This window comes from Amblyraja radiata, chromosome 43 (genome assembly GCF_010909765.2).
Source record: "Amblyraja radiata isolate CabotCenter1 chromosome 43, sAmbRad1.1.pri, whole genome shotgun sequence".
Classification (NCBI taxonomy): domain Eukaryota; kingdom Metazoa; phylum Chordata; class Chondrichthyes; order Rajiformes; family Rajidae; genus Amblyraja; species Amblyraja radiata.
The window spans coordinates 2,406,808-2,478,896 of NC_045998.1; positions in this window are offsets into that span (position 1 = coordinate 2,406,808).

The following is a 72,089-nucleotide window of genomic DNA, read 5'->3' on the forward strand; positions in this document are numbered from 1 at the left end:
AATATTGTCCAACACAGCAGCAGCAACTCAGCGGATCAGGCAGCTTCTCTGGGGGAAACGAACAGGTGACGTTTCGAGTCGAGACCATTCATTTTCGCCCAGAGAGTTGTGAGTCTGTTGAATTCTCTGCCTCAGAGACCGGTTCTCTAGGTTACTTCAAGAGAGAGCTACATGGGGCTCTTATGGATAGCGGAGTCAGGGGAAACGGAGTGAAGGCCGGAACGGGATATTGATTGGTCATGATCACTGAAGGAAGGTGCTGGCTCGAAGGGCCGAATGGCCTACTCCTGCTCCTATTGCATATTATCTATTGAATTAAAGGATAATCTTTTAGGAAGGAGACAAGGATAAATTTCCTTAGTCAGAGTGTAGTGAGTATGGAATTCTTTGCCACAGAAGCCTGTGGATTCCACAAGTTAATGGATAGTTTTAAGGCAGAGATAGATAGATTATTGATTAGTACGGGCAACAGGGGTTATGGGGAGAATGCAGGAGAATGGGGTGAGGAGGGAGAGATAAATCAGCCATGATTGAATGGAGGGATAGACTCAATGGGACGAAAGAAGGGAACTGTTGTGAGGTGGCACCAGGCATCCACACCCACCGTGATTGCCTCAATACTGACGGCGGGAGACTCGGGAGGCAGCGGTGGGGGACCACGGGCAATAATAGTCTAAAGGAAATGTGAGTCGCATCTTGTGAAGAGACACCCCTTTCCCTGGATCGGTCGCCGTTTTGTGATGTCCCTCAACACCAGCCAACAACCCTCTTAGCATCCCAGTGACGTCACCTGCGGACAGGAAATACAATTGATAAATATAAGGTCGATAAAAATGCGGGAGAAACTCAGCGGGTGACGCAGCACCTATGGAGCGAAGGAAATGGTGACGTTTCAGGTCGAGACACATCTCAGACTGATGTGGGGTGGGAGGGTGGGAGGGTAGAAGAAAGGAAGAGGCGGAGACTGTGGGCTGTGGGAGAGCTGAGACCAGGAGGGAATTTGGGCCCTTGGATGGAGTCAAGAGGGGCGGTAAAGCGACAAGTGTCGTTGATTCTAAGTCGTCAACCGGAAGGGAAGTTGAAGCTATTCCGACTTTATCAGAAACCGTTTCAAACGTCCCAAGAGAGGGCGTCTGGCAGCAACCTTTAGCTGTTTTATCTGTCCACATGCTCAGGAAACCTGCGCCAGGACGTATCATCGACTAACTGCGTGCACACAGTTGCATGTACATAAACCAGAGGGACATATATTGCACACGGAGTGTGATCATAGAGCTATACAGTACAGGCACAGATCGTCTGACTAATGAGAGGTTCTTTTCCAAGAGTGTTTTACTTTCAAATCTCCCGGGGCGGAACAATTAAATTCATGCTTGTAGCAGCACAATAGAGATGTAACCGCCATGCTGATCAGAATGCTCAATCCATCCTGTTCCCATCTGTCTGCGTTTGGCCCAAATCATCCCTCTAAACCTCTTCACTCCTCCAACTTGACTTCTAAATGTGTTAAATGTTGCAATAATACCGTGGATGTGTCACTCATATTGTAGCTCCGCCCACAGGCTTATGAGCTCTAGAGAGAGGAGAGAGAGCGAGAGAAGAGAGGTAGAGAGAGAATAGAGAGAGCGAGTAGAGAGAGAGAGAGAGGAGAGATCTCTCTCTCTCTCGGTCTCTCTCTCTCTCTCTATCTCTCTCTCTCTCTCTCTCTCTCTCTCTCTCTCTCTCTCTCTCTCTCTCTCTCTCTCTCTCTCTCTCTCTCTCTCTCTCTCTCTCTCTCTCTCTCGCTGTTAGACTGGATATGAAGGTTGAGACGAAGTCACCTTTGTGTGAGCCTAATCATTATTCAACTAGTACCAATTCTGTTATAGTACCAATGTTGCTATAGTGACCGATGTTTATATCGTTTCAAGGATTCCTCCCTTAATCACTATGATTCAGTGGATAATCGAAACACACTCACGAGTTGTCCACGATAAAATATAAAGGTATGTGGTTATATTTATAACATACTGAGATAAGCTAAATGGCTGCGACAGTACCAATGTTGGAATTAAACGGACATCCTGAGGAAGTTGTTAAGGTGGGTAGAATAGCAACATTTAAAGACATTCGGACACGTACATGGCTAACGATGGTTCAGTGTGGTATGGGCAAAACGTAGGCAAATGGGGTTGGCTTAGAATAGGTATTTTGTTCGGCATGGGGAGTTTGGGCCGAATGGCCTGTATCCGTGTTATTGGACTCCACAGTCTGCCTATGTTAGACAATAGACAGTAGACAATAGGTGGAGGAGTAGGACATGCGGCCCTTCGAGCCCGCACCGCCATTCAATGTGATCATGGCTGATCATCCACAATCAGTACCCCGTTCCTGCCTTCTCCCCAGATCCCCTGACTCCGCTGTATTTAAGAGCCCAATCAAGCTCTCTCATGAAAGTATCCAGAGAACCGGCCTCCACCGCCCTCTGAAAAAGTGTTTCCTCATCTCCGTTCTGAATGCCTTACCCCTTATTCTTAAACGGTGTGGCCTGTGGTTCTGGATTCCCCCAATATCGGGAACATATTTACTGCCTCTAGCGTTATTGGGCTATCATCTACTCCTCGCGGGGAAACGTGTGAGCGGCCAGAAATTATGTCCGATACATTTCCCTGGAATGAAGACAAATTGACACAAACCCTGGATGTAGTTAATCTGTGGAACTCATTGCCACAGAATGCTGCGGAGGCCACGTCAGTGGATATTTTTAATGCAGAGATAGACAAATTCTTGATTGGAACGGGTGTCAAGTTATGGGGAGAAGGCAGGAAAATGGGACTGGTATGCAGAAATCAGCCATGGTTGAATGGCGGAGCAGACTCGATGGGCCGAATGGCCTAATTCTACTCCTAAATCTCGTGAAAGTGTGAACATGTGATACTTGTTTAAACAACGTGCCGTTCAATGGGTCGGCCCGCCTATCTCTGTAGCACACAGTAAATCGATCGACCATCCAGGTTCAGTCCCTGTTGAGAGTGGACAACTCATTACAAACAAATATGGAGAGGGCAAGACTATGGTGCAAGCCAACAGATTTACGCTAGAGGGCGTCTTCGGTTTAGTCAACCTTCAGACACAAGGAATGGAAGGACTCGCGGATCTCGGAGGAAGATGGACGTGGGGCACACGGTCACACGTGGCGTCAGATGGCCGAGTGCCTATGTATCTCGTCATCGCGTCGTGCCATGGACCCAGATCACCTCCTCCATCAGGCTATAAACAGAGAGCAGAGGCCACACCGACTGAAGTCCCGTCCCCCCTTTGCTCCACTTGGAAAACAACTTCTAGCATCCATCCAGCCAACTGAGACAAAACCACACTGGATAGCCACCAAGTGGTCACAGGAGTGGAAGGCAACATCATCTCCATTACACAGCTACATCTCTTCACCAGATAAAAGCTGAGCTCCCCAGTGGAGCATGGGTGAAGCTCAACAGACTTGGTACTGGAGTTGGGTTTCAATGCCAGCATGTGGATATGGGGACTCCGCCATAGCCCAGCCTGTCAATGCGGAGCAGAACAACCCTAACCATGTCATCTCTGGGTGCCCGCTCTACCACCTACCAAATGGAGATCAGGGCCTTGCAGACAATAACATGGCTGCTCAACACCAGGCTTGAGATTTAACTATTCCTTTGGATTATGTTTCAAGCGCAAGAAGAAGAAGATGGCCGAGTGGGCGGCCAGCCTGCCTGGTGAATTAGGGGGGAAATTGGAATCATTGATGTCAAAAGGAATCTACCAAATAATTATCTTACCATATAGGTGGGGTCCCCATCGGGCGCAGTGGAACGTCTCCCCTGGAAAGAGAAAATAGCTTTGAATTGACATTGATAGTCACAAATTATCCCAGCCTGTCCAACCTCGCCAACGACTTGCACACCTGCATCACGCCATCCCAAATTTGCAGAAAGCAACTGCAGATGCCATTTTACAGCGGAGATGGACACAGAATGCTGTAGTAACTCAGCGAGACAGGCAGCATCTCTGGAGAGAAGTAATGGGTGACGTTACGGGTCGAGACCCTTCTTCAGACTGAGAGTCAGGGGAGAGGGAGACAAGGAAGTGTAAGGTTTGAGAACAAAAGTTCTAAGGGGATAAGCACCACGGTCAAAAATGTCCTTCTGCAGTTGTACAGGGCCCCAGTGAGATCACACCTGGAGTATTGTGTGCAGTTTTGGTCCCCTAATTTGAGGAATGACATTCTTGCTATTGAAGGAGCCCAGCGTGGGTTCACCGGGTTAATTCCCGGGATGGCGGGACTGTCATAAGGTGAGAGAATGGAGCGGCTGGGCTTGTATATTCTGGAGTTTAGAAGGATGACAGGATATCTTATGGAAACATGTAAGATTATAAGGGTTTGGACACGCTAAAGGCATGTTTCCGATGTTGGGGGAGTCCAGAACCAGGGGCCACACACTGTTTAAGAATAAGCGGTAAGCCTGTTATAACGGAGACGATGAAACACTTTGTCATGCACAGAGAGTTGTGAGTCTGCGGAACTCTCTGCATCAGAGGGTGGTGGAGGCCGGTTCTCTGATACTTCCAAGAGAGAGTTAGATTGGGCTTTTAAAAATAGCGGAGTCAGGAGATATGGGGAGAAGGCAGGAACGGGGTACTGATTGGGGATGATCAGCAGTGATCACATTGAATGACGGGGCTGGCTCGAAGGGCCGAATGACCTACTGCTGCACCTATTGCTTATTGTCTATTGAAAATGTAGAATTGACCATTGTCAGCCAAGCGGAGTTAACAACGAGGCAAACAATGTCAATTTTAATCAGGGGGTCAGTCATACTGATCGGAGAACTAGTATGGAAGGGTTCCTAAAAGATAGCCAAGTCAAATGCTACACACTACTTGATACAATTTAAAATACTATATATATTACATTATTCGAAGGTAAAATTAAATAGGATTTTCCAAACATTTCCCCTCTCTGCGATAAATGTCAATTTCACGAAGCCAACTTAACGCATAACTTTGTAACGTATAAAAATTCAAAAATTCTGGGTGGACATTTCAAAAATTATTTCCGAAGTTATCATTATCCAACTGAACCCAGAGCCAAAATTAATAATATTAGGATTATCAGAACATAGCATAGACTTTACGATAACTCAGAGACAATTTATTGACTACAGTCTAATAACTTCGAAAAAGTTAATACTGACATTTTGGGGGGGAAAAACAGCAGCCCCCGCAATTAAAATGTGGATTACGGAAATGACTGAGACCTTGCATTTGGAAAAAAAATAAGACTTGTCTTCATTGACAAACGAGAATTATTTGTTAGAATATGGTCTACATTTATTGAATTTTTGAAAAGGTAAATTGGTTTAGCACCGGATCAGCGTTGAAACCTGAGTTTGGGATTGAATGATTCAACATTTCCTCGATCTATATCCACAATCTTGTTATTGCTAGTTTCCTTTAGCGTTTCCTTATTTTTCTCTTCTTAGTTTATCTCATCTTTTTCACCCTTTATCTTTATTCTTTAAAAAAACTGAAGCAAAGTAAGAAATCTGTTACTATTATTTGTATAAATGCTTCTAATAAAAATATTTTAAAAAAGATAGCCGCCAATCTTCATACCCTTGAGTAGTAAGCTGGCCAAGCTAAATATGACGTGCTATGCCTCCAATTAGCGTTGGTGCCAACCTTTGAATTCAATACCCTTTATAGACAGTAGACAACAGACAATAGACAATGAACACTTACATTAGGGGCAGGCGTCGGTCATTCGGCCCTTCGAGCCATGCAATGTGATCATGGCTGATCATCCCCAATCAATACCCCATTCATACCTTCTTCCCATATCCCCTGACTCCGCTATCTTGAAGAGCCCTATCTAGCTCTCTCTTGAAAGCGTCCAGAGAACCTGCCTCCACCGCCATCTGAGGCAGAGAATTCCACAGACTCACCACTCTCTGTGAGAAAAAGTGTTTCCTCGTCTCCGTTCTAAATGGATTACTCCTTATTCTTAAACTGTGTCCCCTGGTTCTAGACTCCCCCAACATCAGGAACATGTTTCCTGCCTCTAGCGTCTCCAAACCCTTAACAATCTTATATGTTTCATTGAGATACCCTCTCATCTTTCTAAATTTCTAAACTCCAGAGCCACCCTCTAAGGAAGACGAGGGCGCCAGACGCCAGCTTCACGTGACCAAGTTGACCATTGCCTATTTACGTGACTGGGGAGAGACCAATGCTGATGACGTCAAAGTTCCAGGTCAACCAGCGGTCGACAGGAAACGTGGGCATTGTGGATCCCGTCCTCGTTGAGATGATAACACTGCAGATATCTGACAATGGATTTAAGTCAAGTCAAGAGTGTTTTAATGTCATATATACCGGGTGGGACAATACAATTCTTACTTGCTGCAGCACAACAGACTACGTGAATATGTAAATATAGTACATAACGGGTCGAAAGAATAAAATCGTTCAATAAATTACAAATATGGTGCAATAATAATATAGTCTTTTGCAGTTCAGTGCCCAGACCTTATTTAGAGTCATAAAGTGGTACAGTGTGGAAACAGGCCCTTCGTCTCAACTTGCCTACAGCGGCGGACATGTCCCAGCTACACTAGTCCCACCTGCTTGCGCTTGGTCCATATCCCTCCAAACCTTTCATATCCATGTACCCGTCTAACTGTTTCCTAAACGCTGGGATAGTCCCAGCATCAACTACCTCCTCGGGCAGCTTGTTCCATACACCCACCCTATGTGGAAAAGTTAACCTTCAGATTCCTATTAAATATTTTACCCTTCACCTTGTACCTATGTCCTCTGATCCTCGATTCCCCTACTCTGGGCAAGAGATCCTGTGCATCTACCCGATATATTACTCTCGTGATTTTGCACACCTCTATAAGCTCTCCCCTCATCCTCCTGCTCTCCAATGAATAGAGACCCAGCCGCCAACCTCTCCCTATAGCTCACACCTTCTAGTCCTGGCAACATCCTCGTAAATCATCTCTGAACTCATGCAATATCGTTCTTGACAATATCGTTCTTGTAACATGGTGCCCAGAACTGAACACAATATTCTAAACGCAGCATCTCCAACGTCTTATGCAATTCGAACATGACCTCCCAACATCTATCCTTCGGTACTATGATGTCCCTAGTTCATTATTCCGGCTCGGACAATCCATCTCACGGCTGCATAACACTACTGTCTTCTTGTCAACGAAATCAACTCATATCATGAATAGAACAACAGGCAGGCACGGGTTATTGATTGGGGATGATCAGCCAAGATCACAATGAATGGCGGTGCTGGCTCGAAGGGCCGCATGACCTCATCCTGCACCTATTTTCTATGTTTCTATGTTTCTACGTCTCTATGTACCAACCTGTTCAATATTATGGAGATTTTCATACGGGACCGATCCGTCCCCGGCATTTGCAGCCACTTTATCTGCGGAAATACAAGGCCTTCAGTCACGAAGTCAAGTTTGTCCACCACAATCATTTGTCCAGCGCAAATGCAGAATATTCGGCCCGTTTCCACTGTACTAGCTATCAAATGTATCCAATTCATTCCCCGGGAATGAGCCGTTATCCTGTTAATAGGTCCCACTACAGTGAGACCGCACCTGGAGTATTGTGTGTAGTTTTATCTCCTAATTTGAGAAAGGGCATTCTTGCTATTGAGTAGGTTGCAGGTTGAATTGAATTGAATTGAATTGAATTGAAATGAATATATTTTATTGACCGCGGTCTTCGGTGAGAAGTGGCCGATTCGGAAACGCCAAGCCGCTGAGAATGTTGTTCCGTTCCGACGTTGGAGTTGCGAACATCCCGGCGAGAGGGCCTGAACATCGGGCCACCGTAGCGGCGACTGCGGAGGCTGAAAGGCCCGACCACGGGTGAACGAAGAGGAAGATGTCTGAACTGTATTGCCTTTCCTCGCAGTGGGAAACGTTGATTCCGCTGTGTGCGGATGTTCATGTGAAATTCTATCGTGTGTTGTGCGCTTTTTATTCATATGGCTGTATAGTAACTCAAATCTCCATGTACCAATTGGTGCATGTGATAATAAATGTAACTTGAACTTGAACCAAGTATGTACACACATACAATGAATTGACGTTGGCGCTCTGCTCGCCAGTAACAACACTAATACTGCGTTCTGCCATTAACTTACTATCTCCTCCGAAAGTCCTGTCCGTGTCGTTATTCGTCCGGGGTGCGGGTTTGGGTCTAAACAAACATAAACCAGATACAATGTGTGAGAAAGAACTGCAGATGCTGATTTAAATCGAAGATAGACACAAAAATGCTGGCGTAACTCAGCAGGACCTACTCCTGCGCCTATTGTCTCTTGTCTGGTTCTGGACTCCCCCAAAATCGGGAACATGTTTCCTGCCTCTCACGTGTCCAATCCCATAATAATCTTATATGTTTCAATAGATCCCCCTCTCGTGTTTCTAAATTCCAGGGTATACAAGCCCAGCCACTACATTCTATCAACATATGACTGTCCCGCCAACCCGGGAATTAACCTGGTGAACCTACGCTGCACTCCCTCAAAAGCACCCTCAATAACTGTGATCTTCCTAAACACCGCTCAGATCTGCCCTTACATCGCAGTGTTGCACTGCTATCTTCCTCATTGGTGACCCTCGGACTATTCTTGATCAGACTTTGCTGGCTTTACCTTGCACTAAACGGTATTCACCTATCACGTATCTGTCTGGACACTGTACATTGCTCGATTGCAATCATGTCTTTCTGCTGACTGGTTAGCTCGGGACAAAAAGCTTTTCACTCTCAGGCTTTTCGCTGCCAGGCAGGATTTCTGGAGAACGTGGACAGGTGCGAAGTGCTGGAGCAACTCAGCGGGTCAGGCAGCATCTCTGGAGAACACAGACAGGTACGAAGTGCTGGAGTAACTCAGCGTGTCTGGCTGAATCTTTGGAGAAGTAAAATTTCTCCATCTAAATTGAGATAAAGGTGGAAGAAAATTTGTAGGGAGACGCATTTACCCGCTTGTCTTCTTGGCGATGAACCAAGCGCAGAGTCCGCTGATCAAACTGGGAAAAAGTACAACGGCAATGTTGACGGCAATGTTGACGATAGGAATGAAACCCAAATGACAGTCCAACACTAAAGCAAAAAAAAAAAAAACAGCATTGGAATTCACATGACGGATGCAATTGTCTTTCATTAAGGACCTGCATTCTTCGGACAACCGGCTTTTTAACAAGAGACATGTAGATGTTTAGATTAGAGATACAATATTGAAACGGTCCCTTCGGCCCGACGAGTCCAAGTCGCCCATCGATCACCCACTCACACCAGTTCTCTGCCCAGTCCAAAACTGGGCCAGTTTACAGAGGAACGATAACATGGAGAGTCGGCACCCGCTGAGGAAACCCAAGCCGTCAAGGGGAGAACGTGCAAACTCCACACAGACATACAGCACTTGAGCTCAAGATCGACCCGGGTATCTGGCGATGTGAGGCAGCAGCTCTACCAGCATCGCCTCCGTGTGGCCGCGAGGGCGAGTGCCTGTATCGAGGGTTCATACGCAAACATAAAGAGAGATAGAATGGTTACCTGCATACGAAACAACTGCAGATGCCGGTTTAACTCGAAGGTAGTCACAGAATGCTGGAGTAACTCAGCGGGGCATGCAGCATCTCAGGGGAGATGGAATGGGTGAATTTTCGGGTCGAGACCTTTCTTCAGACTGATCCTAGGAATGAGTGGGTGAAGATATGATCTGCGTTTGGCGGCACTGGACATGTACTCGCTGGAGTTTAGAAGAATGAGGGGGGACCTCATTGAAACTTTACCGAATAGTGAAAGGCTTAGATAGAGTGGATGTGGAGAGGATGTGTCCACTAGTGCGAGAGTCTAGCATCAGAATTAAAGAACGTTCTTTTACGAAGGAGATGAGGAGGGATTTCTTTAGCCAGAGGATGGTGAATCTGTGGAATTATTTGCCACAGAAGGCTATGGAGGCCAAGTCAGTGGATATTTTTAAGGCAGCGGTAGATAGAATCTTGATTAATACGGGCGTCCGTGGATATGGGTTTTGGAGGGTGATGCAGATCTGCCATGATTGAATGGCGGAGTAGACTTGATGTGCCGAATAGCCTAACTTTACTCCTATTCCTAATGATGTAGAGGAACTGTTTCTGCCATTACTAATATTCAGTGCAATCTAAAGTCTTTGAGTGCCTCTGTACTTACCACCAACACTCACAGATGTCTCATCGCTTTCGCTGTTCAGTCCATTGCTTACGATGCATTTGTACAACCCTGTGTCGGTCCACTCTACTGGGTCGATGAGCAGAATATGTTTGGCTATAGTTATCCTGTTATTCTGCTGGACAGGTTGATTGGTAAAAAACCATTTCCGCTTCAATTGAGTTCCCCGGGCGCCACACGTCAGCACGACGGATTCTCGGTGTTCCGCCGTCTCAAAATTGTTGGCTCGCAGAGTGACATTCGCCACCGGTTCTGAGGAGAGAATAGCGATTTAAAATATGGTGGAGCGGAGTTTTACCACGTACACCACCACGTATTCCTATCCCTGGAGCTCCTGTCTCATGCTCTGTCGACGGTCAATAACTGCATCCACAAAGGTCACATCGTATTTGGGCGCAAAACCTGATTGTGACCACTGGAGGCAGCATTTCATTTACGTATCCTATTGCCCCTAAAACAAAGAATATGGCGACTCAACTACGATGTTGGGCCCGCAGTCATAGAATCGTACAGTAGGGAAATGGGCTCGTCAGCCCAATGCAGGTTGACTTGCGCAGGTTGGGTGGGTGGGCAGATGAACAGCAGATGCAGTCTAATATGGATAAGCAGGCAGTGAAAAAAGCGAACAGCATGCTGGGATTCATAACACGATGAGTTGAGTATAAGAGCAAAGAGCTCCTTCTGTAATTGTACAGGTCCATAGTGAGACCACACCGGCAGTGTTGTGTGCTGTTTCTGTCCCCTCATTTGAGGAAGGTCATTCTTGTCCCCTGGTTCTGGACTCCCCCAACATCGAGAACATGTTTCCTGCCTCTAGTGTGTCCAAACCCTTAACAATCTTATATGTTTCAATGAGATCGCCTCTCATCCTTCTAAACTCCAGAGTGTACAAGACCAGCAGCTCCATTCTCTCAGCATGTGACAGTCCCGCCATCCCGGGAATTAACCTTGTAAACCTGCGCTGCACCCCCTCAATAGCAAGAATGTCCATACTCAAATTAGGGGACCAAAACTGCACACAATACCCCAGGTGTGATCCCACTAGGGTTCTGTACAGCTGCAGAAGTAACTCTTTGCTCCTATATTCCACTCCTCTTGTTATAAAGGCCATTGGCTGTCTTCACTGCCTGCTGTACCTGCATGCTTACTTTCATAGACTGATGTACAAAGACCCCAGATCCCGTTGTACTTCCCCTTTTCCCAGTATGACGCCAATTAGATAGTAATCTGCCTTCCTGTTTTTGCTACCGAAGTGGATAACCTCACATTTATCCGCATTAAACATCATCTGCCATGCATCTGCCCACTCCCCCAACCTGTTCAAGTCACCGTAAGAATAAAGTGACAATAATAATTCGATGTTTGAACAAGATCACATCAAACTCACCGAGCGCGTGCAGTGTGATGGTCGTTGAGGCTTGTGCGGCGCCGCCTACTGCAGTGACTGTCAGTCTGTAATCCCCGTTGTCCGCCGCGTTCACCGACCTCAGCACCAGCGACCCGCTGGTGAAGTTTAAATTCACCCGTGACCTGTACTCAGCAAGGATCCACGGGGATTTTCCGATCCAGGAGACGACCGTTCTCCTTTTGAAACCCAAGTTCGATTTGAAAACCCAGCCTCCACCTTCGATAGCATTTGACGGCCGCACTGTGAACTCCGCGTCGCCCCAGATGCGGACATATAAGTCTCTCTGTGCCGGCTCGACGGTAAATCCCTGAGACCCGCCTGAGGATGAGAGACCCGCATGAGAGCGGGCGAAAGTTCACAAGTGATAGGAGCAGAATTAGGCCATTCGACCCATCAGGGCTACCCCGCCATTCAAGAATGGCTGATCTATCTCACCCTCCTAAACCTGCCTTCTCCCCATAGCCCCTGTCACCCGTACTAATCAACAATCTATCGATCTCTGCCTTAAATATATCCACTGACTTGTGGATATATAGAAACATAGAAACATAGAAATTAGGTGCAGGAGTAGGCCATTCGGCCCTTCGAGCCTGCACCGCCATTCAATATGATCACGGCTGATCATCCAACTCAGTATCCCGTACCTGCCTTCTCTCCATACCCTCTGATCCCCTTAGCCACAAGGGCCACATCTAACTCCCTCTTAAATATAGCCAATGAACTGGCCTCGACTACCCTCTGTGGCAGGGAGTTCCAGAGATTCACCACTCTCTGTGTGAAAAAAGTTCTTCTCATCTCGGTTTTAAAGGATTTCCCCCTTATCCTTAAGCTGTGATCCCTTGTCCTGGACTTCCCCAACATCGGGAGCAATCTTCCTGCATCTAGCCTGTCCAACCCCTTAAGAATTTTGTAAGTTTCTATAAGATCCCCTCTCAATCTCCTAAATTCTAGAGAGTATAAACCAAGTCTATCCAGTATTTCTTCATAAGACAGTCCTGACATCCCAGGAACCAGTCTGGTGAACCTTCTCTGCACTCCCTCTATGGCAATAATATCCTTCCTCAGATTTGGAGACCAAAACTGTACGCAATACTCCAGGTGTGGTCTCACCAAGACCCTGTACAACTGCAGTAGAACCTCCCTGCTCCTATACTCAAATCCTTTTGCTATGAAAGCTAACATACCATTCGCTTTCTTCACTGCCTGCTGCACCTGCATGCCCACATTGAATGACTGGTGTACCATGACACCCAGGTCTCGCTGCGTCTCCCCTTTTCCTAGTCGGCCACCATTTAGATAATAGTCTGCTTTCCTGTTTTTGCCACCAAAATGGATAACCGCACATTTATCCACATTATACTGCATCTGCCAAACATTTGCCCACTCACCCAGCCTATCCAAGTCACCTTGCAGTCTCCTAGCATCCTCCTCACAGCTAACACTGCCCCCTAGCTTAGTGTCATCAGCAAACTTGGAGATATTGCCTTCAATTCCCTCATCATTAATATATATTGTAAATAGCTGGGGTCCCAGCACTGAGCCTTGCGGTACCCCACTAGTCACTGCCTGCCATTGTGAAAAGGACCCGTTTACTCCTACTCTTTGCTTCCTGTTTGCCAGCCAGTTCTCTATCCACATGAATACTGAACCCCCAATGCCGTGTGCTTTAAGTTTGTAAACTAATCTCTTATGTGGGACCTTGTCGAAAGCTTATCCTTGTTCCCCATGATCAACTCACCTGTTTCTGACTGCAAGGGACCTACATTTGTTTTAGCTAATCTCTTTCTTTTCACATATCTATAAAAACCTTTGCAGTCAGTTTTTATGTTCCCTGCCAGTTTTCTTTTATAATCTATTTTTCCTTTCCTAATTAAGCCCTTTGTCCTCCTCTGCTGGTCTCTGAATTTCTCCCAGTTCTCCGGTATGCTGCTTTTTCTGGCTAATTTGTACGCATCATCCTTCGCTTTGATACTATCCCTGATTTCCATTGTTATCCACGGATGCACTACCTCCCCTGATTTATTCTTTTGCCAAACTGGGATGAACAATTTTTGTAGTTCATCCATGCAGTCTTTAAATGTCTTCCATTGCATATATACTTATAAATACGTCCTTTTACTTTCGTTGCTGTGCCCTCTGCTCCTAGACGTTCCTACATCCACTCAATTCAGGCCTTTCACTATGCTGTAAGTTTCACGAAGGTCCTCCCTCGTTTATCGAAACGCCTGCGGGTATAGGCCCAGTGCCGACAAACGCTCATCGTGTTATTTCTGTTAACTCATCATAAATTGATCCTTCATAAGTTAATTCCAAGGCTGTGCCATCTGGCCCTATACTCCCCCCACGAAGTGGAAACATCCTCTTCACATCAACTCTTCCCCCAGCATGTGTGTACACTTGTTTGAATTTAATTCTGCCGTACCCCACGCCCCGCTCGGCGACAAAAATCACCGCTGTGTCGGTCTGAATAGCGACGCTCACCCGTGGATATGATGAGGCAAATGGCGAGTGCGTCTAACGGCAGCAGCGCCATCCCATGCGAGTAGCGTCCGTCTTGGTGACACTCACTCACTGAGCCGCGCTTCCTGCTTTCAGCTTCAGCTGACTGGAGTCCAGTCAAAGGAGGCGCCGCAGATGAATAGAGCCGTTACTGACCCCCAATTCCTCGATTATAATCATGTATAGTCTTTCTGCTGCCTCGTTAGCACGCAACAAATGTTTTTTTTACTGTATCTCGGTCAGCGTGACAACCAAGTAAACTTATTCAAATAACTCACCCATGGCAACCAATATGCTCCATCGACGCTAGTCCCATTTGCTCGTGATTGGGCCATATCCCTCTACATTTACTATCCATGTACCCGCCCAAGTATATTTTAAATGTTGTGGTTGGACCTGCCCAAACCGCGTCCTGGGGCATATGCAAGGAACTGCAGGTGATTGTCTACAAACGAAAAAAGAGACAAAGTGCTGATGTAAACCATCGATTCAGGCAGCATCTCTGGAGAACAGGGATAGGTAGTGTTTGAAGTCGCGACCATTCTACAGCCAGCCGGCAGTGGAGGCCATGTTATTTGATATGTCTAAGGCAGAGATAGATAGATACTTGATTTGTAAGGGTGTCAGCGGTTATGCGGAGAAGGCAGGAAAAAGGCACCTGAGGGAGAAGGCACCTGAGGGAGTGATAGACCTAGAACCATAGAAACATATAAAGTAAGCGCAGGGATAGGCCATTCGGCCCTTCGAGCTAGCACTGCCATTGGATATGTTCATGGCTGATCATCTAACATCAATACCCTTTTCCTGATTTCCCCCCATATCCCTTGATTCCGTTGGCTCTAAGAACCACATCTAACTCTCTCTTGAAAACATCCAGTGAATTGGTCTGCACTGCCCCCTGTAGCAGAGAATTCCAAAGATTCACAACTCTCTGGGTGAAAAAGTGTTTCCCGGTCTCAGTCCTAAATGATCTACCCCTCATTCTTAAGATGTTAGATCTACAATGAATAAATGGCGGAGTAGACTGGTTGGGCCGAAGGGCCTCTTTTGGCAGCAATTTCTTGCGGTCTGAGCTGGGCCTCAGGGCTTGTTCACCTGTTGTATGAATTGGTCGCTCATTGTTTGGAAACTTCCTGTTTTTGCCGTAATGATTTTTATCTGTGTTGTTCCTCTTTCCATGGAAGCACACACACACACACACACACACACACACACACACACACACACACACACACACACACACACACACACACACACACACACACACACACACACACACACACACACACACACACACACACACACACACACACACACACACACACACAGTCATACTTCTTGCACGCCTCTTATTTTGTTTATACGTCACAAAATATCTTCCCTACTAATAGGAAGAGCAGTCCTGAACTACTATCTGCCTCATTGGTGGCCCTCGGACTATCCTTGCTCGTACATTGCTGGCTTTACCTTGCACTAAACGTTATTCCTTATCATGTTTCTATACATTGTAAATGGCTCGATTGTATGCGGTCGAGGCAGCATTTCTGGAGAACATGGATAGGTACAAAGTGCTGGAGAAACTTAGCGGGTCAGGCGGCATCTCTGGAGAACATGGAAACGTCACTTTTCCATGTATTCCAGCGATGCCGCCTGACCCGCTGAGTTACTCCAGCACTTTGTACCTGTCCACGTTATCCACACAGATGCTGCCTGACCGGCTGAGTTACTCCAGCACTTTGTCCCTGTCCACGTTCTCCAGAGATGCTGCCTGACCCGATGAGCTACTCCAGCACATTGTACCTATCCATGTTCTCCAGAGATGCCGCATGGTCTGATGAGCCACTCCAGAACTGTACCTATCCGTGCTCTCTCTCGCCCACAGCTGCTCACAATATTCCAAATGTGGGCCATGATAAAACCTCGCCGTTACATCCTTGCTGTTATATGCCATTTCACTGCATGTAATGTTCATGTGACGAATACAATTGACTTTGCCTTTGAGGTACAACCGTTTCACTCAGAGATGAGTGGGTGTGTGATACGAGCTGGCAGAGGAGGTAGTTGAGGTAGGTACAACAACACCAATTCAAAATGGCGGCGGCGCGGGCACACAGCGACGCCCTGTGTCTCCCTAGAATGGGAAAAATAGCGACGATCCCCTTACCTGTTTCAAGGCTGCCCACTCGGAGCAGTCTTGTAACCATCTCGTACAGCCAACAGGAACTTCTGGACTTCGGTTCCTGCGGCTGCAACAACTTTCTGGGCGATCTCCGTCTTCCATCTGAGCTCATCAGAGCAACAGAGCACCCGACTGGAGACCGCCAGGTGAGTCGCGGGGTTGGAGACCGCCATCCGACCCGCGGAGCCCAACCGACCCTCGGCCCTCACCCGACCCTCGGTCCTCACCCGACCCGCGGCCCTCACCCGACCCGCGGCCCTCATCCGACCAGCGGCCCTCACCCGACCCGCGGCCCTCACCCGACCCGCGGAGCCCAACCGACCCGCGGAGCCCAACCGACCCGCGGCCCTCACCCGACCCGCGGCCCTCACCCGACCCGCGGCCCTCACCCGACCCTCGGCCCTCACCCGACCCGCGGAGCCCAACCGTCCCGTGGAGCTGGAGAACGCCAGGTGAGCCCCGGAGCTGGAGAACGCCACCCGACCCATGGAGCTGGAGAACGCTACCAGACCCATGGAGCTGGAGAACGCCACCCGACCCGTGGAGCTGGAGAACGCTACCCGACCCGTGGAGCTGGAGAACGCTACCCGACCCGTGGAGCTGGAGAACGCCACCCGACCCGTGGAGCTGGAGAACGCCACCCGACCCGTGGAGGTGGAGAACGCCACCCGACCCGTGGAGCTGGAGAACGCTACCCGACCCGTGGAGCTCACCTGACCCTCGCAGCTGGAGACCGCCACCCGACCCGCTGGGCTGGAGAAGGCCAGGTAAGCCCCGGGGCTGGAGACCATCAGCAGAGCCGCGGGGCTGAAGAACGCCTGCGGAGTCACGGAGACGCAGACGCGGAGAAACGGAGCGGCAGAACACCATCGCGCACCAAGCCAGCTCGGCCGACGAGAAGCACCAACAGACGGCGACGCGTACGAAAACACCGCCGGGGACGCAGAGGTGGGTTAAAGGCCAGGATAGAGCTAGCCCCACACAGGGTAGCGATTCCTAGCCTGTTCCTCGCCAACGTACGATCACTGGCAAACAAAATGGACGAACTCCGGCTAAGGATCACCTCCCACAGCTGGATCAAGGACTGCAACATCCTGATCTTCACGGAAACTTGGCTCAACACTGACGTTCCTGACAGCGCCATCCAGCTATCGGGGCGTCATTTACTCCGAGCGGACAGGACATCAGACTCCGGTAAGACCAGAGGTGGGGGTCTGTGCATTTATGTAAATAAAGCATGGTGCACGGACTCCACCATCATCGAGAGTCACTGCTCAGGGGGCAATGGGTCAGCGTTCTCGTCGCGCCCCCCGTCAGTACCCAGGTTCGCCTGGGGAAGCCAATGATCCTCCCAGCAGACTAAATTCTACAAGACGACGCCTGAGAGCCAAGTCAAAGAATCCTAGTCATTATCCCAAAGCCGAAAGCAGCAGCAACGACCAGCCTCAATAGCACCTAGCAGTTGGACCTGCTCTCCGAATACTACAACTGAATGTTGAAGGCCTCTCTGCGGCCAAGCGACGCCTCATCGAAGTCCTCGCCCACCAACACTCCATTGACATAATCTGTCTCCAAGAGACTCACGTTGGGCACAGAGGAAGCGGGCCGTTACACCATCAATGGCTTTGATCTTCTTTGCTATTCAGGACTGGACATGGCCCCTGCTTGGCCAGCCTTCACAAATGGGGCAGCAGCCCAACCCCACGGTGTGCTTGTGGAGAGCAGCAAACAACGCAACACATCATTGAAGCATGCCCTCAACAAAGACTCAAAGGAGGACTTGTCACCCTTCATACAGCAGATCAAGAGGCAACTGCTTGGCTAAAGGACTTTGCATTCGCTAAATAAAAATAAAACTGCTCAGCTAACCTTGAGTTCCTCTTGGTTAGATGCAGACCGTTCTATCTGCCCAGAGAGTTCACCTCCACTGTTGTGACTGAAGCCTATATCCCTCCTGATGCTAATGCCAAGCTTGCAATGAAAGAGCTGCATACTGCCATTAGCAATCAACAGACGCACAACCCCGAGGCAGCCTTCATTGTTGCGGGTTACTTCAATCACTCTAACCTGAAGACTGTACTCCCCAAATTCCACCAACATGTCTCCTTCCCCACTAGAGTAGACAAGACACTGGACAAAGTCTACACCAACATGGCTGAAGCTTACAAAGCCATCCCCCTCCCCCACCTTGGTCATTCTGATCACGTCTCATTGTTCCTGCTCCCTAAGTACTCCCCACTCATCAGACGGGTTAAACCAACTGTGAGGACAGTTAAAGTCTGGTCAGAGGAAGCGGACTTCACACTTCAGCAGTGTTTTGGAAACACTGACTGGAAGGCGTTTGCAGCCCAGGCCACCCTTGACTCCCACACGGACATTGATTCCTACACATCCTCTGTTCTGGACTTTATAAACTCCACCATTAATAGTGTCACCTCCCTCAAACAGGTGACCATATTCCCGAATCAGAAGCCATGGATGAACAGCGAGGTCAGGCTACTGCTGAAAGCACGGGACACCGCTTTCAGGTCAGGCGATGCTCGAGCCTACAGTTCAGCCAGGGCTAACCTGAAGAGGGGCATCAAGAAGGCCAAGCACTGCCATAAGCTCAGGATTGAGGAGCACTTCAACAACAACTCCGACTCCCGACGCATGTGGCAAGGCATCCAGGCCATCACGGACTACAGACCCTCCAACACCACCCCCACATCCAGCGACGCCTCCTTCCTTGAGGAGCTTAACCACTTCTATGGCCGCTTCGACAGGGACAATCTAGAGACAGCCATCAAGGCTGAGCTACCTGCCGATCACCAACCCCTCACACTCACCCCCTACGACGTATTCGTGGCACTGAGTAGGACTAATGCACGTAAAGCTGCTGGCCCTGACGGCATCCCCGGGCGCGTGCTCAGGGCCTGTGCTGCGCAGCTGACAGACGTCTGGACTGACATCTTCAACCTGTCACTTGCCCAAGCAGTTGTCCGCACGTGCCTTAAAACCACCTCCATCGTGCCAGTGCCAATACACTCCACTGCGGCAAGCCTCAACGACTTCCGCCCAGTTGCACTTACCCCCATCATCACCAAGTGCTTCGAGAGGCTGGTCCTGGCACACCTCAAAAGCTGCCTACTCCCCACACTGGATCCCTATCAGTTTGCATACCGCAAGAACAGGAGTACGGAGGATGCCATCTCAACGGCACTTCACTCCGCCCTCTCCCACCTCGACAACAGAGACACTTACGTAAGAATGCTGTTCATCGATTACAGCTCAGCATTCAACACCATTATACCATCAAAACTGATCACCAAACTCGGTAACCTGGGCATCGACCCCTCCCTCTGCAACTGGATACTGGACTTTCTAACCAACAGACCCCAGTCTGTTAGGTTAGACAAGCATACCTCTTCAACCCTCACCCTGAACACCGGCGTTCCACAGGGCTGTGTGCTGAGCCCCCTCCTCTACTCCCTCTTCACCTATGACTGCACACCTGTACATGGTACTAACACCATCATCAAGTATGCAGATGATACAACGGTGATTGGCCTCATCAGCAACAACGATGAGTCGGCCTACAGGGAGGAGGTCCAGCACTTAGCAGCATGGTGCGCTGACAACAACCTGGCCCTTAACTCCAAGAAGACCAAGGAGCTCATTGTAGACTTCAGGAAGTCCAGGGGCGGCACGCACACCCCCATCCACATTAACGGGACGGAGGTGGAACGTGTTTCTAGCTTCAGGTTCCTGGGAGTCAACATCTCCGATGACCTCTCTTGGACCCACAATACCTCAACTCTGATCAAGAAGGCTCACCAGCGTCTCTTCTTCCTGAGGAGACTGAAGAAGGTCCATCTGTCTCCTCAGATCCTGGTGAACTTCTACCGCTGCACCATCGAGAGCATCCTTACCAACTGCATCACAGTATGGTATGGCAACTGCTCTGTCTCCGACCGGAAGGCATTGCAGAGGGTGGTGAAAATTGCCCAACGCATCACCGGTTCCTCGCTCCCCTCCATTGAGTCTGTCCAAAGCAAGCGTTGTCTGCGGAGGGCGCTCAACACCGCCAAGGACTGCTCTCACCCCAACCATGGATTGTTTACCCTCCTACCATCCGGGAGGCGCTACAGGTCTCTCCGTTGCCGAACCAGCAGGTCCAGGAACAGCTTCTTCCCGGCGGCTGTCACTCTACTCAACAACGTATCTCGGTGACTGCCAATCACCCCCCCACCCCCCGGACACTTATTATCACTTATTATTATTTATTCAAATCATTTGCTATGTCGCTCTTCCAGGGAGATGCTAAATGCATTTCGTTGTCTCTGTACTGTACACTGACAATGACAATTAAAATTAAAATTGAATCTGAAATTTATAATACACACAGATAGGTAATGGATGGGTAATGTTGAGAGGGATATGCACCAAATGCGGGCAAATTGAACTGGCTTAGAAGTGGCATGTTGGTCGCCATGGGCAAGTTGGACCAAAGGGCCTGTTTGCCTGCTGATTGACATCATCTCAGCGAATTGTGGGCGTAGCCCAGACCATCACACAATCCATCCTCCCTTCCACCGCCTCCATCTGCACATCACGCTGCTCGGCAAGGCCAGCAGCATAATCAAGGACCAGACTCACCCCGGTGACTCCCTCTTCTCCCCTCTCCCATCGGGGCAAGAGGTACAGAAAACGCACACCTCCAGATTCAGGGACGGTTGATCCCAGTTGTTGTCAGGCAACTGAATCATCCTACCACAACCAGAGAGCAGTCCTGAACCACCGTATTGTAGACCCTCGTACCATCCTGCATCGGACTTTACTGGCTTTACCTTGCACTAAACCTTATTCCCTTATCATGTATCTATACACTGTAAACGGATCGATTGTAACAATTGTGTAGGAAGGAACTGCAGATGCTGATTTCCATCGAAGATAGACATAAAGTGATGGAATAACTCAGCGGGACAGGCACCATCACTGGAGAGAATGAATGGGTGATGTTCTTTCTATCCCTCGTTATTTCTATCCAGAGATGCTGCCTGTCCCGCGGAGTTACTAAACAGGATCATCGAGTTTGCGGACGACACGACTGTGGTGGGACTGATAAACAACAACGACGAGTGTGCCTACAGAGATGAAGTCCAAAAACTGACTGTCTGGTGTACCAAAAACAACCTGGTACTCAACCCATCAAAGACAAAATAACTGGTCGTTGACTTCAGGAGGAAGAGGAGAGAGGAACCTGCTCCTTTATACATCAAAGGAGACACGGTGGAGAAAGTCACTGGCTTTAAGTTTCTGGGAATAAACATCTCCCAGGACCTCAAATGGCAAATGAACACCGTCACTCTCGTGAAGAAGTCACAGCAGCGGCTGTATTTCCTGAGGTCTCTGCGGAGAGCAAACATCTCACAGCCGCTGCTGCTGTCCTTCTACCGATGCGCCGTGGAAAGTGTCCTCACCTATGGAATCCTGGTGTGGTTTGCTAGCTGTACTGTGGCTGAGAGGAGGGCGCTGCAGGGAATTATAAAAACTGTACAGAGCATTACAAACACTCAACTGCCCTCCTTGGATGATATATACAGGGCCCGATGCATGCGCCGAGCCATAAACATCAAGCAGGACACATCCCACTCTGCCAACCACCTTTTTCAATCTGCTACCCTCTGGGAGGTGATTCAGGTCTCTGAAGGCTCGCACCGGTAGACTAAAAAATAGTTTCTACCCATGTGCGATAAAAGAGCTTAATTCCAACTGGGGAAGCAAAATGTTATTACAAGAAATGCAACATTCTTTTAAAATTATTTTTAAATACTTTTTTTTATTATTTTTACTAATAAGTGTACATATGTGTCAATGGTTGTCGTGTTTGTATTTTTTTAACCGGAGGAGATGTAACGGAATTTCGTTGCACAGTGTTGTGCAATGACAATAAACGTATTCATTCATTCATTCATTCATTCATTCATTCATTCATTCATTCATTCATCCATTCATTCATTCATTCATCCATTCATTCATTCATTCATTCATTCATTCATTCATTCATTCATTCGTTCATTCATTCATTCAATCATTCATTCATTCATTCATTCATTCATTCAAGCATTCATTCATTCATTCATTCATTCATTCATTCATTCATTCATTCAATCATTCATTCATTCATTCATTCATTCATTCATTCAATCATTCATTCATTCATTCATTCATTCATTCATTCATTCATTCATTCGTTCATTCATTCATTTATTCATTCATTCATTACTCCAGCATTGTGTGTCCATCTTCGGTTGCAACCATGTTTTGTCTATCACGCAACAAAAGCGTTTCACTGTACCTCGATGTACATGACAATAAACTGAACCTTACTTTGGCCGCATGAGTGACTCGAATCCAAGGCCAAGATTCCTTGAACCCTGACCTGAGGAGATGAAGGAATTGATATTAGTTTGGATAAGTTAATTCCAACGTTGCGGCCGGTCATAGCGAGTAACATTAACCTATCGAAATCTCTGACGTTTATCATGAAATAGATGTGCGAGGGAGTGAAAGGACATCTGGAGAACACGCTCGATTCAAAGTAATTTCAAAAAATCATTTAATTAATTTACAGGAGGATGTATTTGATTCATTGCCAAAATGAAGATCGATACGCGATCGGCCCATAGGCTTCAAAAATAAGAACGTCGTTTTATTGTGGGATGAACTGGAAAATGGACTGGATCAGAATGTGAGGAAAGACAGCCATTCACTGAGCTACTGTACCGCTGCGCCACCGAGGCCGCCCTACCCATTGGTCTATCTATCTGTAGATAGCAATGTTCCTTTCCCGCCCATCTTTAGACAGATCTGGTGTTATTCTAAACCAGGATTAGATCAAACCGCTCGGTACAGTTGCCGGAGTGGGCGCGGGAAGGATCAGATCGCAATGTGAATCAAAATATTTGGGGCGCGTGGTGTAGGGAAAGGGATGAACATAAGATCATTAGTTCCTCATAATTGTAAATTGTCCCCAGTGTGTTTAGGATGGTGTCTATCCAGAGAGATGTAAGTCTGTGGAATTCTCTGCATCAGAGGGCGGTGGAGGCCGGTTCTCTGGATACTTTCAAGAGAGAGTTATACAGGGTTCTTGAAAGTTATTTGGAGCCTGTAGCAACAGGGTACCGATTGTGGATGATCAGCCATGATCAAATTAATGGCGGTGCTGCTTCGAAGGGCCGAATGGACTACTACTGTCCCTATTGTCTATTGTCTATTGTCTAATGCATATCATAACGACCGCATAATTGTAAGTTTTCCCTCGTGTGTGTAGGACGGTGTAAAAGTGCGGGGATCGCTGGTTGGCGCGGACTCGGTGGGCAGACGGTCCTGATTCTGCCCGTCACCTGTTTAAGACCGGTCACCTATTCCTTCTCTCCAGATTTGCTGCCTGACCCGCTGAGTTACTCCGGCATTTTTGAGTCTGTGCGATCAGAGAGACATGAGAGGCGAATTCGGACATTCGGCCCATCGCGTCTGCTCCGGCATTCAATCGTGGCTGAACTCTTTGTCCCCCTCTCAACCATATCCTCCTGCTTTCACGCCCATAACAATTGATGTCCTTCCTAATACAAAGATCTTACTATTAACTTCCGCCCTGACATTGCCCAGCGCTTGGTACCGCTGAGTGGCGAATTGAAAGATTGAAATGACTGTTTATGGGCGTGAGATGTGTGGGAATGTGGCAGAAATGAGGGGGTGATAGTGGGAGGTGACACCAACCTTGCCCAATCCCAAGAGATGTCTCAATCCTGAGAATATGCCCGCGGGATTGAGTTATTCCCATACATCCCACGTCCATAAACAGTGATTCATTTTCCAACGCGATGCTCAGCGGAACCAAGCGTTGGGCAAGCAGCGCAGGGAGAGAGACAAAAATTGCAAAGGGTAAAAAAAACTCAGTGTGGTCTTACAAAGAGACACCTCTCTCTCTGTCAGTCGCCATTTTGTTGTCACCATTCACCACGCGCCACCAATCCTCGTCCGCCCATCCCTGTCATCAGCTGTTGGTAGAGATGTGATGGAGGTCGGCGCCAAGGAGGTGAAACACGCGCGACGTTTGCCTAAAACTGTTTATAACCGCCCCTGGAAGTGCGTTTATTGTAAAAGTCCACTGGCTCAGGTGAGTTGTGCCTGTAAAACAATCGTCTCCAGCGTATTCCTGAAATCTACTTTTCATATTGATTTATGGTGAAAGAATGGGTCGACTGGGCTTGTACTCACTGGAATTTAGAAGAATGAGAAGGAATCTTATAGAAACGTATAACATTCTCAATGGATTGGACAGGCTAGATGCCGGAAGAAATGTTCCCCATGTTGGGGGAAGCCAGAACCAGGGGTCACAGTTTAAGAATAAGGACTGAAATGTAGAAAAATGTGTCAACAGAGGACATACTTGCTTTTGAGGGAGTGCAGCGTAGGTTCATCAGGCTAAATCCCGGGATGGCGGGACTGATATATGATGAAAGTATTGGTCGACTGGGCTTGTATTCACTGGAATTTAGAAGGATGAGAGAGAATCATAGAAACATGTAACAATTCTAAAGGAGTGGACAGGCTAGCTGCAGGACACATGTTCCTGATGTTGGGGGAGCCCCGAACCAGGGGCGACAGTTTAAGAATAAAGGGTAGGCCATTTAGGACAGATGAGGAACACCTTTTTGTTACCCAGAGTTGTGAATCTCTGGAATGTTCTGCCACAGAAGGCATCGGAGGCCAATTCACTGGATGTTTCCAAGATAGATTCAGATTTAGCTCTTAGGGCTAACGGAATCCATGCATAATCGGGGGAAAAGCAGAACCGCGGTACTGATTTTGGAGTCTCTGTAGCATAAGATTGTTAGATTCTCTGCCACAGAAGGGTCTAGAGGTCAATTCACTGGATGATTTTAAAATATAGTTAGATCGAGCTCTAGGTAGAGGCTCAAGAGTAGAGGGACCGGTCGCAGAGGAAGGAGCCCAAATCTGCAAAGTTACATTCGCTTTTCAATACAAGTGGGCTTGAGGAAGCCGCTGATTGGTGGAAGCAGACAAGGGGGAACAGCTGATTGGTAGTCAGATCCCTGCTGATTTCTTCCAGCAGTTTGTATTGTATTGTATTGTATTGTGCTGTATTGTATTGTATTGTATTGTACTGTATTGTATTGTATTGTATTGTATTGTATTGTATTGTATTGTATTGTATTGTATTGTATTGTACTGTACTGTACTGTATTGTACTGTACTGTACTGTACTGTATTGTACCGTACTGTATTGTATTGTACTGTACTGTACTGTATTGTATTGTACTGTACTGTACTGTATTGTATTGTATTGTACAATAAAGACCATCGCTCCCAAGCGTCTTTCTGGCGAATGTCCGGTCACTCACCAACAAGATGGATGAGGTAAGGCTCTGGATCAACACCCAGCGATCCCTGAAAGACTGCTGTGTGCTGATCTTCACAGAGACCTGGCTCAGCGCGCTGGTTCCCGATGGGGCTGTGGACCTGACCAACCGGTCACTGCTTCGTGCTGATAGAACAAAGGACTCCGGTAAGAGCAAGGGTGGCGGGCTCTGCATCTACATCAACAATAACTGGTGCACCAACCACACTGCAATAGAGAGCTACTGTTCCCCAGACCTGGAATACCTACTGCTTAAATGTAGACCGTTTTACCTGCCTCGGGAGTTTACTGTGGTTATCATCATGGCCATATACATCCCACCACAGGTTAATGCTAACCTAGCACTAGCACAGCTGCACTCGGCCATCAGTAAGCAGCAGGATGCTCACCCCGACGGTGCCTTCATTGTTGCAGGGGACTTTAACCAGGTCGACCTACGTGCCACACTCCGCAAATTCCACCAGCATGTGCAGTGCCCTACCAGGGGCTCAAACACGTTGGACAAGGACGCATACAGAGCTATCCCCTGCCCATCCCTGGGACAATCCGATCACCTCTCACTGTTTCTACTGCCTGCATACAGACCCCTCATCCGCAAGACCAAACCTGCAATAAGGACGGTCAAAATATGGCCCGAGGACGCCACCCTACAACTCCAGGACTGCTTTGATCGCACCGACTGGGACCTGTTTGCACAACAGGCTACCAGTGGTACAGAGGTAGACTTGGAGGAGTACACATCCACTTTGCTCTCCTACATCAACTGCTGTGTGGAGACTGTCACAGTGGATAAGCAAATAAAGATGTTCCCAAACCGGAAACCCTGGATGAACAAGGAGGTTCAGGATCTACTAAGGGCACGCAACAACGCCTTTAAATCCAGGGACACTTCTGCGTACAGTGCGGCCAGGTCGAACCTGAACAGAGGCATACAAAAGGCCAAAGTCATCCACAGGCAAAGGGTAGAAAACCACTTCAATACCGCGGACACCAGAAGCATGTGGCAGGGTGTCAGGGACATCACTGACTACAAGAGCAGCCCCGCCTGCCCCCACGGTGATATCACACTGGCCAACGAACTAAACACCTTCTTTGCCCGGTTCGATACTGGCAACACCACCAAGTGTGGAATAACCCCGGCCATAGCGGAGGGACAGGCCTTAATACTGAACACTCAGGAGGTACAGGGCGCTCTGCGTAAGATCAATCCACGCAAGGCTGCAGGCCCGGATGGTGTACAGGGAAGAGTATTAAAGGACTGTGCTGGACAGCTGGCGGAGGTATTCACGAGAATCTTCAATCTCTAACTCTGGCAACGGTCCCCAAGTGCCTGAAAACAGCCACCATAGTGTCGGTGCCGAAAAAGTCCAAAATCACCAACCTCAACGACTACCGGCCGGTTGCCCTGACTCCAATCCCCATGAAGTGCTTCGAAAGGCTGGTCCTCTCCCATATTAAATCCAACATCCCTGCCTCACTGGACTCCCATCAATTTGCATACAGGGCAAATAGATCGACAGAGGATGCCATCTCTCTGGCCCTTCACACTGTCCTGACTCACCTGGACAGACAGGGCACGTATGTGAGGATGCTCTTCATTGACTATAGCTCTGCATTCAATACGGTCATCCCCACCAAGCTCACCACCAAACTCCACCAGCTAGGCCTCAGCTCACCGATATGCGCTTGGATCCTGAACTTTCTCACGGAGCGACCGCAGGCAGTGAGACTGGGCCCGCACCTGTCCTACACCATCACCCTGAGCACCGGCACACCACAGGGTTGTGTACTAAGCCCCATGCTCTACTCCCTCTTCACTCACGGCTGTGTCCCTGCATTCGACACCAACACCATCGTGAAGTTTGCAGACGACACAACAGTGATTGGGCTGATCACCAACGGTGATGACACAAAATACAGAGCGGAGGTGCAGAACCTGGCGGACTGGTGCGCCAATAACAACTTGGCACTAAACACCTCCAAGACCAAGGAGCTGATTATTGACTTCTGGAGGTCCCATTCTGGAGAATACGCCCCAATCTCCATTTATGGGGAAAGTGTGGAGAGAGTGTCCAGCTTTAAGTTTCTGGGCACTAACATTTCAGAAGACCTCACATGGTCCACAAACACCGCCGCGCTGGTCAAGAAGGCACAGCAACGACTGTTCTTCCTGAGGACATTAAAAAAGACTGGTATGCCCCAACAGCTGCTGACAACGTACTACCGCTGCACCACAGAGAGCATACTAACGTATGACATCTCTGTGTGGTATCTCAGCTGCACGGAGGCGGAGAGGAGAGCTCTTCAGCGCGTCGTCAACAGAGCGCAGAGGATCATCGGGACAGAGCTACCAGCCTTGGAGGGCATCGACCACACGCGGTGCCTCAGGAAGGCCCTCAGCACCCATAAGGACTCATTACACCACTGCCACGGTCTGTTTCAACTACTTCCCTCCGGCAGACGTTACAAGGCCTTCTACGCCCGAACCTCCAGACTCAGGAACAGTTTTATCCCAAGAGCTATAGCGGTTCTGAACCGGCCCTAATGAGTGCCCCCCCCCCCCCACCCACCCCCTTTGGACAGTCTCCCTCAGATGGTCACGTCAATCAATTCAGCTTGTTTATTTATGTATTGTATTTATTTACCTTTCTTGTACATCAGTGGAGCTGCACACTAAAACGTGCAATGACAATAAAATATATATTATTATTATTATTATTATTATTACTGTACTGTACTGTATTGTATTGTACTGTACTGTACTGTATTGTACTGTATTGTACTTACTGTACTGTACTGTATTGTACTGTATTGCACTGTACTGTATTGTACTGTATTGTATTGTATTGTACTGTACTGTATTGTATTGTATTGTATTGTATTGTACTGTATTGTACTGTATTGTATTGTATTGTATTGTACTATAATGTATTGTACTATATTGTATTGTATGGTACTGTACTGTACTGTACTGTACTGTACTGTACTGTACTGTACTGTACTGTACTGTATTGTATTGTACTGTATTGTACTGTATTGAATTGTACTGTATTGTACTGTATTGTACTGTATTGTATTGTATTGTATTGTATTGTATTGTACTGTACTGTATTGTATTGTATTGTACTGTACTGTAGTGTACTGTATTGAACTGTATTGTACTGTACTGAATTGTACTGTATTGTATTGTATTGTACTGTACTGTATTGTATTGTATTGTATTGTATTGTATTGTATTGTTGTGTACTGTATTGTATTGTATTGCATTGTATTGTACTGTATTGTATTGCACTGTATTGTGTTGTACTGTATTGTATTGTACGTTGTATTGTATTGTACTGTATTGTATTGTATTGTACTGTATTGTATTGTACTGTATTGTACTGCATTGTATTGTATTGTACTGTATTGTATTGTATTGTATTGTATTGTATTGTACTGTATTGTATTGTATTGTATTGTATTGTACTGTATTATTGTACTGTATTGTATTGTATTGTATTGTACTGTACTGTATTGTATTGTATTGTACTGTATTGTATTGTACTGTACTGCATTGTATTGTATTGTACTGTATTGTATTGTACGTTGTATTGTATTGTATTGTATTGTACTGTATTGTATTGTATTGTATTGTACTGTATTATTGTACTGTATTGTATTGTATTGTATTGTACTGTACTGTATTGTATTGTATTGTACTGTATTGTATTGTACTGTATTGTATTGTATTGTATTGTATTGTATTGTATTGTATTGTATTGTACTGTATTGTATTATATTGTATTGTACTGTACTGTATTATTGTACTGTATTGTATTGTATTGTACTGTATTGTATTGTACTGTATTGAATTGTACTGTATTGTATTGTATTGTACTGTATTGTATTGCATTGTATTGTATTGTACTGTATTGAATTGTACTGTATTGTATTGTACTGTATTGTACTGTACTGTATTGTACTGTATTGTACTGTACTGTATTGTACTGTATTGTATTGTTTTGTATTGTATTGTACTGTATTGTATTGTACTGTATTTTACTGTACTGTATTGTACTGTATTGTACTGTATTGAATTGTACTGTATTGTATTGTACTGTATTGTATTGTATTGTACTGTATTGTATTGTATTGTATTGTATTGTACTGTATTGTATTGTATTGTATTGTATTGTACTGTATTGTATTGTACTGTATTGTACTGTACTGTATTGTACTGTATTGTACTGTATTGAATTGTACTGTATTGTATTGTACTGTATTGTATTGTATTGTACTGTATTGTATTGTATTGTATTGTATTGTACTGTATTGTATTGTATTGTATCGTATTGTATTGTACTGTGTTGTACTGTACTGTATTGTACTGTATTGTATTGTACTGTATTGTATTGTACTGTATTGTATTGTACTGTACTGTATTGTATTGCATTGTATTGTATTGTATTGTACTGTATTGAACTGTATTGTACTGTATTGTATTGTACTGTACTGTACTGTACTGCATTGTATTGTATTGTACTGTATTGTATTGTATTGTATTGTATTGTACTGTATTGTATTGTATTGTACTGTATTGTATTGTACTGTATTGTATTGTACTGTACTGTATTGTATTGCATTGTATTGTATTGTATTGTACTGTATTGTACTGTATTGTACTGTATTGTATTGTACTGTATTGTACTGTACTGTATTGTATTGTATTGTACTGTATTGTATTGTATTGTATTGTATTGTACTGTATTGTATTGTATTGTATTGTATTGTACTGTATTGTATTGTATTGTATTGTACTGTATTGTATTGTACTGTATTGTATTGTACTGTATTGTATTGTATTGTATTGTACTGTACTGTACTGTATTGTATTGTACGTTGTATTGTATTGTACTGTATTGTATTGTACTGTACTGTACTGCATTGTATTGTATTGTACTGTACTGTATTGTATTGTACTGTATTGTATTGTATTGTACTGTATTGTATTGTATTGTACTGTATTGTACTATATTGTATTGTACTGTATTGTATTGTACTGTATTGTATTGTACTGTATTGTATTGTATTGTACTGTATTGTATTGTACTGTATTGTATTGTATTGTACTGTATTGTATTGTACTGTATTGTATTGTACTGTACTGTACTGTATTGTATTGTACTGCATTGTATTGTATTGTACTGTATTGTATTGTACTGTATTGTATTGTACTGTACTGTATTGCACTGTATTGTACTGTATTGCATTGTGCTGCATTGAATTGTACTGTACTGTATTGTATTGTACTGTATTGTATTGTACTGTATTGTATTGTACTGTATTGTATTGTATTGTATTGTACTGTATTGAATTATATTGTATTGTATTGTACTGTATTATTGTACTGTATTGTATTGTGTTGTACTGTATTGTATTGTACTGTATTGTATTGTACTGTATTGTATTGTATTGTACTGTATTGTATTGCATTGTATTGTATTGTACTGTATTGAATTGTACTGTATTGTATTGTACTGTACTGTACTGTACTGTATTGTACTGTATTGTATTGTACTGTATTGTACTGTACTGTATTGTACTGTATTGTATTGTACTGTATTGTACTGTATTGTATTGTACTGTATTGTATTGTACTGTATTGTATTCTACTGTACTGTACTGTATTGTATTGCATTGTATTGTATTGTATTGTACTGTATTGAACTGTATTGTACTGTATTGTATTGTACTGTATTGTATTGTACTGTACTGTACTGCATTGTATTGTATGGTACTGTATTGTATTGTAGTGTATTGTATTGTACTGTATTGTATTGTATTGTATTGTATTGTACTGTATTGTATTGCATTGTACTGTGTTGTATTGTACTGTATTGTATTGTACTGTATTGTATTGTATTGTACTGTATTGTATTGTATTGTACTGTAATGTATTGTATTGTATTGTACTGTACTGTATTGTACTGTATTGTATTGTATTGTATTGTACTGTATTGTATTGTATTGTTCTGTATTGTATTGTATTGTATTGTATTGTATTGTACTGTAATGTATTGTATTGTATTGTACTGTATTGTACTCTATTGTAATGTACTGTATTGTATTATACTGTATTGAATTGTACTGTACTGTACTGTATTGTATTGTATTGTACTTTGTATTGTATAGTACTGTATTGTATTGTATTGTACTGTATTGTATTGTACTGCATTGTACTGCATTGTATTGTATTGTATTGTACTGTATTATTGTACTGTATTGTATTGTATTGTATTGTACTGTATTGTATTGTATTGCACTGTATTGTATTGTACTGTACTGTACTGCATTGCATTGTATTGTAGTGTACTGTATTGTATTGTACTGTATTGTACTGTATTGTATTGTATTGTATTGTACTGTACTGTATTGTATTGTGTTATACTGTATTGTATTGTATTGTACTGTACTGCATTGTATTGTATTGTATTGAATTGTACTGTATGGTACTGTATTGTATTGTATTGTACTGTACTGTATTGTATTGTATTGTATTGTACTGCACTGCATTGTATTGTATTGTACTGTACTGTATTGTCTGGTACTGTATTGGATTGTATTGTACTGTATTGTATTGTACTGTATTGTATTGTATTGTACTGTATTGTATTGTACTGTACTGTACTGTACTGTATTGTATTGTACTGTATTGTACTGTATTGTACTATATTGTATTGTACTGTATTGTATTGTACTGTATTGTATTGTATTGTACTGTATTGTATTGTATTGTATTGTACTGTATTGTATTGTACTGTACTGTATTGTATTGTATTGTACTGTATTGTATTGTACTGTATTGTATTGTACTGTACTATACTGTATTGTATTGTACTGTATTGTATTGTATTGTACTGTACTGTATTGCACTGTATTGTACTGTAGTGTATTGAATTATATTGTATTGTATTGTACTGTATTATTGTACTGTATTGTATTGTATTGTACTGTATTGTATTGTACTGTATTGTATTGTACTGTATTGTATTGTATTGTACTGTATTGTATTGCATTGTATTGTATTGTACTTTATTGAATTGTACTGTATTGTATTGTACTGTACTGTACTGTACTGTATTGTACTGTATTGTATTGTACTGTATTGTACTGTACTGTATTGTACTGTATTGTATTGTACTGTATTGTACTGTATTGTATTGTACTGTATTGTATTGCACTGTATTGTATTCTACTGTACTGTACTGTATTGTATTGCATTGTATTGTATTGTATTGTACTGTATTGAACTGTATTGTACTGTATTGTATTGTACTGTATTGTATTGTACTGTACTGTACTGTACTGCATTGTATTGTATTGTACTGTATTGTATTGTATTGTATTGTATTGTACTGTATTGTATTGTATTGTATTGTACTGTATTGTATTGTATTGTACTGTGTTGTATTGTACTGTATTGTATTGTACTGTATTGTATTGTATTGTACTGTATTGTATTGTATTGTACTGTAATGTATTGTATTGTATTGTACTGTATTGTACTGTACTGTATTGTATTGTACTGTATTGTATTGTACTGTACTGTACTGTACTGCATTGTATTGTATTGTACAGTACTGTAGTGTATTGTATTGTACTGTATTGTATTGTATTGTATTGTATTGTACTGTAATGTATTGTATTGTATTGTACTGTATTGTACTCTATTGTAATGTACTGTATTGTATTATACTGTATTGTATTGTACTGTACTGTACTGTATTGTATTGTATTGTACTTTGTATTGTATAGTACTGTATTGTATTGTATTGTACTGTATTGTATTGTACTGTATTGTACTGTATTGTATTGTATTGTATTGTACTGTATTATTGTACTGTATTGTATTGTATTGTATTGTATTGTACTGTGTTGCATTGTACTGTATTGTATTGTACTGTATTGTATTGTATTGTACTGTATTGTATTGTATTGTACTGTAATGTATTGTATTGTATTGTACTGTATTGTACTGTACTGTATTGTATTGTACTGTATTGTATTGTACTCTACTGTACTGTACTGCATTGTATTGTATTGTACAGTACTGTAGTGTATTGTATTGTACTGTATTGTATTGTATTGTATTGTATTGTACTGTAATGTATTGTATTGTATTGTACTGTATTGTACTCTATTGTAATGTACTGTATTGTATTATACTGTATTGTATTGTACTGTACTGTACTGTATTGTATTGTATTGTACTTTGTATTGTATAGTACTGTATTGTATTGTATTGTACTGTATTGTATTGTACTGTATTGTACTGTATTGTATTGTATTGTACTGTATTATTGTACTGTATTGTATTGTATTGTATTGTACTGTATTGTATTGTATTGCACTGTATTGTATTGTACTGTACTGTACTGCATTGCATTGTATTGTAGTGTACTGTATTGTATTGTACTGTATTGTACTGTATTGTATTGTATTGAATTGTATTGTATAGTACTGCATTGTATTGTACTGTATTGCACTGTATTGTATTGTATTGTATTGTACTGTACTGTATTGTATTGTATTGTACTGTATTGTATTGTATTGTACTGTACTGCATTGTATTGTATTGTATTGAATTGTACTGTATGGTACTGTATTGTATTGTATTGTACTGTACTGTATTGTATTGTATTGTATTGTATTGTACTGCACTGCATTATATTGTATTGTACTGTACTGTATTGTATTGTACTGTATTGGATTGTATTGTGCTGTATTGTATTGTACTGTATTGTATTGTATTGTACTGTATTGTATTGTACTGTACTGTACTGTACTGTATTGTATTGTACTGTATTGTACTGTATTTAGGTATGTTGCAAAGCCTACCTGAAGCGTCTTTGAAGTATCTGTACTGTATTGTGCTGTATTGTACTGTATTAGTAGGGGGCTGTTTAAAACTGTATTTATTGTACTGTATTGTAGATGTTCAGTATTTAATTATTAACGTATCGCTGGAAGAGTCGTAATGTATTATTAGTTGTATTGTACTGTATTGTAGTTATAGTAGTTTTCAATCTGTAAACCGTACTGTACTGTACTGCTTGTATTGTATTGTAAGTACTGTAGTGGTTGTATATTTTTACATTGTATTGTATTGTATTGATATTGTATACAAAGTTTGTATTGTATTGTACTGTATTGGGTATTGTATGTACTGTATTGTTTTCTACTGTATTGTAGGTACTGTAATGTACTGTAATGTATTGTTTGTACTTTGTATTGTATAGTACTGTATTGTGATTGTAATGTATTATTGTACTGTATTGTACTGTATTCCTTGTATTTGTCTATATTAATGTAATGTATTTAAAATATGTTGTATGTGATTATTGTGAATATTATTTGGACATTTAGGCTATTTAAAAATGTTAATCATTTATTAAGAAATGGATAGATGTTTAGATCTAGTAATTGAAGTCTGAAATTAGCTACCATTAGGTAACTAACTAATTATATGCTTTAATTTCAGGTCATCCAAGTAAGATTATTTTATATTTGTTTCAGAATGCTTCAATCTATGATAACTGAAAATTTCACTCAGTTCTCTTAATTTTTAAGAAAGTTATCGGCTTTTGACTGTTCACGATCACAGCTTTTTTGATATATCCATAGAAAATCAATAGGGAACAAGATGCTCATTTCCCAGTATGAAAATGGCCATAACTTTTTAAATACTTGAGATATGAAAGTGAATTAGGTGTCAAATTAAACTTATTGTTATGCTTTATCTGATGGGATAAATTGCAGACTTGATTTTTAAAATCTCAAAATTTTGTAACATTGCTACTGTATTGTACTATATTGTATTGTACTGTATTGTATTGTCCTGTATTGTATTGTATTGTACTGTATTGTATTGTATTGTACTGTATTGTATTGTACTGTACTGTATTGTATTGTATTGTACTGTATTGTATTGTACTGTATTGTATTGTACTGTACTGTACTGTATTGTATTGTACTGTATTGTATTGTATTGTACTGTACTGTATTGCACTGTATTGTACTGTATTGCATTGTACTGCATTGCATTGTACTGTACTGTATTGTATTGTACTGTATTGTACTGTATTGTATGGTATTGCATTGTATTGTATTGTATTGTATTGTATTGTACTGTATCGTATTGTACTGTATTGTATTGTATTGTACTGTACTGCATTGTATTATATTGTACTGTGCTGTATTGTATTGTATTGTACTGTATTGTACTGTACTGTATTGTATTGTATTGTACTGTATTGTATTGTACTGTATTGTATTGTACAGTACTGTACTGTATTGTATTGTACTGTATTGTATTGTATTGCACTGTACTGTATTGCACTGTATTGTACTGTATTGCATTGTACTGCATTGCATTGTACTGTACTGTATTGTATTGTACTGTATTGTACTGTATTGTATTGTATTGTATTGTATTGTATTGTATTGTATTGTACTGTATTGTATTGTATTATATTGTACTGTACTGCATTGTATTATTTTGTACTGTACTGTATTGTATTGTATTGTACTGTATTGTATTGTACTGTATTGTATTGCACTGTACTGTATTGTAGTGTACTGTATTGTATTGTATTGTACTGCATTGTATTGTATTGTATTGTACTGTATTGTATTGTATTGTATTGTACTGTATTGTATTGTATTGTACTGTATTGTATTGTATTGTACTGTATTGTATTGTATTGTACTGTATTGTATTATATTGTATTGTATTGTATTGTACTGTATTGTATTGTACTGTATTGTACTGTACTGTATTGTATTGTATTGTACTGTATTGTATTGTGCTGTATTGTATTGTACTGTATTGTATTGTATTGTACTGTATTGTATTGTACTGTATTGTATTGTATTGTACTGTATTGCATTGTACTGTATTGTACTGTATTGTATTGTATTGTATTGTACTGTATTGTATTGTAGTGTACTGTATTGTATTGTTCTGTACTGTACTGTACTGTATTGTATTGTATTGTACTGTATTGTATTGTATTGTACTGTATTGTATTGTATTGTACTGTACTGTATTGTATTGTATTGTATTGTACTGTACTGTACTGTACTGTATTGTATTGTATTGTATTATATTGTATTGTACTGTACTGTACTGTACTGTACTGTACTGTATTGTATTGTATTGTATTGTACTGTATTGTACTGTATTGTATTGTATTGAATTGTATTGTATAGTACTGTATTGTATTGTACTGTATTGTGCCGTATTGTATTGTATTGTATTGTATTGTATTGTATTGTATTGTACTGTACTGTATTGTATTGTATTGTATTGTACTGTATTATATTGTACTGTATTGTACTGCATTGTATTGTATTGTACTGCATTGTATTGTATTGTACTGTATTGTATTGTATTGTATTGTATTGTGCTGTATTGTATTGTGTTGTATTGTATTGTACTGTATTGTATTGCATTGCATTGTATTGTATTGTATTGTGTTGTATTGTACTGCATTGTATTGTACTGTACTGTATTGTATTGTACTGTATTGTACTGTACTGTATTGTATTAGTTTGTATTGTATTGTATTGTACTATATTGTATTGTATTGTACTGTATTGTATTATATTGCACTGTATTGTATTGTATTGTATTGTACTGTTTTGTATTGTATTGTATTGTATTGTATTGTATTGTACTGTATTGTATCGTATTGTACTGCATTGTATTGTATTGTACTGTATTGTATTGTATTGTATTTTATTGTATTGTAGTATTGTATTGTATTGTATTGTATTGTATTGTATTGTACTGTACTGTATTGTATTGTACTGTATTGTACTGTAGTGTACTGTATTGTATTGTATTGTACTGTATTGTATTGTACTGCATTGTATTGTATTGTACTGTATTGTATTGTACTGTATTGTACTGTATTGTATTGTACTGTATTGTACTGTATTGTATTGTATTGTACTGTATTGTATTGTATTGTACTGCATTGTATTGTATTGTACTGTATTGTATTGTATTGTATTGTACTGTATTGTATTGTATTGTATTGTACTGTATTGTATTGTATTGTATTGTACTGTATTGTATTGTACTGTATTGTACTGTATTGTATTGTACTGTATTGTACTGTATTGTATTGTATTGTACTGTATTGTATTGTATTGTACTGCATTGTATTATATTGTACTGTATTGTATTGTACTGTATTGTACTGTATTGTACTGTATTGTATTGTATTGTACTGTATTGTATTGTATTGTACTGTATTGGACTGTATTGTATTGTACTGTACTGTATTGTATTGTATTGTATTGTATTGTATTGTACTGTATTGTATTGTATTGCACTGTATTTAATTGTATTGTATTGTAGTGTACTGTACTGTACCGTACTGTACTGTACTGTACTGCATTGTATTGTATTGTACTGTACTGTACTGTACTGCATTGTACTGTACTGTACTGTATTGTATTGTACTGTATTGTACTGTATTGTATTGTGTTGTATTGTATTGTATTGTACTGTATTGTACTGTATTTTATTGTATTGTATTGTACTGCATTATATTATATTGTACTGTACTGTATTGTATTGTATTGCATTGTACTGTATTGTATTGTATTGTATTGTACTGTACTGTACTGTATTGTATTGTATTGTATTGTATTGTATTGTATTGTATTGTACTGTACTGTATTGTATTGTATTGTATTGTACTGTATTGTACTGTATTGTAATGTATTGAATTGTATTGTACTGTATTGTATTGTATTGTACTGTACTGTATTGTGTTGTATTGTATTGTACTGTACTGTATTGTATTGTAATGTACTGTATTGTATTGTACTGTATTGTACTGTTTTGTATTGTACTGTATTGTACTGTATTTTATTGTATTGTACTGTATTGTATTGTATTGTACTGTATTGTATTGTATTGTATTGTATTGCATTGTATTGTATTGTACTGTATTGTACTATTGTATTATACTGTATTGTAATGTATTGTAATATATTGAATTGTATTGTATTGTATTGTATTGTATTGCACTGTACTGTATTGTATTGTACTGTATTGTATTGTATTGTACTGTATTGTACTGTATTGTATTGTACTGTATTGTACTGTATTGTATTGTATTGTATTGTACTGTATTGTATTGTATTGTACTGCATTGTATTGTATTGTACTGTATTGTATTGTATTTTATTGTATTGTATTGTATTGTATTGTACTGTATTGTATTGTATTGTATTGTACTGTACTGCATTGTATTCTATTGTACTGTACTGTATTGTATTGTATTGTACTGTATTATATTGTACTGTATTGTACTGCATTGTATTGTATTGTGCTGCATTGTATTGTATTGTACTGTATTGTATTGTATTGTATTGTATTGTGCTGTATTGTATTGTACTGTATTGTATTGTACTGTATTGTATTGCATTGCATTGTATTGTATTGTATTGTACTGTATTGTATTGTGTTGTATTGTACTGCATTGTATTGTACTGTACTGTATTGTATTGTACTGTATTGTACTGTACTGTATTGTATTAGTTTGTATTGTATTGTATTGTACTGTATTGTATTGTATTGTACTGTATTGTATTATATTGCACTGTATTGTATTGTATTGTATTGTACTGTTTTGTATTGTATTGTACTGTATTGTATTGTACTGTATTGTATTGTATTGTATTGTACTGTATTGTATCGTATTGTACTGCATTGTATTGTATTGTACTGTATTGTATTGTATTGTATTTTATTGTATTGTACTGTATTGTATTGTATTGTATTGTACTGTACTGTATTGTATTGTACTGTATTGTACTGTATTGTACTGTATTGTATTGTATTGTATTGTACTGTATTGTATTGTACTGCATTGTATTGTATTGTACTGTATTGTATTGTACTGTATTGTACTGTATTGTATTGTACTGTATTGTACTGTATTGTATTGTATTGTACTGTATTGTATTGTATTGTACTGCATTGTATTGTATTGTACTGTATTGTATTGTATTGTATTGTACTGTATTGTATTGTATTGTATTGTACTGTATTGTATTGTATTGTATTGTATTGTACTGTATTATATTGTACTGTATTGGACTGTATTGTATTGTACTGTACTGTATTGTATTGTATTGTATTGTATTGTATTGTACTGTATTGTATTGTATTGTATTGCACTGTATTTAATTGTATTGTATTGTAGTGTACTGTACTGTACCGTACTGTACTGTACTGTACTGCATTGTATTGTATTGTACTGTACTGTACTGTACTGCATTGTACTGTACTGTACTATATTGTATTGTACTGTATTGTACTGTATTGTATTGTGTTGTATTGTATTGTATTGTACTGTACTGTATTGTACTGTATTTTATTGTATTGTATTGTACTGCATTGTATTATATTGTACTGTACTGTATTGTATTGTATTGCATTGTACTGTATTGTATTGTATTGTATTGTACTGTACTGTATTGTATTGTATTGTATTGTACTGTATTGTACTGTATTGTAATGTATTGAATTGTATTGTACTGTATTGTATTGTATTGTATTGTACTGTATTGTGTTGTATTGTATTGTGCTGTACTGTATTGTATTGTATTGCACTGCATTGTATTGTATTGTATTGTATTATACTGTATTTTATTGTATAGTACTTTGTATTGTATTTTGTATTGTATCCTAGGTAAGGGGGAGAATGATGTCTGTTCTGGATGTCAGATGTAGGAGGTCAAGGAATCTGATAGCCCTCCAGACGTCTACATCTGCATCAGGTGCGTCGAGGTGGGGCTCCTAAGGGACCGTATTAGGAACCTGGTGCAGCAGCACGATGACCTTTGTCTGGTCAGGGAGAGCGAGGAAGTCATAGAGAGGAGATACAGAGAGGTGGCCACTCCAACACCACAGGAGGCAGGCAAGTGGGTCACGGTTAGGAGGGGCTAGGGGCAGAGGCATGGACTAGAGAGTACCCCGGTGGCTGTACACCTTGACAATAAGTATTCCTGTTTGAGTACTGTTGGGGGGGACAGCCTACCTGAGGGTAGCGACAGCGGCCGGCCTTCCGGTACAGAGACCGGCCCTGTTGCACAGAAGGGTAAGGAAAAGAAGAGGAGGACAGTAGTAATAGGGGACTCTATAGTTAAGGGGTCAGATAGGCAATACTGTGGACGCAGTCTCGAGACCCGCATGGATAGTTTGCCTCCCTGGTGCCAGGGTCTGGGATGTGTCTGAACGTGTCCAAGATATCCTGAAATGGGAGGGAGAGGAGCCGGAGGTCGTGGTACATATAGGTACCAATGACATAGGTAGAAACAGAGAAGAGGTCCAGAAAGGAGAATTTAGGGAGTTAGGTGGAGAGTTAAGGAGAATGACCGCAAAGGTAACAATATCGGGATTACTGCCTGTGCCACGCGACACTGATAGTAGGAATGGAACAAAGTGGAGGATAAAGCGTGGCTGAAGGGCTGGTGCAGAGGACAGGGATTCACGTTTCTGGACCATTGGGAACTCCTTTGGGGAAGGTGGGACCTGCACAAAAGGATGGGTTGCACTTGAACCCGAGGGGCACCAATATCCTGACAGGGAAATTTGCAAAGGCTACTGCGGAAACTTTAAACTAGAACCGTTGGGGGGAGGGACTCGAATAAATAAAGCTAGTGAACAGTGTGTGAGGCAGGAGGCATAGAATGGAAGCACGCAAACCCAACATGTAGGGGGGAAATAAGAAAAAAAATAATAAAGAGAGAATAAGAGGTGGTGGGGTTCTTAAATGTGTGAGCAGAAAGACAGATGGGTGTAAAATGAGGGCAGAAACAATAGGTAGCAAGGTGAAAAGTAAAAGTGGCAGGCAGACAAATCCAGGGCAATAATCAAAAAGGGCCACTTTTCAACATAATTGTATAAGGGGTAATAGCGTTGTAAATACAAGCCTGAAGGCTTTGTGTCTCAATGCAAGGAACATTCGTAATAAGGTGGATGAGTTGAATGTGCAGATAGTTATTAATGAATATGATGTAGTTGGAATCACGGAGACATGGCTCCAGGGTGACCAAGGCTGGGAGCTGAACATCCAGGGAAATTCAATATTCAGGAGGGGTAGACAGAAAGTAAATGGAGGTGGGGTAGCGTTGCTAGTTAGAAAGGAGATTAACGCAATAGAAAGGAAGGACATTAGCTTGGAGGATGTGGAATCGATATGGGTAGAGCAGCGAAACTCTAAGGGGCAGAAACGGCTAGTGAGTGTTGTGTACAGGCCACCTAACAGTAGTAGTGAAGTTGGAGATGGTATCAAACAGGAAATTAGAAATGCGTGCGACAAAGGCAAACCCGTTATAATGGGTGACTTCAATCTGCATATAGATTGGGTGAATCAAATTGGCAGGGGTGATGAGGAAGAGGATTTTTTTGTAATGTATTCGGGATAGTTTTCTAAACCAACATATAGAGGAACCAAATAGAGCAGGCTATTCTAGACTGGGTATTGAGTAATGAGGAAGGGTTAGTTAGCAATCTTGTTGTGCGTGGTCCCTTGGGCAAGAGTGACCATAATATGGTCGAGTTCTTCATTAGCATGGAGAATGACATTGTTAATTCTTAAACAAGGGTTCTGAACTTTGAGGTTATGAGACGTGAATTGGCCAAGATTGATTGGCAATTAATTCTTAAAGGGTTGACGGTGGATATGCAATGGAAGGCATTTAAAGACTGCATGGATGAACTACAACAATTGTTCATCCCAGTTTGTCAAAATAATAAATCAGGGAAGGTAGTGCATCCGTGGATAACATGGGAAATTATGGATAGTATCAAAACAAAATATGAAGCCCACAAATTAGCCATAAAAAGCAGCCTACCAAAGGACTTGGAGAAATTCAGTCCAACAGAGGAGGACAAAGGGCTTAATTAGGAAAGGGAAAATAGAGTATGGAAAAAAAACTGTCAGGGAACAAAAAAACTGACTGCAAAAGCTGTTATAGATATGTGAAGAGAATGAGATGAGTTAAAACAATTGTAGGTCCCGTTTCCCGCAAGCCACCTGCTTGAATCTAGTTTGCTCACGTTCCTTTTTCTTGCCCCTATTTAATTAAGGATTAGTTCTGTATTTTTCCATAACTGTTTGAAAACCTTATAGAACTGTGGCCATCGGCCCAAAGTATTCCCCCCTGATAAGTTTCCCATTTGCCTTCATCTATTTCGCGAGAGTAGGTTGAGCTTTGCACTCCTCCCAGGCGACATTGTATATATTACCTAAGGAAACCCACGTCGCAAATTCCACCCCATACAAGCCATTGGGACTATTGAAAGCCCAGTCTATGCTCGGAAAGTTAATATACCCATCATGACAACCTCGCTGTTTATGAAATTTTTCACCATCAGCACTTGAAAGTCCAGGAGGGAAAAAGACTACAAAACGTTGTGACCACTGCTTAGTCCACCAGTGGTTCTGAACTCCCCACCGTGGAAAGGGATCTATCGTAATCGCTGCCTCAATAAGGCATCCAAAATCATCAAAGACCCACAACATCCTGGCCACACACTCATTTCACAATTGCCATTAGGAAGAAGGCACAGAAGCCCGAAAACGGTAACGTCCAGGTTCAGGAACAGCTTCTCCCTTACAGCAATCGGGCTATTAAACACAACAACGAATAAGCTCTGAGCTCTGAACTGCAAAATATTATATTTTGACTGCACTGAACGTTATTGATGGAACTTTTTATTTTTTTCTCTTCCCCCGTTATGTACTATTTTTACATATTTACATATTATGTTTTTCTGCAGCAAGTAACAATTTCATTGTCCCCCCGCGGCATATGACAATAAAATATTCTTGGCTCTTGACTTGATTCACATTTGTTCCGCTTATTCATATTGACTATTTGGGGGTTCGTAATACAATCCTAGCAAGCGATCTTTCCTTTGTTATTTCACAGATTCAGTAATTTTAACTCAGACTACCGCCATGATGTTTACCCTAATCATAAATGCAACGAGTTACAATTTAAGAGTCGTCTTTGTGCACGGGAGAAGTGCCGGAAGACTAGAGGGAGGGAAATGTTGTGCCTCTATTCAAGAAGGGCTACAGGGAAAATGATGGTACCTATAGACCGGTGACCTTAACATCGGTAGTTGTGTGTGGGATCGCTGGTCCGCGTGGACTCGGTGGGCCTCTAAACTAATCTAAACTAAACTAAACGATGGTAAGACTGCATTTAAAATAGTGTGTTCAGTTCCGCGCACCGTGTTGTAGGAAAGGTAGTATCATGCTTGAAACGATTCAAAGAAGATTTACGAAGACGTTTCCAGGACTAGGGGGTCCGAGCTACAGGATGATGTTGAGTTGGCTGGATCTCTATACCTTTGAGCGCAGGAGGATGAGGCGTGATCTTTTAGCGGTGTAGAAAATCATGAGAGGAAAAGGTCGGTTTGGTGCACAGAATCTCTTGCCCACAGTAGGGGAATCGCGGAACAGAGGACATGGGTTCAGGGTGAAGGGGAAAACATTGAATAGGTATCTGAGGGGTAACTTTTTCACACAAAATGTTATGGGTGTATAGAACAAGCTGCCAGAGGAGGTAGTTGAGGCAAGGACTATCTCAACGTCGAGTCGCAGATAGATAAGGAGCTTGATAAGGAAGTAGGTAATGAATCTAAAGAAGGGTCTCGATCGAAACGCCGCCGATTCCTTCTCTCCAGAAATGCTGCCTCACCCGCTGAGTTACTCCAACATCCATGTGTACCTTCGCATGTAGATGATGTGCCCGAAAAGTATTTTGGCACTGGCCTTCATCAGCCAGAGTATTGAGCACGAAAGTTAGGAGGTCGTGTTGCAGTTGTATAAGACGTTGGTGAGACCGCATTTAGAATATAGTTTTCAGTTCTGGGGACCATGTTATAGGAAATATATTGTCACGTTTGAAAGGGTTCAGGAAAGATTTAGTAGGATGTTGCCCGGACAAGAGGGTGTGAGCTTTAGAGAGGTTCAACAGGCTAGTTCTCTCTTCCATGGAGCGCAGGAGGATGAGGGGTGATCTTATAGTTGTATAAGATCATGAAATGAATAGATCGAGTACATGCAAAGTCTTATATCCAGAATAGAGCAATCACATGATCCAGAGTGGGAACAATGAGCTCCTCATTTCAGAAGCCAAGATTACATTAAGATGTATTAGGACATTTATAAGGTTGAGTAGGCCGGGACTGAACAACTTGGAGAGCAGGGGTGTGAGGGGTGATCTTATAGAGGTGTACACAATTATGAGTGTGTAGATATACAGTGTATATTGCCCGGAATATGCGAATCGATGACCAATGGACATAGACGCATAGCCCCATTTATATCAACGGGTCGATGGTTGAATACAATACAATACCATTTATTTATCATTTGAACCTCACATGAGGGTCAAACGAAATTTAGTTTCTGCAGTCATACAAGATAAGAACAAAGATACATACCAACACAATTTACACAAACATCTATCACAGTAAATCTCCTCCTCACTGTGGTGGAAGGCAAAGTCTTGTTTCTCCCCTGCTCTCCATTCTTCTCCCGATGTCAAAGTCAAAGCCACCGGCGGGCGCTAGCAAGTCCGCGGCCATTTAAAGCCGCGCCGGGCGATGTACGGCCCTGTTCCGGGTCTTGATGTTGGTGCCCCCGGCGGGCGCAAGCAGGTCCGCTGCCATTTAAAGCCGCACCGGGCGATGTAAGGCCCCGCTCCAGGTCACTTTGAACTCCGCAATTCGGGCGGGAGCGGGTCGCCGTTGCCGGTGCCCCGCAAAACAGTCTCCCACCGGGGACCCGCGAGCTCCCGGTGTCACCATCCACCGGAGTCGGGTCGCAGCAGCGCGCCACCGCAGCTCTCCACGCTCCGAAGCTGGTCCAGCTCCACGATGGTAGGTCCGCAGCTCAGGAGGCTCCGTGACTTGAGCCCCCAGGTAGGCTCCGGTTGGAGGCCGCTCCACTGTGCTGGGCCCCCACGACAACGGAGACCCGACAGGGAAAAGGTCGGGTCCCCATGCAGGGATGAGATTTAAAAGTTTCCCCCACCCACCCCCACCCCCACACATACACATTTAAAAACCCACTACAAACTATGCCCTCAACGGGACAAAAAAATAAAAAAAAGACAGACAGACTGCAGAGGCCGCTGCGACGTCGGTCGCGCCGCCCAAACGTCGGTCGCGCCGCCCACTGAAAGGGTCAAGAGCTTAAAATTCCTGCGCGTGCACATCTCTGAATATCTTTCCTAGTCCGAGAACACTAATGCAATTATAAAGAAAGCTCATCAGCGCCTCTACTTCCTGAGAAGATTACGGAGAGTCGGTTTGTCAAGGAAGACTCTCTCTAACTTCCACATGTGCACAGTAGAGAGCATGCTGACCGGTAGCGTCGTGGCTTGGTTCTGCAATTTGAGCGCCCTGGAGAGAAAAAGACTGCAAAAAGTAGTAAACACTGCCCAGTCCATCATCGGCTCTGACCTTCCTTCCATCGAGGGGATTTATCGCAGTCGCTGCTTCAAAAAGGCTGGCCGTATCATCAAAGACCTACATCATCCTGGCCACACACTCATCTCCCTGCTACCTTCAGGTAGAATGTACAGGAGCCTGAAGACTGCAACAACCAGGTTCAGGAATTGCTACTTCCCCACAGCCATCAGGCTATTAAACCTGGCTCGGACAAAACTCTGATTATTAATAACCCATTTTCTGATATTTGCACTTCATCAGTTTATTTATTCATGTGTGTGTATATTTATAATATGGTATATGGACACACTTATCTGATTTGTAGTAAATGCCTACTATGTTCTGTGTGCTGAAGCAAAGCAAGAATTTCATTGTCCTATACAGGGACACATGACAATAAATTTACTTGAACTCTTGAACTTGAACTTGAACTCTTGAGGTTCAATGTGAAGGGGAAATGATTTATGAAGAATCCGAGGGGTAACTTTTTCACACAAATGGTGGTGGGTGTATGAAACAAGCTGCCAACGGTGGTAGTTGAGGCTGGGACTATTCCATCGTTTAAGAAACTGTTAAGCAGGCACATGAATAGGACAGGTATGGGGGGATATGGACCAAGCGCAGGCAAGGTGCTGGGACATTGTTGGCTGGCGTGGGCGAGTTGGGCCGAAGGGCATGTTTCCACACAGTATCATTCTATAGCTCTGTGACTAAGTGGAATCAAAAGTAAGGACCTAAAAACGATCATCTATATCATCCCACCCACCACCTTAGAATTGACTAGATTAATTGGTAGGAATATTTTAGCGATTTGTCTGGCGCCTATACCTGTGTAAACGACTAGATTGGACCATTGGCTGGCCTGCATTAAGATCATACGTTCAAAAGATCAAAAATGAATTAGGTCATTCATCCAATCACGTCTACTCTGCCGGGAAGGCCATAAAGCTCTCCTTTGCGTCGTCGACAGCAAATCTATCCAATTTGAAATGTTCAGTCAGTCTACACCTTCTTCCGTTTCTACCTCGACCGCAGGACCATCCAATTTCTGGACGCGAACGAATTTATAGAGGTGGCTACCCCTATGATCGGTCTGTCAAGAGCAACAATTGCGTCAGAATAGGAGACAAACCGTATTCATGTTGAGGCATCCCATGAATATGAAGCAATGCTTCGCCTAGGTTTGTTACATTGAGATTATCGACGGATGAAGTGGAGGAGCGAATGGTAGAATGCGACGAACTGTATTCATGTAGATTCAGGAAAAGGATGGATGTCCTTACCGCCGCCGCGCGTACTACTAATTAGTGCTATATCGTAACAAAAATCTGAGCGATTATCTCATGCTTATTATGTACATTGGGATGCTATGGAAATAACTGTGTTTCTCCTTTGGGATTTGAGGCGCAGTGGAGCAGCCAATTGCGGCTCATTTGTTAAATTATAATAATGAACCGCTATTGCACAAGTTGTTTTCAAGATCAGGCATCCAATTGTTCTATAAATGACGGTCATCTCGGGCTCTGAACCACATTTCAGACTGAACTGTGTGGGCGCACCGAAAGCTAAACCACGTTCTCATTAAGGGAACCACAGACATGTACACCAGTTGAATCGGACGGATTTCAACAGAGACTGTTATTTGTGTAAGTTTGCATTTAATTTCTGATTTTTTTTTAACCATTGGAGTAATTTTGAATAGTTTGCTAATTTTTGTAACGGGTGACTCCAGCAAAGTTGGGCAGGAAGGACGCCTCCGACGGCAGGATGTGATGGCGGATTTTCCCATTATATTCTACACGCTTGTTGTCGCCATTAGGATCCCTGGTAAGTACTTCTTCTAACAGATTAAATGAGGAAAATTGACGATTTCAGATTGGTGACAGAACCTTCTTTTATTTTCTTCACTAATCATTTGTTGTTGACGTTCCGTTCATGATCAACAGCCTCTCAGATCGCTGGTGGCGTCGCTTCATATTTTCCACCTATTATTTTATTTGGAGTTATTTCACCACATACTGATTTCTGTCACTGAACGCCGAGGGATGTGGCAGTTCAGTTCTATTCATTTATCGTCTCCTACTCTCGGGCTTAACTCATCGGAGCTGATACACAATTTCCATGGAAATGAGGACTTGTTCCCCTTATTGTCACGTGCTGAAATGCCACCGCTCATCCGAATTATTTGAAGACTTCTTATGTCGTTCGAGTGCCTTAAATATGCAAGGCACTCGAACCGAGGCCATTAGAACTATCCATGTCCGCAACACGATCCAACTTCTCGCTGCAGCTCATAATTGGGGGTAAATGAAAGTGATGGTTTTTAAAAATCTGATTTCATTTATTTTTATATTGCTGTTGTCTCTAACCGTTACAATTTGATAAGTTAGTTACCAAGGCGAAGTCTCCAAGACGATTTTGGTGCTCCTTGTTAGGCTGCCGTTACATAACTCTCCGCAGGCTTCATCAGTTTGGGTGTTTGTTAAAACCTTGCCGGTCAATGCTAGCGGGTCCTGTAATCCCTGCGAGGAACGACAATAAAATGCCCAGATTAAAGCACTTAATCGGATCTATGCAAATGAGACAATTCATTTCCATTCTGGTTGTGTGGATTCGTCGAGGCTATGGATGTCCACGAGGCGTAATGTGCGGACGCTTGTTTTTCAAACGCGCTTCCATTGTCTGTTCCAATTTGTCACGTTTAACTTTTATTTTCTCTCTCTCAAGCTAATTTGTTTGCAATCGTCATTCTCTGCCGAGGAAAGTGTGGTCTCTCCAAGTGCATCACCTTCTATCTGGTGTCGATGTCTGCGGCCGATCTAATGGTTGTGATCATCGAAGTCCTGATGTACGTAATGATTGTTGCATATGATATGTACTGGCTTGAACATGAATCTTCTTTTGTCAAATTGGTCCTGGTTCTTAGAAATGCTCCGTTCTGTCTTGTCCACTACACCCTCTGCAAGGTGGTTTTAGATTGTTCTGTGTGGCTTACGGTCGCTTTCACCTTCGATCAGTTTGTGGTCATTTGCTGGGCTAAGCTGAAGACAAAATACTGCAACCCAAAAATTGCGGGATTGATTATTGGCACAATCTGCGTCACGTTCTGTTTAAAGAACATACCGTTTTATTTCCGGTACATGCGGTCAACGTATTATTATTCCGGTTATTGGAAGTGCGGCGTTAAACCCCCTCTGCCTATGTATAAAAAGTTAGACGGTCTTTATTGGGTGGACGTTCTGTTGAACCAGCTGCTTCCTTTCTTCCTCAGTTTGACCCTCAATTCCCTGACTGTCAGTCACATCCTCGCTGCGAGCAGACGCCGCCGAGCGCTTAAGGGACAGAAAGATGACAGCAAGCAGCGAGATCCTGAGATGGAGACCCGCCGACAATCCATCATTCTCCTCTTCGCCATGTCTGCTAGTTTCTTTCTCTGCTGGGCGACAACCACGCTGGTCTTCATTCTCATGAGATGTCTCTACACAGACCTGGAGACGTCTATCCGGCTTTATTATGCAAAGGAATTCGGGTATGCCGTTCAGCTTCTCAGCTGCTGCGCAAACACCTTCATCTACGGAGTGACACAGACCAAATTTAGAGAGCAACTGAAGATTGCGATCACCTTCCCCGTTACTCTGCTTGTTAAAATGTTCAGACACTGTATATCAAAACTTAAAAGGGTCCAATAACCTTATTCTATGCTGAGAAGCAGTGAAGTTCTGCACCTTCTCTGAACACCACCTCGGTCAACTAAATGCACGCTAATCTGATATTAAATCTAATCGAGGTCCTAGTCTGAGTCGTCTCGATCCTTTCATTTCCAATATAGAATCGTTTCAAGTAGGGACTGCTTTTCAAGCAAATTTTGTTTATCATCAATGACGTATTGTCAGTTAACGTTGTTGATATCGTGCACAGTTCTGGATAGCGACAAAACTTGTGCTTCTCGACGTCTACATGTAGCCTGTGAATCACTGACAGCGATTATCGCTGTATTCAGTGACTGACTCCATTATTTAGTAAAGTAACGCCTCAAATCAGCGCGGTGTGAAATATAGATACCAATGATCACAATATAGTCACAGTACTACCCGAGGACTCTCAAGCGATTCCTGACAGCCTGTCCAATGGATGGTTTGCGCTCAGTCAGTTGTACGATTCTACAGCGTATCCCCTTCTCAGTTCATCCCGCATCCGACCGACGGAAATATGGATAAATTGTGCTCCAAAAAGCTTTAAACATTCCCGTGAATTAATTGTTAGTCGCCGACTGTTCCGCTGCTTCCTATTGTAAGTGAATGACACTTTTTTTCTGATATACATTGCCTGCATGTAGTATCTATGGGGTGATGTGCCCCTGACTGGTCATGTCGGCATACTCTGTTCACTCCCATTTCCCATTGAAGCGTGACTCCTATGTGTCCGGCAATTCTGCTCTCGCTCACCATGCCCCCACCCCAGGCGTAATAGAAGCCCCCTGCACCATTTGCCGGCCATTGCATCCGATACACCATTCCCTTGTATTTACGGCTCCTTCAACAGCATCACACGGCCAGTCACATCTTTCCATTCCCACCTTTTCCGCTTATAGTAGAGACCTCTCCTTTTGACCCAGTTGGTCACCCATCTCTTCCTACCCGGGACATACCCCTGAAATCGAATCAGTACCTCTCCACATACCTCCTCTCTCAGGTCCATCCTTTAATCCAGGTCTTGCAGAGGTTACAGAGGCCCCTTCTCTAACGCTCTAACGGGCACATTCTGCATTTGCTCCGCCAGCCGCATGCCTCCCTCCACCTGGGCCTTCTCCTCCCGGTCCACTCTTAAGCCAGCTCATTATTCATGAATGCCTGCACTCCTCCCATCCGCACATCGCCCCTTGCCCGATGCTCCTCACGCTAGGAGCTCCCCTGCCGTCTTCGCCCGGCGCACCAAAGCCTGACTCTGTTTCCTGGATCGGGGCATTTCACGACCCGACTCACCCGCCCAGGATGTTCCGCCCCAATTCCCCAACCCACCCCTCAAAGGGACTCTTCTTCACCATTCATTTTACCATGCCCCTGTACGCCCGGATCCACAATCCGCCCGGCATTTCCACGTTGCAACCCTCCGCCAGGCGCCCTCTTCGGCCCCTTCCCCCTGCTCCTGCCCCACTATATCCGCCCCCATGTCCCCACACTTTCCATTTGCCCTTCTCCTTTCCCCCTCCTTCTACCGTCTCCCTTTCGCCGCACGCTCCCCCTTGCCCGGCTGCTCTCTGGCACCGCGCCCGCTTGGCCGGCTCCCTGCCTTGGATCGGTTCCCCTCACTGCTCGGCTCCCCTCGCCGGCTACCCTTCGCGCCCCCAACATGGGCCGCCTCATTCGCTCGGACCCCTCTTCAGTGGGCCCCGATTCGCCCGGCCCCCACTTCACGCGTTCCAGCCGTCCCACCCCCATAAACCCGACCACCACTTCATCCACACCCTCCCTGCTCGACCCAACCCACGCCCCATCCCTTCGTACGAGACTTCCTCCCTTGACGCCACATCTGGCCGGCGCTCCGCACTGCACGCCCCACCATGCCTCGCCCAACGTAACCCACACCCCCTCCATTCCAGTTCCACCGTTCTAGATTCCGCATTGCAGTCCGTACCACCCCAGAACGTGCCCCATCCCACGTGATGGCCCTTTCCGCTTAAACAGGTAGACAGGGGGAATTTCCGAGCTCGCCTCTACCAACACTCAGACACAGACCATCGCGCTCACATTTACCGGCCTGACATTGGAATGTGAGAAGCTCTCTCAGTCAAGCGGTTACTGAACAACGAGAGCGAGTTCAGCGAATCCCAATTGCTATTCCTTGGGTTGAACGGCCTGAGCTGACAGATGATTCGGATGCTCATCTACGACAGTTGAAAGTGTACTCCGCGATGATGCCCAGGCCTTCGCATTATGCGCATGATGACTCACCATTCCTTCTCCATGAGCATTCACGGTCCGCCCGGCAGTGACGGTTCAATCGCGTGTGCCACTTCCTCCCCCCGCCAGTGACGCACCCCACCCCAGCAGTGACGGTCCCTCCTCGCCACTGATGGCCACCCGCTAGTGACCCACTCTCGCCAGTGAACCCCGACCAACCGTCCAGTGAATGGGAATCACACATTTTGAAGTGGTAAGCAGCAATTCCCGGATTGGAAGAGCCGGTGAGGAAGAGCCGATCCTGGACTGACTCTGGACTCTGGTCCGGTCCACGGGGGGGGGGGGGGGGGGAGTGGAGGAGGACTGGCCAAATGCTTGTGCCTTCCACCACGGCGATGAATGCTGTGGTGGATGTTTCTGTTACATTTTGTGTGTTCTTTATTATTGTATCGCTGCTGACAACCCAAGGTGCGGGGCGCTACTCTGTGAGCGACTCGCGGCGCGTTGCTCCCGTATGTTTGCATGTTTTCTGAGTTGTTTAGTGTTTTTCTGAGTCATTAAGTGCGGTATTTAACGACAGCAAGTATGACTGCCACGGTAATCTTTGTACTTGCTTTTGAGATCTGTGCACACTGTGTGTGCTCGCAGAAGCCTGTGTTGTATGACTGCTTGTCAGTACCTTGTCCTGTTTGTATGTGGAGCCACGTCAAAGAAGATTTTCCGTTGCGACAGACAATAAAGTTATCTGAATCTGAATCTGAATTGACGGGTTTCCTCCGGACTGATGGAGTGAGAGGACCCGGTTTGAGGGCGAGGGAGCGGGTGAGCTGCTGAACCCTCCTGAGGCGTGCGCGAGCATTTAACTCGATGGATTAGGTCCGAACGAAAACCGTTGGAATGAGGCGAAGGGTATTTATGCAATCAGGAGAAAGCCACCACTTACTTTGGGGGAAGGAAATGCGACTTTTTTGACTTCCCAGGTTTGGAAGGAAGGATCCTGGGTGGGGTCTGAGAGCTGACATTTCCACTGTGTATGTGTGGGAGGAGATGATGCAGTGCATTTGCATGGTGCGTTGGTGTGAAAGGCGGTGATTCACCTGCCGTGTGTGGATGTGGGGTGAAGTAAGGAGATACGTCTGACCAGTGAGGGAAGTGGAGGTGATAACGCTAGCGTGTGTGTGAATGGGATGAAGTAAGGAGATTCCCATTGTGTGAATGTGTGCGGTGAGGCAGCGACTCTGAAGACAAGGAATGGGCGACGTTTCCGTTCGAGATCTGTCTTCAGAATGAGTGTCAAGGTATACAACGCGATATTGATCATCTGCAGAAGTAGGCGGTGAAATTACTAATTAGACAAAAGTGCGAGGGGTTGTACTTTGAGATCTCACAATTAAGGGTGAATTATACAACTAATGACGCGCCCCTCAACAGACAGATCTTGATGTCCAAATTCATTCCCACGTGCAAGTGGCAAATACGGCATATGATACGCTTGCCTTCATAGGCAGGACATTAAATTAAATTAAAGAGCCAGGATGTCAGGATGTAGCTTGAGAGTTTAAACAAAAAACACACTACGTGCTGGTGTTATTCAGCTGGTCAGACAACATTTTTCTAGGTAGATGACGTTTCGGGTTGGGACCCTTTTTCAGACAAGACGTTGTTCCTTTTTTTTTAACCAGCAACTGATATTCCTTTTACTCTGCAGATTTATAAGACTTTGGCTGGGCCACGTGTGGAGGGCGTGAAGATTTTGGAAAGAGTACATAGTAGGTTTTCCAGAATGTTGCATGGATTAGTGCGTATTAACTGCAGGAAGACGTTGGTCATATATAGATAGTTTTCGCTGGAATGTCGGAGGCTGCGATGTAACACGATAGAAGTATATAAAGGGGTGCGATGTACAAATGGGGGAGACAATCAGATTTTAGTTTTTCCATGATGGGAAAACAATCAAATACTAGAGGGCAAAACGTTGATGTGAAATGGGCAAAGCTTAAAGGAGATGACGTAAGTGACCGTTTTAATTTATATCGAGGACGGTGAAGTTCGAAACCACGCTGTCATAGTCGCTGGTCCAGGCTGGTACGATAGTGGCATTTCCTATGATTGTTGATAGGTATATGGATATGCAGGGATTGAATTATATGATTTTTGTGCATGTGGGTAAGGGGTCGCTTTGGCGAAACATTCGGCTCAGGCATTTTGGGCCTTGTACTATACATCTTTATTGTCAATGTTCTATATTTTATTTTAACACAGCCCTTGGGATCACAAACACGCTACATCCCGACTAAAGCCACAACCCCGAACCTCATCTGCCTCTGTTCAGATTCCAAGCACAGGCGCCCGACCCCCCACGGGCCTCATTCTCCTCGTCAACCACTTACAACTTCCCTGCCCCTGTTTCTTAGATCACAATTTACGCCACAACGTTACCTTCACCACTTCTCTCTCGCCTCTCTCACATGACTTCCCTTCCACCACTAATTACCCCACACTGGATCCGTCTCTCACATAATCCTCCAGTGACCTCACACCTTACACCAGCTTCAGTCTCTCCTCTTTCGTTATCTTACCACCTGACCAGTCCATCTCTGGCGCTGGGCGATCTACCCGGATCAAAACCTCACCTTTGTCCGCTTACGCCAAAACCTAACGAGTCTGGGCCAGACGGCGCCCAGTTCTCATTCCACTGTCTCCATTTACGTGTCGATTTCTTCGGCCAAGTATGCACAATACTAGTTCAAACACGTCTCACAAACCCTATCAATTTGTTGTCCCATTTCCTACCTCTTTCACTCTTTTGAACTCTATCACGCCAATTGCCAAGGCGACTTTGATTGCCTAGACGTATTCACATTCTTTAACAATTCCACCCTTCCATCCTCTAAACAGACGCCACTTCGTTCATTACACCAATGCAAACATCATGAACAAAGACTCTTTCGTGGCCTGACCGACTTCTTATTCTTTCGTGTGGTGTGCACAGCCTAAAGTTGTTGGACAACTTGTCCTATTTGATCTTCCGTTTGTGCACGTCGATTTGATTGCATTAGTCGAAACAGGGCGGACTGATGTTGATGGAGATGAACTCCTCAAACCCGACAGCAAGGCCAGGGTTAGGGTTGGAAGTCTGCAGTGACACCCTGCCCTTGTTGCGTACTACCCAGTTAGGATCGATCTGCATCGTCCCCTTTGGAACTTCGTCAGGCCAGTCTCACTAATGGCGCTGTTCTCGGTGCACATGTCATAGATATCTGGGATGATGTTGTCTTCACCATGTCTGCCAGTTTCTTTCTCTGCTGGGCGACAACCACGCTGGTCTTCATTCTCATGAGATGTCTCTACACAGACCTGGAGACGTATATCCGGCTTTATTATGCAAAGGAATTGGGGTATGCCGTTCAGCTTCTCAGCTGCTGCGCAAACACCTTTATTTACGGAATGACTCAGACCAAATTTAGAGAGCAACTGAAGATTGCGATCAGCTTCCCCGTTACTCTGCTTGTTAAAATGTTGAGGTACTGTATATCGAGGCTTAAAATGGTCCAATAACCTTATTCTATTCTAAGAAGCAGAGAAGTTCTGCACACATCCGGAAGTGGTAGTGCATGTCGGCACAAACGATGTCGGAAAGAAGGGGATGAATATTCTGCAGCGTGACTTTAGAGAGCTCGGAAAAATGCTGAAAAGCAGGACCTCCAGGGTTGTTATCTCCGGTTTGCTTCCAGTTCCTCGTGCTGGAGAGAGCAGGAACAGGGAGATACGGGACCTGAACGTGTGGCTGAGGAACTGGTGCACGGGGCAGGGATTTAGATTCTTAGATCACTGGGATCTGTTTTGGGGTAAGGGGGAACTGTGCAAAAGGGACGGATTGCATCTTAACAGGTGTGGGACCAGCATTCTGGCAGGTAGGTTTGCCACTGCTACACGGGTGGTTTTAAACTGAATAAGGGGGGTGGGATGTCGAATGGGATAGTGGAGGATGGAGTTAAAGGGAAAGGGTTTCTTAAATGTGTGAGCGTAGAGACAGAGGGTGTAAAATGAGGGTAGAAGCAATAGGTAGCAAGGTGAAAAGTAAAAGTGGCAGGCAGACAAAACCAGGGCAAAAATCAAAAAGGGCCACTTTTCAACATAATTGTATAAGGGGTAAGAGTGTAGTAAAAACAAGCCTGAAGGCTTTGTGACTCAATGCAAGGAGCATTCGTATTGCATTGGGTGTTGAACATCCAGGGATATTCAATATTCAGGAGGGATAGAGAGAAAGGAAAAGGAGGTGGGGTAGCGTTGCTGATTAGAGAGGAGATTAACGCAATGGAAAGGAAGGACATTAGTTTGGAGGATGTGGAATCGGTATGGGTAGAGCTGCGAAACACTAAGGGGCAGAAAACGCTGGTGGGTGTTGTGTACAGGCCACCTAACAGTAGTAGTGAAGTTGGAGATGGTATCAAACAGGAAATTAGAAATGCGTGCGACAAAGGCAAACCCGTTATAATGGGTGACTTCAATCTACATATAGATTGGGTGAATCAAATTGGCAGGGGTGCTGAGGAAGAGGATTTCTTGGAATGTATGCGGGATAGTTATCTAAATCAACATGTAGAGGAACCAACGAAAGAGCAGGCTATTTTAGACTGGGTATTGAGTAATGAGGAAGCGTTAGTTAGCAGTCTTGTTGTACGTGCCCCCTTGGGCAAGAGTGACCATAATATGGTTGAGTTCTTCATTAGGATGGAGAGTGACATTGTTAATTCAGAAACAATGGTTCTGAACTTAAAGAAAGGTAAATTTGAGGGTATGAGACGTGAATTGGCCAAGATTGACTGGCAATTAATTATAAAAGGGTTGACGGTGGATATGCAATGGAAGACATTTAAATACTGCATGGATGAACTACAACAATTGTTCATCCCAGTTTGGCAAAAGAATAAATCAGGGAAGGTAGTACATCCGTGGATAACAAGGGAAATCAGGGATAATATCAAAGCGAAGGATGATGCGTACAAATTAGCCAGAAAAAGCAGCATACCGGAGGACTGGGAGAAATTCAGAGACCAGCAGAGGAGGACAAAGGGCTTAATTAGGAAAGGGAAAATAGATTATGAAAGAAAATTGGCAGGGAACATTAAAACTGACTGCAACATTTTTATAGATATGTGAAAAGAAAGAGATTAGTTAAAACAAATGTAGGTTCCTTGCAGTCAGAAACAGGTGAGTTGATCATGGGGAACAAGGATATGGCGGACCAATCGAATAACTACTTTGGTTCCGTCTTCACTAAGGAAGACATAAATAATCTGCCGGAAATAGCAGGGGACCGCGGGTCAAAGGAGTTGGAGGAATTGAGTGAAATCCAGGTTAGCCGGGAAGTGGTGTTCGGTAAATTGAATGGATTAAAGGCCGATAAATCCCCAGGGCCAGATAGGCTGCATCCCAGAGTACTTAAGGAAGTAGCTCCAGAAATAGTGGATGCATTAGTAATAATCTTTCAAAACTCTTTAGATTCTGGAGTAGTTCCTGAGGATTTGGCGGGAAGCAAACGTAACCCCACTTTTTTAAGAAGGGAGGGAGAGAGAAAACGGGGAATTACAGACCAGTTAGTCTAACATGGGTAGTGGGGAAACTGCTAGAGTCAGTTATTAAAGATGGGATAGCAGCACATTTGGAAAGTGGTGAAATCATTGGACAAAGTCAGCATGGATTTACAAAAGGTAAATCATGTCTGACGAATCTTATAGAATTTTTCGAGAAAGTAACTAGTAGCATGGACAGGGGAGAAGCAGTGGATGTGGTGTATCTGGACTTCCAGAAGGCTTTCGACAAGGTCCCACATAAGAGATTAGTATACAAACTTAAAGCACACGGCATTGGGGGTTCAGTATTGATGTGGATAGAGAACTGGCTGGCAAACAGGAAGCAAAGAGTAGGAGAAAACGGGTCCTTTTCACAATGGCAGGCAGTGACTAGTGGGGTACCGCAAGGCTCAGTGCTGGGACCCCAGCTATTTACAATATATATTAATGATCAGGATGAGGGAATTGAAGGCAATATCTCCAAGTTTGCGGATGACACTAAGCTGGGGGGCAGTGTTAGCTGTGAGGAGGATGCTAGGAGACTGCAAGGTGACTTGGATAGGCTGGGTGAGTGGGCAAATGTATGGCAGATGCAGTATAATGTGGATAAATGTGAGGTTATCCATTTTGGTGGCAAAAACAGGAAAGCAGACTATTATCTAAATGGTGGCCGACTAGGAAAAGGGGAGATGCAGCGAGACCTGGGTGTCATGGTACACCAGTCATTGAAAGTAGGCATGCAGGTGCAGCAGGCATTGAAGAAACCGAATGGTATGTTAGCTTTCATAGGAAAAGGATTTGAGTATAGGAGCAGGGATGTTCTACTGCAGTTGGACAGGGTTTTGGTGAGACCACACCTGGAGTATTGCGTACAGTTTTGGTCTCCAAATCTGAGGAAGGACATTATTGCCATAGAGGGAGTGCAGAGAAGGTTCACCAGACTGATTCCTGGGATGTCAGGACTGTCTTATGAAGAAAGACTAGATATACTTGGTTTATACTCTCTAGAATTTAGGAGAGTGAGAGGGGATCTTATAGAAACTTACAACATTTTAAGGGGTTGTACAGGCTAGATGCAGGAAGATTGATCCCGATGTTGGGGAAGTCCAGGACAAGGGGTCACAGCTTAAGGATAAGGGGGAAATCCTTCAAAACCGAGATGAGAAGAACTTTTTTTTCACACAGAGAGTGGTGAATCTCTGGAACTCTCTGCCACAGAGGGTAGTCGAGGCCAGTTAATTGGCTATATTTAAGAGGGAGTTAGATGTGGCCCTTGTGGCTAAGGGGATCAGAGGGTATGGAGAGAAGGCAGGTACGGGATACTGAGTTGGATGATCAGCCATGATCATATTGAATGGCGGTGCAGGCTCGAAGGGCCAAATGGCCTACACCTGCACCTAATTTCTATGTTTCTATGTTTCTTCTCTGAACACCACTTCGGTCAACTAAATGCACGCTAATCTGATATTAAATCTAATCGAGGCCCTAGTCTGAGTCGTCTCGATCCATTCATTTCCAATATAAAAACGTTTCAAGTAGCGACTGCTTTTCAAGCAAATTATGTTTATCATCAATTATGTATTGTCAGTTAACGTTGTTGATATCGTGCACAGTTCTGGATAGCGACACAACTTGTGCTTCTCGACGTCTACCCGTAGCCTGTGAATCACTGCTTCTTCTTATTTTCGAGTCTTTGAAGCTGGTTGACTATATGACAGTTTCCCATTCCTTTACACAGTCCTTTGCGTTTTTGTTGAACACTGCAAGATCCTTTGAGCTGCACTGGTTGGGTAGTAGGGGGCAGACAAGGCAGTGCTGCATTGTATGGTCCTCTTCTCCACATTCACAGGTGGTTTGGCCAGTTTCATAGCCCCATCTGGCCATGGCAGCTTTTGATCGCCCTGTTCCTGTTCTCAGGCGGTTGAGCGTCTTCCACTGGACCCATGGTGCTTCTGAGCCCGGAGGGAGGGCTTCAGAAGGAGGGATACCCATGTCAGTAGGAGGGGGGTCGTCCTCAAGCCTTTTTGTCCATAGTTGGAGTCTGGTTTCTTCCTGTGATGTTATTAGGGGCTGGACATGGCTGAGAAAGCTTCTCCTGGACTTCAGCTGTTGGGCCGGGGGTACACGTCCATAGAGGAGGTGGCGTTCATCACTGGTGGCCTTGGTCATCTCTACTCGGCTGGCGACTTCCCGTCTCACATCAGCAGGGGCAATGCCAGCGAGGAGGTGCAGGTTGTTTATGTTGGTGGGCTTCAGGCAGCCAGTGATTGAGCGGCAGGTGTTATTCAACGCTGGGTCTAATTTCTTGGCATGGGATGATCTCTCCCAAACAGGACACGCATACTCCGCAGAGGAGTAGCACAGGGCCAGAGCAGTAGATCTTAATGTGTGTGCTGTGGCTCCCCATTTGGAGTTGGTCAGCTTCCGGAGGATGTTATTTCGGGAGTTAACTTTCAGTTTGGTGTTTTGACGTGTTCCTTATAGGAGAGAGTGCGATCCAGTGTTACACCGAGGTAGACAGGGTTGGTGCAGTGCCCAAGAGGTGTTCCAGACCATGTGATGTTAAGGGGTCTGTTTGCTTCCCGGTTCCTGAGATGGAACGAGCAGGCTTGGGTCTTCGCAGGGTTTGCGTGTAGGTGGTTGCGCTCGTAGTAGAGGTGTAGCTCATCTAGGGATGAGGTGAGATTCGCTTCTACAGCTTCAAACGTACTCTCTTGGGATGTTACACAGAGGTCGTCGGCGTAGATGAACCGCTCAGTGTTCTGGTCCATTGGCTGGTCATTGGTGTAGATGTTATATAGTAGTGGAGCCAGCACACTACCTTGAGGCAAGCCATTCCGTTGTCGTCGCCAGCGACTTTGCTTGTTGTTAAGGACAACATAGAAGCGCCTATCTTTCAGGAGGGCTCCGATGAGGTCCGTGAGTGCCAGGTCTTTGGTATTCTCCAAGATCTTTTTTAGGAGGAGGTGAATCACTGACAACGATTATCGCTGTATTCAGTGACTGACTCCATTATTTAGTAAAGTAACGTTTCAAATCAGCGCGGTGTGAAATATAGATATCAATGATCACAATATAGTCACAGTACTACCCGAGGACTCTCAAGCGATTCCTGACAGCCTGTCCAATGGATGGTTTGCGCTCAGTCAGTTGTACGATTCTACAGCGTATCCCCTTCTCAGGCCATCCCACATCCGACCGACGGAAATAGGGATAAATTGTGCTCCATAAAGCTTTAAACATTCCCGTGAATTAAATGTTAGTCGCCGACAGTTCCGCTGCTTCCTATAGTAAGTGAATGACACTTTTTTTCTGATATACATTGCCTGCATGAAGTATCTATGGGGTGATGTGCCCCTGACTGGTCATGTCGGCATTCTTTGTTCACTCCCATTTCCCATTGAAGCGTCCGGCAATACTGCTCTCGCTCACCATGCCGCCACCCCAGGCGCAATAGAAGCCCCCTGCCCAATATGCCAGCCATTGCATCCGATACACCATTCCCTTGTATTTACGGCACCTTCAACAGTATCACCCGACCAGTCACATCTTTACATTCCTAACGTTTCCGCTTATATTAGAGACCTATCCTTCTGACCCAGTTGGTTCACCCATCTCTTCCTACCCGGGACATACCCCTGTAATCGAAACATTACCTCTCCCCATACCTCCTCTTTCAGGTCCATCCTTTAATCCAGGTCTTGCAGAGGTTACAGAGGCCCCTTCTCTAACGCTCTAACGGGCACATTGTGCATTTGCTCCGCCAACCGCATGCCTCCCTCCACCTGGGCCTTCTCCTCCCGGTCCACTCTTAAGCCAGCTCATTATTCATGAATTCCTGCACCCCTTCCATCCGCACATCGCCCCTTGCCCGATGCTCCCCACGCTAGGAGCTCCCTGCCCACTTCGCCCGGCGCACCAAAGCCTGACTCCGTTTCCTGGATAGAGGCATTTCACGACCCGACTCACCCGCCCAGGATGTTCCGCCCCAATTCCCCAACCCACCCCTCAAAGGGATTCGTCTTCGCCACTCATTTTGCCATGTCCCTGTTAGCCCGCATCCACAATCCGCCCGGCATTTCCACGCTGCAACCCTCCGCCAGGCGCCCTCTCCGGCCCCCATCCCTTTCTCCCGCCCCACTGTATCCGCCCCCATTTCCCCGCACTTTCCATTTGCCCTTCTCATTTGCCCCTCCTTCTACCGTCTCCCTTTCGCCGCACGCTACCCCCTTGCCCGGCTGCTCTCTGGCACCGCGCCCCCTGGCCCGGCTCCCTGCCTTGGATCGGTTCCCCTCACTGCTCGGCTCCCCTCGCCGGCTACCGTTCGCGCCCCCAACATGGGCCGCCTCATTCGCCCAGACCCCTCATCAGTGGGCCCCGATTCGCCCGGCCCCCACTTCACCCGTTCCAGCCGTTCCCCTCATAAACCCGACCACCACTTCAACCACACCCTCCCTGCTCGACCCAACCCACGCCCCATCCCTTCGTACGAGACTTCCTCCCTTGACGCCACATCTGCCCGGCGCTCCGCACTGCACGCCCCACCATGCCTCGCCCAACGTACCCCCCCCCATTCCAGTTCCACCGTTCTAGATTCAGCATTGCAGTCCGTACCACCCCAGAACATGCCCCATCCCACGTGATGGCCCTTTTCCGCTTAAAGAGGTAAACAGGGGGAATTTCCGAACTCGCCTCTACCAACACTCAGACACAGACCATCGCGCTCACATTTACCGGCCTGACATTGGAATGTGAGAAGGTCTCTCAGTCAAGCGGTTACTGAACAACGAGAGCGAGTTCAGCGAATCCCAATTGCTATTCGTTGGGTTGAACGACCTTAGCTGACAGATGATTCGGATGCTTATCTATGACAGTTGAAAGTGTACTCCGCGATGATGCCCAGGCCTTCGCATTGTGTTCATGATGAAATTCACCATTCCTTCTCCATGAGCACTCACGGTCCGCCCGGCAGTGACGGTTCAATCGCGTGTGCCACTTCCTCCCCCCGCCAGTGACGCACCCCACCCCAGCAGTGACGGTCCCTCCTCGCTACTGACGGCCACCCGCCAGTGACCCACTCTCGCCAGTGACGCACCCCACCCCAGCAGTGACGGTCCCTCGTCGCCACTGACGGCCACCCGCCAGTGACCCACTTTCGCCAGTGATCCCCGACCAACCCTCCAGTGAATGGGAATCACACATTTTGAAGTGGTAAGCAGCAATTCCCGGATTGGAAGAGCCGGTGAGGAAGAGCCGATCCTGGACTGACTCTGGACTCTGGTCCGGTCCACGGGGGGGGGGTGGGGGTGGAGGAGGACTGGCCAAATTTTTGTGCCTTCCACCACAGTGATGAATGCCGTGGTGGATGTTTGTGTTACATTGTGTGTGTTCTTTATTATTATATCGCTGCTGACAATTCAAGGGGCGGGGCGCTACTCTGTGAGCGACTCGCGGCGCGTTGCTCCCGTATGTTTGCATGTTTTCTGAGTTGTTTAGTGTTTTTCTGAGAGTCATTAAGTGCGGTATTTAACGACAGCAAGTATGACTACCACGGTAATCTTTGTACTTGCTTTTGAGATCTGTGCACACTGTGTGTGCACGCATAAGACTGTGTTGTATGACTGCTTGTCAGTACATTGTCCTGTTTGTATGTGGAGCCACGTCAAAGAAGATTTTCTGTTGCGACAGACAATAAAGTTATCTGAATCTGAACCTGAATCTGAATTGACGGGTTTCCTCCGGACTGATGGAGTGAGAAGACCCGGTTTGAGGGCGAGGGAGCGGGTGAGCTGCTGAACCCCCCTGAGGCGTGCGCGAGCATTTAACTCGATGGATTAGGTCCGAACGAAAACCGTTGGAATGAGGCGAAGGGTATTTATGCAATCAGGAGAAAGCCACCACATACTTTGGGGGAAGGAAATGCGACTGTTTTTTGGCTTCGCTAGTTTGGAAGGAAGGATCCTGGGTGGGCTCTGAGAGCTGATATTTCCACTGTGTATGTGTGGGAGGGGATGATGCAGTGCATTTGCCTGGTGCGTTGGTGGGAATGGCGGTGATTCACCTGCCGTGTGTGGATGTGGGGTGAAGTAAGGAGATACGTCTGACCAGTGAGGGAAGTGGATGTGACAACGCTAACGTGTGTGAGGATGGGATGAAGTAAGGAGATTCCCATTGTGTGAATGTGTGCGGTGAGGCAGCGACTCTGAAGGTCAAGGAATGGGCGACCTTTCCGTTCGAGATCTGTCTTCAGAATGAGTGTCAAGGTATACAACGCGATATTGATCATCTGCAGAAGTAGGCGGTGAAATTACTAATTAGACACAAGTGCGAGGGGTTGTACTTTGAGATGTCACAATTAAGGGTGAAATATACAACTAATGACGCGACCCTCAACAGACATATCTTGATGTCCAAAGTCATCCCCACATGCAAGTGGAAATACGGCATATGATACGCTTGCCTTCATAGGCTGGACATTAAATTAAATTAAAGAGTCAGGATGTCAGAATGCAGCTTGAGCGTTTAAAAACACACACAACGTGCTGGTGTTATTCAGCTGGTCAGACAACATTTTTCTAGGTAGATGACGTTTTGGGTTGGGCCCCTTTTTCAGACAAGACGTTGTTTCTTTTTTTTTAACCAGCAACTGGCATTCCTTTTACTCTGCAGATTTATAAGACTTTGGCTGGGCCACGTGTGGAGGGCGTGAAGATTTTGGAAAGAGTACAGAGTAGGTTTTCCAGAATGTTGCATGGATTAGTGCGTATTAACTGCAGGAAGAAGTTGGTCATATATGGATAGTTTTCGCTGGAATGTCGGAGGCTGCGATGTAACACGATAGAAGTATATAAAGGGGTGCGATGTACAAATGGGGGAGTCAATCAGATTTTAGTTTTCCCATGATGGGAAAACAATCAAATACTAGAGGGCATAACGTTGATGTGAAATCGGCAAAGTTTAAAGGAATGACGTGGGTGACCGTTTTAATTTATATCGAGGACGGTGAAGTTCGAAACAACGCTGCCATAGTCGCTGGTCCAGGCTGGTACGATAGTAGCACTTCCTATGATTGTTGATAGGTATATGGATATGCAGGAATTGAATTCCATGATTTTTGTGCATGTGGGTAAGGGGTCGCCTTGGCGAAACAGTCGGCTCAGGCATTTTGGGCCTTGTGCTGTACATCTTTATTGTCAAGGTTATTTTAACACAGCCCTTGGGATCACAAACGCGCTACATCCCGACTAAAGCCACAACCCCGAACCTCATCTTCCTCTGATCAGATTCCAAGCACAGGCGCCCGACCTCTCACGGGCCTCTTTTTCCTCGTCCACCACTTGCAACTTCCCAGCCCCAGTTTCTTAGATTACAATTTACGCCCACAACCTCACCTTCAGCACTTCTCTCCCGCCTCTCTCACACGACTTCCCTTCCACCACTAATTACCCCACACTGGATCCGTCTCTCACATAATCCTCCATTGACCTCACACCTTACACCAGCTTCAGTCTCTCCTCTTTCGTTATCTTACCACCTGACCTGTCCATCTCTGACGCTGGGCGATCTACCCGGATCAAAAGCCTCACCTTTGTCCGCTTACGCCACAACCTAACGAGTCTGGACCAGGCGGTGCCCAGTTCTCATTCCACTGTATCCATTTACGTGTCGCTTTCTTCGCCCAATTATGGACAAGACTAGTTCAAACACGTCTCACAAACCCTATCAATTTGTTGTCCCATTTCCTACCTCTTTCACTCTTTTGAACTCTATCACGCGAATTGCCAAGGCGACTTTGACCGCCTAGACATATTCGCATTCTATAACAATTCCACCCTTACAGCCTCTAAACAGGCACCACTTCGTTCACTACACCAATGCAAACATCATGAACAAAGACGCTTTCGTGGCCTGACCGAACTCTGCTTCTTTCGTGTGGTGTGCACGGCCAAAGTTGTTGGACAACTTGTCTTATTTGATCTTCCGTTTGTGCACGTCGATTTGATTGCATTAATCGAAACAGGGCGGACTGATGTTGATGGAGATGAACTCCTTAAATCCGACAGAAAGGCCAGGGTCAGGGTTTGAAGTCTGCAGTAACTCCCTGCCCTTGTTGCGTACTACCCAGTTAGGATCGATCTGCATCGTCCCCTTTGGAACTTCGTCAGGCCAGTCTCACTAATGGCGCTGTTCTCGGTGCACATGTCATAGATATCTGGAATGATATTGTCAAAGTCGGCCTTGCAGTTGCCTCCCCTGCTGTCACCATTGCATCGATCCGGTCAGGGTTGGGAACAAAACGGCAATTGTCCTTCTCATCAGAAACGGCATCATTGCCATCCTCATCAATGTCCTGATTGTCATCACACGGATTACGCGCCAGGTCTGAGTCATCGTCTTCCTGGATAGGGTTATACATATTCTCTTTCATGAGGGACATATGTTCCAAAATGTTCAGCTTCTCTCTCTAGATCATTGGTTATACGATAGAGCAAAACATGCTTTACGATCGTTGAACAAATGTGGTTTGTCTTTCCGAAGTTGTGACCAAAGGCTTTGCACTTCCTCCTGATCTGTTCTTTCTTCTGTATGGATCAGGTAGACATGGCGCTGCAGGTGGCGATCAATCATAAACACCTTGTTACATCCTGGGTGGGAGCAAGGTATTTCACACACCTCTTCATGCTGCTCTTTGATGTGTTTCTTAATTCCGTCAACCACTCTGTAAACAGCACAACAACCCTAATACTGACATCGATACATGGTGGGGAAATCTTCCCTTTCCAAATTTGACTTTGGTTTCCGGCCATGTTTTTGTCCAGATTGTTTCTTCACATCCTTAATATTGATCTTCCTAACTGGTAAATTACTCTTCTTCTTCCAATATGTTTGAAAAGACTCGTCTGAAGAGCCATTCTTACCTTTTATTTCTCTGTCGTCTTCACTTGACTAATACCTTTCAGAAAGATCACTGGGCTCCAATCCATCCACAACATCATTTTTTTATAGATGAAGATGCTACATTGTAGTTAACTGTTTGTTTCACATTTAATGGTTGAGTTGCATCTTGGACCTGAACTTTTTCCCAAGAGCATTCTGTATATTCAGCATCTGAGCGCAAGACCATATCCTCCTTCAATGAAGTTTCTGTCATTTGAAAGCCAGTTATTTCACTGAATCGGTTTGGGTGACATATGGCTCCTACCTTTCGCTGCGGTCCTGCTGCGCAACCCTTTGACGGTCCGGCACATTTTAGTAGAAAATCGATGCCGTAAAGGGCTGAGGGATCAGAGCAAGCGGGAGAACCGCAGTGACCCGGAGATGGAGAGTAGGAGGAGGTCTATGGTTTTACTCTTCACCATCTCCGGCAGCTTCATACTCCTGTGGCTGACGGATGTTGTAAATTTCCTCTGTTATCAGATCGCTGAAGGGGAAAATATCGGACTGATTCTGAAATGATCTTTAACTGTGTCGGGACGTTGCTGAATGATCTCAACTGCTGCACTAACACATTTATTTACGCGGTGACCCAGTCCAAGTTCAGGGAGCAGGTGACGAGTGCGGCGAAATATCCGGTTACATCAGTGATTCGGTTCCACAATAAATCCCCGGCCTGAGCGCAAACCAGCAGCGGCCAACATCTTACAAGTGTAAGTGCAGACGGATGACCCATCGACGACCTGCCGCGGGACCGCACGCCCGTCACTGTGAGATCTTTCTTATTTCCACAATCGTGCCAAATGCCATTTCTTTCCACTTTCCATATCCCGTGTTTCCTCCGCTACTCCCTTTCACACCCTCCGCCTCTCCCTTTTCCTGCCTCGTCACTCACCTCCTGCTTTCACCTTTTCTCTCCTCACTACTCTCCTTGCCCCTCCCCTCTGCCTCCGGTCGGCAACACCACTTCCGTCTAACTGTCCACCTGTGGAAGAAAAGATTAAAATCCTTTCTAACTGAATTTTGATTGGAATTGAACAAAGTAATAAAGGGTGTGTGGAAGTGACAATTGACATCTCTCGTTGACCAGGTGCAGAAGAGGTTCGTGGGAATACGCAACGTAAGATTAGACGTATTACCTCTTGTCTGGGAATGTGTTAAAGGGTGGATGGTGTAGATGACATGTGCATGTGCCTTTAACATTGTGACCTCACCACTACTAACCACTCCCCATATCAGAAGTATAAATGCAACCTCCCCACCCATTGATCCCTCTCTAGCTCCTGTGACAGACCAGGTACTGCTAGGGCAGCAACGTTTGTGTATTACCAATAAATAGTAGTAAAGACAACAGTGTGTTTGGAAGACTCTTTACATGGTGTCACAATCGTGCCTCTGCGCCTCCTGTTTGTCGGGTTTTATTTACTTTTGACCCAGTTCCCTATCCTTTTTTTCTATCTCTCGTGCCATGGCTACCTCGTGCCGCAAGCCCGATGTGCTTGTCTTCGACTCGGACATTGCCCACCGGTCGGGTGTCTTTAGACGCGATTTCCAGCACTACGTGACGATCGCCCATCCTGCTGCCACCGCTGAAATGCGGGCTTCTCTGCTCCTCAACCTGGCTGGTCCCGATGCCATGGAACGATCCGAGTCGTTTGTATACGGATCAGGTGAAGATGCTCGAGACCCGGTATGTCTTCTGGCTAAGTTTACCGCGATGTGCAACATCCCCAGTAATTGTATTTTAGAGCGTTTCAAAATGTTCAGCCGGCGTCAGATCCCTGGAGAGTATATTGACAACTATATCGCCGCGTTGCGACACATGTCCAGGCGTTGTCGCCTGGACGCTCTGACCCCCGATCAAGTGACCCGGGACATCCTAGTATATGGCCTTCTAGATGTCAAGTTAAGGGCTGAACTTCTGCGGAAGCCCGACCTGTCTCTGGACGAGGCTCTGCACGCCTCCCGCATGGCTGAGGCGGTCGCCTCGGCACTGTCGCCTGCTGATCATGACATTAACTTTGACCGTTTTGACCTTTGGCCGCCGGCGGAACGCTGGCCCGCCACGGCAACAGGGTTACCCTGCACTCGGGGGCGGCTGCCCATGACGTTGCCCCAACTGCAATTTTTCCTCCCATCAGTATAATGTGTGCCCTGCTTTGGGCAAAACATGTAATTTTTGCAGGAAGTTAAACCATTTCTCTGCAGCTTGCCGCTCCAAGAGCAAGCCTGTCCCCGCTCCTCGTAGATTTTTAAACAAACTTGCTCAGGCTGATAACGAGTTTGGTTCCCAGTACCAGCCTGACGAACTCCCTTTGTCTGATACCAGTTCTTCCCAGGGGGAGACAAGCATTTTTTTCACTCTTAGATGCACATGCCCTGATAACGGACCCTTCGGTTAGAGTTACTGTCAATGGCTCGATCTTCTCCGCGAAACTCGACACGGGGGCCGTGACAAATGTAATGTCAACCAGCCTTTTAAAAAAGATAAGAGACGATGAAATAGTGACTGTTGACAACTCTCGCCTGCATGCCTACGGGGGCGGCGTGCTCTTTCCCGTGGGAAAGGCAACCCTGCACTGCAAGGTCCTGCAGGCCTCTCGGCCCCTCACTCTCTACCTGCTGAACTCTGACAACGTTACCTTGCTGGGTGCCCAGGCGTGCCAAGACCTCGGCCTGGTCTCCTTTCACCGTGATATCCACCAGGTGCGGACCCTCATGGACCCCTGCACGAATACCCCGACCGTTTCGACGATAAGCTGGGCAAGCTGCCCAGCTGCTACAAGATTGCTGTCGACTCCAATGTTGAACCTGTGATCCGCCCGCCGCACCCCGTCTCCTTCGCCATGAAGGACAAGGTGGAATCGACGCTGCTCAACATGGTCACCATGGGCATCCTGAAAGAGGTGAGCGATCCCACCCGGTGGGTCTCCACCATGGTCGTTGCCGCGAAAAAGGACAAAAGTGAAATTCGCATTTGCATCAACCCCAAGGACCTGAACCTTGCCATCAAACGCCCGCACTACCCAATGCGAACAGTAGAGGACGTCACTGCACAGGTCGGTCCGGCCACTGTCTTTTCGGTCCTCGATGCCAAGAGCTCTTTCTGGCAGATACCGCTGGACGAGCGATCCTCCTACCTGACTACCTTCAGCACGCCTTTCGGAAGGTTCCGATTCCTCCGCATGCCATTCGGGATTAACTCTGCCAGCGAGGTATTCCAGCGAACCATGGAGCAGCTGTTTGCCGGTCTGCCGTTTGCCATCATCCTTGACGATATCCTGGTCTACGGTAAGGACGTGGCTGAGCACGAGCTCCACCTCCGTCAAGTCCTGGACCGGGCCCGTGATATCAACCTCAAGCTCAACCCCAAGAAGTGCCGTTTCCGCGTCCCGGAGGTCACTTACGTGGGCCACGTTTTTACTGCATCGGGTCTGAAGCCTGACCCGCAAAAAAACGGCTGCTGTCTCCGGGATGTCCTCACCCACCGACGTGCCCAGCCTGCAGCGTTTCCTGGGCATGGTCAATTACCTGGGGAAGTTCATCCCCGACCTCAGCGAGCTGAGTGCGCCCCTGAAGGAGGTAGTCAAGAAGGACACTGCCTGGGCCTGGTTCCCGCATCACCAACAAGCTTTTGATGTCCTGAAGTCTAGACTAGTCAGTACTCCCTCTCTCAAATTCTTCGATCTGCAGCGTCCCATCGTTCTCACCTGCGACGCTTCCAAATTCGATCTTGGTGCCGCCTGCCTGCAGCTCCACAATGACCTGCAGCTGCCCGTTTCCTATGCCTCCCGCACCATGACCCCGGCCGAGCAGCGCTACGCTCAGATTGAGAAGGAACTGCTTGCCGTGGTATTTGCTTGCTCCAAGTTCAAGGACTACATTCTGGGCAACAACTTCACGATCGAGACCGACCACCAGCCGTTGGTCACCATCCTAAACAAGCCAATCCACGCTGCCTCTTCCCGGCTGCAGCGCATGATGCTGCAGCTCCAGCGCTTCACTTTCAAAATTGTGTACCGCAAGGGCAAGGACATGTTCGTGGCCGACACGCTGTCCCGCGCGCCGCTATCGTCCACTGATCGCCACCTCTACGAGTCGTTTGACCTGATGTTGCTTAACGTTAACATTGTGCCTTCACATCAGATGCAGTCCCTGGTCAAGCACACTGCCATGGATCCTGCCCTGCAGCAGCTTGCCGACGTCATCCGGCAGGGCTGGCCAGACCGACGTTCATCCTTGCCGGCCGGCCGGTGCCGAGCCCTACTTCTTGGTCCGCGACGAGCTTGTCCTGCACGACGGCGTGGTGGTGAAAGGACACAAGGTGGTTGTGCCCGCAGCGCTGCGGGACCACTATTTTCAATCCGCCCACCGCGGTCATCCTGGGGCCGAGGCCACTCTGTCCCACGCCCAGAGTCAATTCTACTGGCCCGGCATGGCCCAAGACATCCGGGAGAGGGTCTCCGCCTGCGCTACCTGCAATAGCCTCGCTCCCCATCAGCAACGCAAGCCGCTTCTGCAACAGCCTGCTCCTGGATGGCTGTCGCCGACATTTTCGAGTGGCGTGGCAAGCACTTCCTGGTCCTCGTTGACTCTTATTCCAGCTGGTTCGAGGTCGACCAGCTGCACTCCCTCTCCTCTTCGGCCGTCATCGGGAAGCTGCGCCGCCACTTCGCCACTTTCGGCTCCCCGGCGAGCCTCCAATCTGACAACGGCAGCCACTTCACCAGTGCCGAGTTTCGGGGTTTCGCTGCCAGCTGGAACTTCCGACATTACACCAGCAGTCCAGAGTACCCACAGAGCAACGGCCTGGCGGAACGCGCTGTCCGCAGTGCTAAGGACTTGCTGGAGCATTGCAGACTGTCCGAATCCGACTTTTACCTGGCCCTCTTCAATCTTCGTAACACCTCCCGCGACCCTGCCTTGGGCTCGCCAGCACAGCGGCTGATGTCTCGCACTACGATACCTCCACTCCCTGTGACCTAGCGTTCTCTCGTGCCCTTTGCCTTCCAGCCAGCTGCTGTCCAGGAGCGCATTGCCCTCAAGCACGAAGTGCAAAAGCGCTCCCACGACCAGTCCTGCCGTCCCCTACCGCGTCTGTTCCCCGGCCAAGTCGTCCGGATGCAGTCCCCCTCCGGTCACTCCAAGCTTGCCACCGTCGTCGGTGATGCTGGTTCGCCGCGGTCCTACCTGGTCGACCACGACGGTACCATCTACCGCCGGACCCGCTAATATCTGCGGCTTGTCAACGAGCCCCCTCCACCGCCTGCCGACCCTTTCTCCCCTCCTTTGTCCGCCACACTACCTGCCGCCCCACGCATGCCTCGGTCCCTGCCATCTCAGCTCTTCCAGCCTCAC